Below are 60948 nucleotides of genomic sequence, written 5' to 3' on the forward strand. Positions count from 1 at the left end.
AGTTTGCTTTAAAATAATATTGAAGAGAGAGGTTTTCAACTCTAAACGCTCTGTATGGGAATTTTAAACTCAAAACCATCTGGAGGGGTTTTAAACTTTAAGAAAAAGCCATCAGGAGGAGGGCGATTTAAACTCAAAATCCCTTTGGCTACGCTCATAGATTTTATAGTGTGTAATTTGCTTTTTTTTATATATTGAAGAGGTACTTTTTAGCTTCAAACCCCAACTGGAGGGGGTGGGGGGTTTAAACTGAAAACCCCTTTGGCTACGCCCATAGAATTTTGAGTGTGTAATTTGCTTTTTTTATATTGAAGATGGGGTTTATCGTAAATTTTGGAGGGGGGGGGGTTAAAATCAAAATCTTCCTCAACTGTGCTGTTGGATTTTGTGGATTGTTGTTTGCATTTTTTTTGTTTTGTTTTATAGAAGAGGGGGATTTAACTGCAAAAACCTCTGGTAGGGGGTTTAAAATTCAAAACCCTCTGTAGGGGTTTTTTAAACTCAAAGCCCCCTGGTAGAGGGATTTGTATCTCAAAACCCCCTGATAGGGTTTTTTAAAATCTCAAAACCCCATGGTAGGGGGATTTAAACTCAAAACCCCCTGGTAGAGGGTTTTTAACTCAAAACTGCCTCGGCTGTGCTGTGGTAAGTGATGATTTAGTATTAAAATCTCACCTAAAATAAACAAAATGAAAGCAAAAATCAGTAACTTAATTCCGTCCCCCCTGCGGGGGGGGGGATTTCATTTCGGGGGGGGTTTGAACCCCAAGAACCCCCCCCCCTGGCTACGCCCATGATATATATATATACATGCTGTACGCACGTTTATGCATAGGTTTACTGGGCGTTAGGGTTAGGGTTTGGAAAAAAATCGCCTCCCCCCACTCCAAAGTTCTGGATCCGCCAGTGAGCTAGACCGTCCTCGTATAGCATGTCATTTTTCTTTTGCTGACTTCATTTTCATTCTTGGTAGGTTGAACTGTATTCTTCTAGATCTAATAAATAAATAAATAAATGCATTATAGCTTTTATACAGCGCTACTTTCCTGCTTATAGCATGCTCAGAGCGCTGTGGTCCAATCTCATTTGTGGACCGGTGGGGGAGGGGGTATCTGGGAGAAGGTTTACACATTTAACTAGATTAGTACCTTTAGTAAAATCACTCAATTTAAAAAGCCTTCAGTGTAGAAGACTCAAAAGTAAAGCAGCAATTATACATAAAACACTGAACCATAATCTTCAAACACAAAAATAAAATCTAATAAAATACTCAGACAGACACAAAGATAAAGGCACACTCTTCGTTCCATATGCTAGGACAAATTTGTACAAATGCTTTTATCTTCTTTCCTAGTGCTATTAGAGCATGGAATATACACTGTTCATGGTACAATATAACAGCCTCATGTGTTTGTTACTATTAATGGTGAATAGTTATAAAAATGGTGTATATTTATGAAAAAAACTGCTTGCATAGTTGATTTTAAAAATTAGATTTTTTGCTTTCAGAAAAGAAAAAAGTAGCCGATGCATCGGAACTTTGAAAGGTCTAAAATATTAGGATGTCGGATTTTCCATATCTTTTCTAGTTTATGAGATCTAAACGGCACGAACGGATAGAAAGACCACACAAAACTAATAACGTCTATTCCCATCTAAGGGACCGCTAAAAATTGTCGAAGAAGTGTTTTATTTTAATTTTAACTTTACTTTAAAAAAAACATTAATAAATTAATGTCGTGGACGAGGTTGACGATATTGTATAAGTGTATCTATGTCCACTTAAATGTTTGTGAGATCATCTTCTGTGCGCTCGAGTAAAAAGGAAGCTGAAGAAGACTTGGACAAGTGGGCCCAGCCAACGCCAACACTACAATACTATTGCGCTGAAAGACTGCACAAAACAGGAAGAGTTCAAAGTCACCCTATCTAACAAGTTCCAGCTCCTAGAAGAGCTTCTAGAAGAGGAGACAGTAGAACAGACATGGCAGAAAGTGAAACAGTAACCTCCACATGCCGAGAAGTACTGGGTCCCAAGTCTTACATCCACAAGGAGTTGATTTCAGCAGAAACTCTTTAGAAGATCAAGGAAAGAAGAGAGAAGAAAGCAGACGTGAACAACAGTCAAACAAGAGCAGCAAAAGGAAAAGCACAAAAAGATTATGCTGAAATAGTTAGGAATGTCAAGCGTAGCATCAGAACAGACAGGCAGAACTACATTGTAGCACTGGCAAAAAAAGCAGAAGAAGCAACCCTTCAGAAAAGAACCAAAGACATGTACTCAGTCATCAAAAAGTTATCTGGAAAATTTGCCAAGTCAGAGAGACCAGTCAAGGACAAAAATGGTGACGTGATAACAGATGAAGAAGAACAAAAGAAGAGATGGATTGAACATTTCCAGGAGCTTCTTAACAGACCTACTCCTGCAAACCCACCAGAGATACCGCTAGCTACAAGGGACCTACCTATGAAGTGCAGTGTACCCACTCAGGAAGAGATTCGCAGCGCAATCAAGCAAATGAAGAAACGCAAATCTGCAGGAAGCAGTTGAAGCACTAAAGGCAGACATTGATACCAGTGTGAAATTACTCTACCCTTTCTTCTGCAAGATATGGGGAAAAGAAGAAGTGCCACCAGAGTGGAAGGAGGGTTACCTCATCAAACTCCCAAAGAAAGGCGATCTTAGTTCCTGCTTCAACTATCGAGGAATAACACTATTGTCCATTCCAGGAAAAGTGTTTAACCGCATTCGGCTAAATCGAATGAAAGATGCTGTAGATCCACATCTCCGTGACCAACAAGCCGGCTTTCGAAAGGAGAGATCATGCACAGATCAGATAGCGGCAATACGCATAATTTTGGAAAAGTCCATGGAATGGAACGCCCTTCTCTACGTCAGCTTTATAGACTATGAGAAGGTATTTGACCGCGTGGACAGACAGACCTTCTGGAGACTTTTGAGACACTATGGAGTGCATGAAAAAATTACAAATATCATCAAGAAGTCATACGAAGGGATGACTTGCAAGATAGTGCATGGCAAACAACTGACAGACCCATTTGAAGTCCAAACAGGAGTGAGACAAAGCTATTTACGCTCTTCCCTCTTGTTTCTACTAGCCATAGATTGGGTCTTGACAGCGATAGACCAGAGGCGGAACGGTATACAATAGACACTGTGGAAACAGCTAGACGACCTCGACTTTGCAGACGACTTGGCTCTCTTTTCTCACTCACAACAGCAGATGCAGGAAAATATATGCGTTGTTGCTGACAGTTCAGCTAGAATGGGTCTTACCCATAGACATAGATAAATATAGACTGGCCGAAGGAAGTAACTTTATGCAACTTGAAAACATGTATATCTATTGTATTCGGATTTCCGAATTATGAATAATTGCATGATCTTCATTCTCAGAGATTAAACAAAACTACACTGCCTCCTTATTTACAATATATATAGGTGTGTGGCTGAAATAGATATGAATACTTAACTTTTATACTGCTCATAAATGCTGTATAATAAAGTACACAAAATTGCAAGTCACAAATTTTTGTTTCATAAAACTCTTTATTCGGCCAGTCTATATTTATTTATGTCTATGGTCTTACCATAAACAGAGGGTGTTCAAGATATAGGCATCCATCAATACACTCATTACAGTCCAAGGTGAGGCGCTGGAAGAGGTGGAAAGCTTCGCCTATCTCGGCGGTAGCCTAGACCACCATGGAGGAACAGATGCAGATGTCAGAACCCGCATTGGTAAAGCTCGAGCAGCCTTCCGTTAGCTGAAGAACACCTGGGGATCTAGGGAAATAAGTACAACCACCAGGATCATGCTCTTTAACACTATTGTTAAACCAATACTACTTTATGGAGCAAAGACCTGGAGAACCACTATCACCACCATGAAAAAAATCCAGGTATTCTTCAATACCTGCATGAGGAGGATACTTATGATCCGCTGGCCAGAAAAGATCTCAAATGAGGAACTGTGGCAGAGAACAAGGCAGCAACCCATTGAAGTAGATATCCTTCAGAGACGCTGAAGATGGATAGGTCACACCCTTCGCAAGCCTGCATCAAACATAACAAGGCAAGCCCTAACCTGGAACCCCCAAGGAAAGAGGAAGAGGGGACGGCCCAAGAATACATGGCGCCGCGATTTGGAAGCACATGCCAAGCAGATGGGCAAGACATGGGGGCAGTTGGAGAGACTCGCCCAGAACCGAGATGCCTGGAAGAAGCTGGTTGGTGGCCTATGCCCCAGAAGGGACCACATGCAGAGATGAGATGATGATATGTATATTTCAATAAGCTAGACTCCTTCTACATTATTCTTATCTTATCTTATATAATAATACATTATTATAGATTCAAGGAGGGCTATACATAATATCCGAGAGAAGGTTGTCTTTAAATCTTCGTAAATTGCTTATAAAACAGTAGGCCTATGGAGTGCGAGGTGATTATTATTCGAATCAACGAATTGGATAAACTGTTTTTAGAGTAGAATTTATTTTAATTGTACAGTGTTCTTCACTGTCGAAACCTAGATCGTATATAAGGAATAATTTATCTTCCATGTTCATTATCACCACGCACTCAAAGTATAATTTCTTCACATTTTATCAAGGAAATATAAACTATAGTATTGGTTTTTAATAGAAAAGTACAATGTTAAAAAAAAATTCACTCGTGTTTTAAATAGATATAGTTTATCCATTCCGGCATTGGCAAGAACATTATTGTTATTTGAAGTGCTGTCTTGCCATCGTATCTCCATGAAGGAGTGGAGACATTTTTGGTGAAAACGTTCAAGAAGTCTTAGTTGCTATATTATAATACGGTTAGTACACAAATCTCCGATCCATAAGCGCTATACTTTGCACGACGATTGTCAACTTCTCTTGAAAGTGATGCGTCATTGGATCCCGTGCTTCCCTGATGTTTTTTTTTTGTTTTTTTTTTTTGAGCATCTAGATCTCTATAATTTTAAAGATAATTTCATACTTTTCTTTATTTACTTTCTTAAACTGTCGCAATAAAACGTACTTTGTCTCGCCTGCAAACACAAACTAGCAATACATAAATGTCGAGATGTAGATTGTAAACGTATTCGATGACCTTGACATTACCACATTAAGACTGCTATTTAAAAAATAATCATACTAATAGCTTTTGCCCTCTGTTAGAAAATGGCTACACTGTGTTCCCGAGTAGCGTTAGTGGTATGTTTATAATTATAAGAAAACTTTAAAACTAAAGTTTATTTTATTAACTGCATTTTAAATAGCCCTGGATTTACCTTTAATTTATTTTCTATTTATCAACAGAAGCAAATAAAAGCATTCAATGGTTTGGCTCAGTCTTTGCGAGCTTTATCAACCTCGTATCCAAGATGTGCCGAAGTAAGTTTTAGTAATTTAGTTTAGTTTACAATTATTCGTATCAGTTCTCAGTCTTGCTATATAGTTAATATAGGGTCTAGAATCTATATAAAGTCTAGACTCTAGATCTATCTAGATCTGAGTCGTTTTAGTTCGTCTGTTAGGTTTAAAATTTAACGGTAGTTTAACCTAAACCAAGGACCAAGTATCGTGCAGTGTACAGTTACTGTTAAACTGTTAATGAGTTAAGTACTGTACTGTGTAGCAGAAGCAGTGTACAGTATAGTATAAGTATTGTGTAGCGACCATTCAGACACATAGACAGCCAACACTAGTCAACAGTGACAACAGGCTACACTGGTCGCTACACAGTACACTGCCTGCTACTCAGTCACACTGTAGCCTATAATATTATAGAATAGATTTGATTCTAAGTCAGTAATTGATGCTATCTATTCTTAATTTAGATGATAGTTATAAATCATGTAGAGCTGTCACTTTATTTTATGATATTGATAATTAAAATGTTTTTACATTTAATTTTTTGACTAGCTTTCTAAAGGATTTTATGCTTCTTAAAATCGGTGTACAACTTTGCTTATATTTGTTCATAATAAGATTATATTTTTGCTTATTTAATCCATTTTATCATGAAAGCAAAATTTTAAAAAGAATAATTATTGCAAGAATTCTTAATACGAATTCCGAACACACTAGATCTATTTGTTCTCAGAAAATATAGAGCGTATTTCATGTTTTCTGAGATTTGCATATTTTGACTTTTTTTTTTTGTTGTTTGATTGCCAAAACTTGAAACATAGGCCTTTCACAAGGTAATTTAATTCAGTGCAGTTTGAAACATAGGCCTTTCACAAGGGAATTTAATTCAATGCTGTTTGAGACATAGGCCTTTCACAAGGGAATTTAATTCAATGCTGTTTGAGACAAAGGCCTTTCACAAGGGAATTTAATTCAATGCAGTTTGAAACATGGGCTTTTTTTGTGATGGTACGCACTGGTATGGCGTACCGGCACCTTTTTGAAAAAAAATAATTTTTTTCTTGTATTTTAACGTGTGTTATTAATTTTTAGTAGTTTAAAGTTAGGCAATCAACTACTGAGTACCGGCACCTAATCACTGAGTACCAGCACTTATTTTTTTAATTTTTTTTTTTTACAAAAAAAGCACTGGGCTTTTCAAATGTTGTTTGAAACAAAGTCTTTCAAAAGATTATTTCATTCACTGCAGTTTGCTTTGTTAATTTCTTGGGGCTTATCTTAGTTAATTGGTTAGTTAATTTATAGTTATGTCTTCCAAAGTTTCTTTTGCTAAACTCTTGGGACTAATCTTGGTTAATTGGTTAGTTAAGTATAGTTATACCCTCCAAATTTGAATAGATTTGAAATTCTTACACAAAACTTCAAATTTTGTTTGTTGTTTACTTTGCAGCAGAAAAAAGGGATGGTAATTATAGTTGAGAAAAGTTTAGTTGATTGTTGATTTATTTTTACTTGATTTTGCAGAGTAATGATTCTCCAACTGATTTTGAGAGACAATTTTTAAAAATATAAAAGACAACTCACAGTTTTTGTGCAAGCACCATATAAATCCTTCCTTTTTTATATATATTATTTTTTGCCGCAACAAAGTTGGTTGGGAATTACAGAAAGTTTTTAAATTGTGAAATTTGGTGATCTTTGATTAAATGAATTTTTATTGACATTTTGAAAAAAAATTTATCTTATATGAATAATTATGTAAAAAAAAACAAGTTACTCATTTTAGATTTCTTACGCTAAATATTAAGTTCAATAGTAAATGTGTTTGCCAAAGTTAGTGAAATGGCTGAACTGATTTTGACTTATAATTGATCATTATCATTATCTTTCCTTTGCGTTCCTCATAGAACATAGGGCCTCAGTAAAAACATGCCACTCTCCACGGTCTCTTGCTAGTGTTTTAATGGCTTCCCAGCTCTTATAATTGAATGATAAAATTATTTCCCAAACAGTGTAGCATGTTTATAATGGTTGCGAAGATAATACTGTACATTGTTTTTTTGTTGTTGTTTTTTTTAATTTTTTATTTTGTTAAAATATTCTCAGCGTATTTCAAATATTTTATAAGATAAAAAATGAGTTTTTCACTCACTTCTTGTTGGATTTTTTTCAGTCATATAATATGCGGTCATATTGACTAATAGACCATAAAAAAATTATATTTAAAATGACTTATATTAAATTTCTTTGCCAGAGATACAGTTCAAATACATAGCCATAAAATATTAGTTTTTCTCTAGTTTCCACTAAATCAATTTAAAATCAAGGCTCCATAAATCATAAACATATATTACAAAATTTCAGCTTAAAAAAAATGCACACAAATCTGGTAGAATAACAGAAATTTTCATTCCATGCAAAAAATTAATCAGGCAAACTTTTTTTTTTAAGCTTATCAAGAGAAATTGCTTTTAGTTTATTAAGCTTGGTTATTATAGTTTTAACTTTGCAACCAATTTTACCTATAACAATACTCTTTTTAACTTAACATATAGCTGCTAAAAATGATGTGATTGAAAGAAACAATGTATTATGGTAATTTTAGAGCTATATGATGGAGAAAAAAAAATAAACATGATAACTGAACACATTGTTGAATAAGACTCTATTTAGATAATACAGGACAAACATCATTAATGTTTATGCCATGTCCTATGAGTAAGATATTTTTAATAAACTACTCTATTTTGTCAATAGACCCTAACTTGTGCATCTGAAAAAAATTAAACTGCAAATTATTGTTTCCATAAAATTTCTAATACTTTTTTGTTTAATTGAAATTGTTTCTCAGTTGACAGTAAGAGATGCATTGAATGCGGCCATAGACGAAGAAATAGAAAGAGATGACAAAGTATTTTTACTCGGTGAGGAAGTAGCCCAGTACGATGGAGCATACAAGGTGAGGACAGATAGTTGCTCAGTAAATAGTTTTTAATAGTTATTAGTGTGTATTGCATTTCATACAGGCACTAGAATTTTTATTTCTTAATCCTAAGGAGATAGTACAAGGAAAACTCTTGAATCTTAACCTCCACTGCTTCTGGCTAAATCCCCAAAATTTGGAAACGCTTTGTGAGTCAACCCTGAAGAAATATCTGGAGTCAGCGACCCTTAGATAGCTTGTAGTACACAGATCCTGGCAGAGCCTGTGACACTTCTGATCCCAAACTGTATCAGCTATTAGCTGTTCTTTTGTATCCAACAGGAGAGGAGGGAACTGTTGGGTGGGTGACAAAGTTCTGACCATAGCCAATGCCCAGACTCTCATCTTGTCCATCTACAAAATGAGTTATTGTTGCCTTATGATGATAAGTTATTGTTATCTTATGATTTGACCACTGAATGAAAACTACAATAATTCATCTTAAATGGGAAAAATAGGATTTACTAATATGCGTAACAAGCAGGCGTTATGTTTATTGTAGCTCAATACAATGACCTGTAACCCCAGCCTTAAGAAAAAAAATCTCTTAACATTTGATGCTTAGACTAGTAATAATTCCTATTATTTATTATAGTAGCCATTTTATGAATCTAACCTAAGTGCTTATATATACCATTATTATAAAATATATTCTGTATGGCCTAATTCATATCACTAAATCAATTTTGTCTGTTATTAGGTGTCTAAAGGACTGTGGAAAAAATATGGCGACAAAAGAATCTGGGATACACCTATTACTGAGGTAAATTTATACAAATATGGGAATGGAAGAAATAAATTTCCTCTTTCAGACCATGCAGTCTATAGGACAGATGATGTAAAGTTCTTCTGTTTCTGTGGCCCACAGTTAACGAGAGCTGGGTGGACTCAGAGGCGCTTTAAATATCCTGAAATAAAAAATCTTAGTCTTCACCAGGACCCTTCGGTTCAGAAGCCAAGCTCTTTACCACTCAGCCACTGTGCCTCAAAGAAATAAAGGATTCACCAATTCCTATGTTAAATAAAATAAAAAATATTGTTTATTGATGTAATTTATAAAGAAAATGAGTATTACAGTTTTTGGGTAGACAAATGCATAAAAAAAATAGTGAAAATAATCTTTGTAATTAAAATTTAAGTAACTATTAATTTTAGTTTTGAAAGAAAACTTATATTTATATGTTAAATGGTAAGATTCAACCCTGAAGGAACATCCGAAACATGTAAAACATTTTACAAATATTTTTTACTGGTGTAGTTGGTAGATACATGTTGTTTAGCAATAAGTATAGTAAAAAATACATAGCAAGGTGAAGTAGAAAAGTTTTTGGTTTCAACTTATGTTTTTTAGATCTCTGTATGGTTGAAAAGAAGCTAGGTCTAACAAAAAATCTATTTTTTTTTATCTTTATGTGAACAGATGGGCTTTGCTGGAATAGCAGTAGGAGCAGCTATGGTAAGTGTGAAATAATGATGAGAAAATATATGTTTAAAAAGTCAATTTAGAAAAACACACTGCTATAGTAATGGTACAAAAATATTTGTGTAAAACAATTTACATTAAAGAGCAGCAGTTTGTACTTTATTTATTAATGTATTAAAACTATACTATTTTTATACATTTCTTTTATGTAAATGAGTGACAATGTTTATTTGGTGTATTTTTAGGCTGGTCTTCGTCCAATCTGTGAGTTCATGACTTTTAATTTCTCTATGCAAGCTATTGATCAAGTGATAAACTCAGCTGCCAAAACATTCTATATGTCCGCAGGCACTGTAAGATTTCGTTCCTATTTATTAACATATAAATACATTTGTATTTTTTAAAGATGTTATATATATTGATTACCTCAAAAGCCATTTACTTGAAAATAACATTATAAATAAATTTTACCTATTTTTTAAGCTCATAATTTTATTTTGGCTTATTACAAATGATTGTGTTACCTATATAAAAGATAAAGTTAAAATTGTTTTTGTCCATAAAGTGTAGAAGCACCTAACCTCTTTGTTATAAATGCTTTATTCTTGTTTTATTATCCTTCTGTTTGCCAGGTATAATTTAATTTAAGGCTACAAAGTATAACTACTTCATTGGACAAATATTAATTTTAATATAAACTGCACTGACATGTTTCTGATATAAAGTTTATTAAGTTATTAAGACCGAAATGGTTTGGTCCCATTAAGCGGATTCAACTGTATCCCAAACCTACCTATTAAAATGTACTCTGCTTGATTCTGTCGCAGCACATCTCTTCTTACCATACTTCACTTCATTCTCACCTCCATTTTACTTTGTAAAACTGGCTATCAGTCTAATATTTCCCTAATAGATTTAAGATTTAAATTCTCACTGCAATGATGACTAAACCCTTTTTTTATTTTTTTTTTTTTTTTTTTTTTGGTTTAGGTTCCTGTACCTATAGTATTCAGAGGGCCAAATGGTGCCGCAGCTGGTGTAGCAGCTCAGCATTCCCAATGTTTCGGTGCATGGTACAGTCAGGTACCTGGTCTCAAAGTCATTTCTCCGTACTCTTCTGAAGATTGCAAGGGGCTGCTGAAGTCTGCCATCCGTGACCCCAACCCAGGTGAAATGTCTATATATATTGATTAGTGACTAACTGAGGGAGAGGATAGTTTACAAGTTTGTGATTTGTTACTTGGAAAGATTTATTTGTATAATTTTGTTTCATTATCTATTTTTAGTTGTCTTCCTTGAAAATGAGCTAATGTATGGTGTCTCAATGCCTATGTCTGATGAAGCAATGTCTAAAGATTTTCTGATTCCTATAGGCAAATGTAAAATTGAAAAAGCGGGTAAGATTTATACAGAAATTTTTATTTCCTATGTTTATTCACAAATATTTTGCATAGATGTGCCTAGATAGGCACAATTTGGTCAACTCCTCAGTCACACACACACGAGACTGTTGTAATAATCAAATGATTATATGGATATTTTCTAAGTTCTTAACAGAAAGGCATCAACTGTTAATTTTGTAAGTTCAAAATCCTTTAAAGAAAATACAAAATCTGTTACAATTATAACAACAATGATTTGGGGGGGGGGGGGGGGAACAAGAAAGCTATTGCAGAGATGTATAGAATAATTTTGTATTAATATGGGAAAATTAAATTTTGGTTTAAAATCTGCAATGTATTAACAATGAGCTGTTTATAAATTTTGGAAAATGTAAAACAGATATTTGGACTTCTTTCGTAACAAATATCATAGCAATATAAATTTTTAAAAAATCATTTATTCAATATTTCTAAGAAATTGTCTAGCATTTTTTTAAGAACTTAATTTTATTAATGTATTGGTTAACATTCTGCTACTAATTTTCTGGACTGATTTTTTTTTTAAAAGGATGTTTTATTATAATTTACATATTTAAAATTACTTGAATATTACATCAACATACATGTATCAAGAGCATAGATTAAATAGCTTTCACTTACGCTGCCTGTGATGCATAATAAGCATCTTCAACAAGGACATTTTAAACTAGCCAATATGCACAGCATATATGCTCTTCTAACAGAGAAGACCATGCTGGTTTGGACTTGTCAACATACATGTCAGATGGAAGACTTGCTAAAGACATATTATATGCTGAGCTTAGTGAGGGAGACTTACCTGCAAGCATGACATGAGAACCACAGGCATCAATGAAAACATGTGGGAGGAGATAACCCAAGAGACGACAACATGAAGACAGACCGTGCGTGCTGGTACAAATCTTGCTAAGAGCAAAAGAAATAAAGCTGCCTTAGTCAAGAGAAAGAAAAATGAAAGCTGCCCTGTCAGCTAGCCCTAAAACAGATGCATAAACATGCACGAACTGTGGCAGACTCTGCCGCTCCAGAATTGGCTTGATCATTCACACAAGATTCTGCCCCGTCTCAAGACAAAACCAAAACCAGTGACTCATCAGGTGCATCCATTGTTTTCCGAGACAGAAGGAGCCATACACAATATTACATCAGCAGTAATATAGTCAATGAATATGTATTTTATTATTCCTTCTGAAAGTAATGTAATTTGACTTTGACATTTCTGGGATACTCAGTTATAGCATAGTCTTAGAAACTTAAAATTTAATTTTTTTTTTCTATACCTGTAACTTGGAGAATAAATAATGACTCTTAGTTATTGTGTAACATTTTGAAATTACTTCATCAATTGATTTTTAATTTTAGACAAACTATGTAGGTTGCAGCTGGGTCTTCTTAGCCATGTATAACTTAGTCCTCAGGCTTTAAGACAGTGCCTTGTTTTCTTGCAGGTAAACATATCACATTAGTGTCCCATTCAAAGTGTGTTGGTACATGTTTAGATGCTGCCAAAGAGCTGGCAGGGCAAGGCATTGATTGTGAGGTAAAGTAGCCAATTTATTCAATGTTTTATGTCCAGAAATGCAAAAGCCATAGTGTTGCTACTCAATTCAATAGGACTGCTCAGTCATTTCAATTTGACTTGTACAACACCAGGAAAGTACAGGGACTTAAATTATTAATCTTGAAATATTAAATTGTTAGATTTGGTACACTAAGACAGAGGCACATCTTATTCCATACACTAGAACAAATTCATACTAAACCATTTTTTTTTCTCTCCAATAGCAAAGATCTAAATCTGTTTGTTTGTTTTTTTAAACCTCTTTGCAAAGTATTTCATTTTGCATTTACTTTGTGTTGTTACTTAGCAATAGAAGCTGGTGATAATAACAAACAAACATATTTTGTATCCATATAGGTTGTAAATCTCAGAACATTACGGCCACTGGATGAGGAGACAATTATAAAATCTGTGATGAAGACAAACCACTTGGTGACAGTGGAAGGTGGCTGGCCACAGTGTGGTATTGGGGCTGAGGTGGCTGCTCGAGTCATGGAAAGTAAGACCTTTTGACCTTTTTCATTTGTGACATTCGATAAAAATCTTTTAATTTAGTTACTAATTTACATTGAATAAGAATAATATTGTTCTTGCTGTAAGAAAAAAAAATCTATTATTAATATTCCGTTATGTTCATTTCCAGGCTCAGCCTTCAACTACTTGGATGCACCTGTACTCAGAGTGACTGGCGCTGATGTTCCAATGCCATATGCTAAGAGCTTGGAAGATTTAGCATTACCTCAAGTTAAAAATATAGTGACGGCAGTAAAAAAATCACTAAATGTTAAATGACAGGCTTTTCGACAATGAACTATTCACATATGATCTTCATATTATGTATGTTTATGAGATATTATTTAATGCACATTGGACGAGAGGTCAATTAGCTTAGACTACTAATCAACTGCAGCATACTGTGAGACTCGAGGTTCTAAGTGAATGATGTAATCTTTAACTTGTTTTCATCTGATCAAATCTTAATTGCAGTTTAGTGTATCTGCTAATTTACCCCCCCTGGTGCTAGATTCTTTTGCAAAAGACTCAAATTCTGTGAATTAATGAGTTTGTGATGAATAGGTGGATTTTTTTTTTTTTTTAAATTAATTTCCATAATCTCCATGATTTAGACAAATCTGTATTCCTGATATATAGTTTTAGTATGCAATACTAAGCTATAAGCTGACTTGCCTAGATGTAGTTGCTCAATTATATATATACATGAAGAAAAATTCTACCACATGCTGTAATATAATATGTACACACTTTGACGAGAAATCAATTTTACAGGCAAATGTTTGTTGAATGAGATTATTAGGCGTTTACATTGTGTTGACCATGCAATGTGCAAATAATCTAGTTGTGAAATCTTAGTTCTGGCCCGTTTTTCTTTTTTTTAATGTAAAATAAAAGTTTTTCCACAGATATTTTGAGTGACTTTTTTCTATACATGTTGTTACACTGAACGCTTGGGCTCATTATGGAGTGAAAGGAGTATCAGTAATGATATGTGGGTTTGTCTCCATTTGTGTTGCTTACCCCCCCCCCTCCTTTTTTTTCTCACCCTTGTATCAATAAATTAGAATAGATCTTTTTAAGTTCAAGTTCGGTTCTGTCAGATCTATCTTTCGGGATCTATGTTATGAAATTGAGTAATAACAAAATCTTTGTCCATGTAGCAATGTTTTATTATTCAATTTATTAGATAAAACAGTGAGGCCAAACATTATTCAGCCTATGGGTCATTTTAATTTCTGACACTCAATGTTGCAGGCCACATATCAGAAAAGATACAAAACATAATATTGTTAAGACCTCTGCGCGGTGTTGATTCTTGACAATCTGTCTAGTGTAGATCTGACTGTAGGTAACGCTGAATTCAACACTTCAGTAACACCGGCGAAAGGCCGAAACAATCAAATATGTAGTCGACGCTGATATGTTGTTCTAACAATATGTTTAATACTCAAAAGGGAATCGTCCGATGTCAATAATGTCGTACTCAAGTCTACTACTTTACAATAAGCGTCCTCCTCCTAGCGTCGTTTAGAGCGTTCTTACTTTTTAAAGATCTGTCACGTCACTTGTCGCTAATTAAAACTTTACCCTATTCCCGAAACAAATAACTAATTCCTAACTACTTCCTAATCATGTCATAACAACTCCTCCCCCTCCCGCTAAAAAAAATTGCCTGTCAATTTTTTTAATCTACTGTCTTAGTCTTACAATGTGCAAGGGCCAAAATGTAGGGAAACATAAAAGACAACACAACTTGAGTCTTGATTGCGATTTCAACTTCTCTTTCTGTGTCCACAATCAAGTTCCTCTGAACAACTATTTCCCTCAAGTGCAGTGTTTCTCAAACTGTGTGCCGCGGCACACTAGTGTGCCGCCGAAGATTTGCAGGTGTGCCGCGGGAGTTTTCAGGTTTCAGGTTATGGAATTGTCCACTATACATATATTATTATAATGACTCAAATGTAGGCCGCCTTAGCAGACGCACAGCAGTTCTTGAATTGGTAACGATAATAATAAGCGATGTGTTTCATGTAAATTAGTTATGTGTATACTAATCATAACAAATTATCAATAAGCATTATTCGTTGTTATCCATGGAGAAATACGTTAGCAAGAATAAAACTGCGAAAGCGTTAAATGAAAAGCAAGGGACCAAACGAAGGTACAAAGAAGATTACATCGGATATGGTTTCATATCTTCGGGACTTGAAGATTCTCCATTGCCTTTCTGTATGATCTGCAATGCAACTCTGTCGAATGAGGCGCTTGTTCCAAGCAAATTGAAAAGACACTTGTAAACAAAACATCCAGCTGTAAAAGCGCAACCGAAGGAATACTTCGAAAACATCAGGGCTCAACAAAATAAACAAGCTAAGAAACTTACGAACTACCTAAAGCTGCCAAAAAAGGGATTGATTGCAAGTTATAAGGTTGCTCAGTTATTAGCAAAACGCAAGAACGCACAGACAGAGACTGAATCAGTCATTGCACCAGCTTTAGCAATAGTTGTTGAAACTATTCTAGGACCCGATGCCGCCGAAAAAGTTAAAAAAAAATCCTTTGTCAAATGATACTATCTCGCGCAGAATTGAAGACTTATCGTCAGATTTACAAGACCAAATCTGCGAACACTTCGACGTGACTGACGATGAAGTGTCGCTGCTGTGGTCTCGTCAAGTTGATGAATCCGCTGACGTTAGCGGCAAAGCTCAGCTGCTAGCTTTTATTCGGTTCATAAGGGATGAAAAATGTGCCAACGAATTCTTATTTTGCAAAGACTTACCAACTACGACCAAAGGCGAAGATATTTTTAAAGTGGTGAACGAAAACATTTTGCTATTCAAACCACAGTGGAAAAACTGTGTCAGTGTTTGCACCGATGGCTGTCCTTCCATGCGGGTGAATAGAAAGGGATTCGTCACTCTTGTGCGTCAATAAAATCCAAAAGTATTAGTTGTTCACTGCATGATCCACAGAGAAGCTCTTGCCTTCAAATCTTTGCCCGAAAGATTTGATGTCTGCTCTGGATCAAGTGATTGAAGTTATAAACTTCATCAAATCTCGACCGCTTGTATCCCGACTTTTCTCAGAGCTTTGTGAAGCAATGGATTCAGACTACAAATGTCTCCTGTATCACACTAACGTTCGTTGGCTCTCCGGGGAGAAAGTGTTAAAGCGTGTCGTCCAACTCAAGGCTGAGCTGATTTTATTCTTGGAGGCTGAAAAAAAAATACTTTGGATTTTCTATTCATGACGAGATCTGGTGGGTTAAGGTCTTCATTGAATTAAAATCTTCAAGGACCATCGAAACAATCATCACTGCATCCTCAAAACTGAAGTCATTTGGTGAAAAATTACCTTTGTGGCAAAGTAAGATCTCGAAAGGAGTCTTCAACTGCTTTCTTACTTACAATGAATGTGCTTCAAATAAAGAAATAACCCCCGAAATTCTGGACACTTTGAAACACCTGCAGTCAGCATTGCAGGAATCATTTCCAACAGTTGGAAGTAATGACTATGGGATGGGTCAGCTATCCATTTGGAAACAATGAAGCTACAATCTGACAACTGAAGAAGAAGAGCAGTTCATCATTGATTTAAAAAACGATGCAGTTCTAAAGTCAAGTTTTGCCGAGAAAAGCCTGGATGTGTTTTGGATTTCAATCAACAAGTTATATCCTGCTATCAGTTTAAAAGCAATCAAAATAATTCTTCCATTTGCATCTTCATGGTTTTGTGAGTTTGAATTTTTAGCACTGACCGAAATCAAGTCTAAGAAAAGAGAGAGACTTCTTACAATAGACGATGAAATGCGAGTTTGTTTGTCGACTCTGGAGCTTCGATTAGATCGCATTTTTTCTCAAAAACAGGCACACCCTTCACATTAAATGTAATACTTAAAAACAGGTCAAATCTTTTTTTCTTTTTATTATGAAAAAACTGTTGCTCTTCATGGTGTGACGCGAATTTTTTTTAGTTTTTTACTGTGCCGCCAGACAAAAAAGTTTGAGAAACACTGCTCAAGTGTCACTAACTGATACTGTCCACTGTGATGTGCCATAGGTGATCGCAGACATAGTTCGTTTGCGCTGACACTATAGGTGTGTCTATCTATACTTCATCACATTACGTTCCAGAGGTTACACCGCTTTCCCTCACACGTCAGGACAGACAATTTACCTAATATGACAAATTGACATTTATCAATCCTCGTTCTCCCACTATACACCTAACGTTCTTTCGGGCATTTACAAGTGTATTTAATTTTCTCTCTCCACTTACTTGTCCCCACACGACCTAACTCTTTACTGATGTATGATCATGATCAAATACAAAGAATAAATTATAAAACTTACTTTTCCTTGATGTAACTACATCGTCGCCTTATAAATGCCCTTTTTATTCATACCAACATACATACAATTCATACATACTACCCGAACTCAATAACCAACACGAGTTAATCTAATAATAACGCAATAGCATTTATATTATAACATAAATATCCTATTCAAAAATACCTTAACACAACCTAATACCCGTCTAGTTATGACTACTAGTTAGGTCAATTAATTAAGAATAAACAATTTAAATAAAATCCAACTTATTTACACACTACGGTCTCATAGTGCTATGTTTCACAGGCTATCTACACGACTCATACATTTGTTCTCTCCAACTGGAGTTAACATCTCTTCTTACACCACTATAGCCCGCTTGTGGCCTTCTACCTCTGTATGACTTGCGATTACCGCTACCATAGTCATCTCTTCTACCATCACTGTCGGACACAGACCTGTGCCTCCTATCCGAACTCGCAATCTTCTGTTTAGACTGTTCTGCCCTACTCCAACAGTCTTTAGCGATGTGCCCATGTTTATGGCAGTTAAAACAAATTCTGTCATTTCTAGGTTTATTTCGCTTCTTGTTGTTATACCTGCTTCTCCAACTTCTAACCTGCTTGTCCGAAGCGGCTTTGACACCTGTTACATTTCCAAGTAAAACATCTCTAGATAACCTTGGCATGGCTACACCTTCGCAATACCCTGTGTATAATGGAGATCGAAGGAACACTTTGCATGCTTCGAATCTCTTAACTGCGCCGTCTGCCAATCTGACCGATTTGGTATAGCCTAAATAATCCTTAGATTTCACTAATCCCCCTCGAACCGCGAGTGTACTGCTAGCTGTGTCCCGGATCACATTTACCTGTTTATTATTTATCATGCCTGGATATAATTTAAATCTATCTTCCCCACAATCAACGTAATTAATTTCTTCATCTGATTCACTATGTCCACTATCACGATCCCTGTCTTGGATGCTCCTTACAAAATTAACCCTATCCGGTGGCCGATTATCCCTCTCTTGTCTACGGTTTTCTCGATTACCTCTCCTATCACTAGTGCCACTATTACCCTGTGCATTTCTATTGCCAGCTCCATTCCCTCTATGTTTCTTACACTGGTATGCCATGTGTCCCTTTTCCTGACAGTTAAAACATGTAACATCCCTAACGTTTCTATCATCCGCTTTAGGTCTATCTATTCTCCTATCATAACTTTCCCTGCCATTGTTTTCATTTTCCCAAGGTCTATCATTTAAGCCTTCATAACTATCCCGACCATTGTTCCCACGTTCCCTGGACCTATCATTTCTCCTACCATAATCCCTATCACTAACATCATTTCTCTTTACATAATTTACCAGGTCAATGACTTTTTTATGGTCGCTAACTGAAAGCGGGTTGTTTGGGTAAGCATTCTTAAAGATCCTAATAATTTCTACCAAGTCTTCAATTACCTTAGGGTTTCTTTCTTTTACAAAAGACTGCAGCTGAGGGTCGCACTTATTGATAAAGTTATCAATCAGAATGAAGTTCTTCAACCCCTCGTAAGTGTTCTCTACATTCTCGAATGCGAGCCATTTAGTGAAGAAGTCTTTCTCTGAGTTGATAGTTGTTTGGGGATCAACTTGGCTGGATGGAGTGTTTTCATAATACTTCTTTCGGAATGTTTCCGCGTTGTGCCCGTATGCGTTTAGCAGTTCCTTCTTTAGCACCTGATAGCTGTTTTGCATGGAGTGGTCGTGGTTTTGGCAAATCGTGAGGGCTTTCCCATGTACGAAGTCCAACAAGATTTCGGACCACTCCTTCTCCTGGACATTAAACTTTGCAAGTTTAATTTCAAAGCGTTTCAGATAGTCGCCGATGTCGTCCTTGTCTTCCGCAAAAGGTTGGATTTTCTTCTTCATCCATGCGGCGCTACTATGGCTTTCTATGTTGGCACTATTGTTGCTGTTTCCTTCGGTGGGCACACTTACACCAGCCTCTATCCTCATCTGTTTAACTTGAATTCTCACTTTTCTGTCCGCCTCTTCTTTTTCCTCCCTCTCGATGCGTTCCGCCTCTCTAACCTTTTCCCTTTCCAATTTTTCTGCCTCTCTAACCTTTTCCCGCTCTATGCGATCTGCTTCTTCTTTTTCTTTTTCTCTGCCTCTAGCTTTCTCTCTCTCCAAGCGTTCCGCTTCTCTAATTCTTTCCTTCTCCAAGCGCTCTGCTTCTGCCGCCACCATCTGCTGTACATAAGCAGTTAGTTCTTTGCCGCGCAGTTCTAGTTCTGTCTTAGCTTCATGAATTAGCTTTTTCCTAAATTCTTCCAGGTCGTAACCTGAAGTAGCTGCCATATTACCTTTGTTACTTTACCTCGCTTTTTTATTTAAATTATCTTACACACAGGCCTAATAGCGTCTATTACCTATGTTCTATAAATCAAATTACCTTTTGAGCGTAACCTCGCTCCGCGGCTACCTAATACCTCTTGATTCAAATAAATTAAATTCGTCACTCTACCCTTGGCGTCTACACTGCCAACTCCGACTTATAATAACTTCTGTACTTTCCAAGATACACTTAGTATCCTTGGTACCAGTGTGTAGGCTACCCTTTGACCCGACTGAATACGCTGTGCGACACACGCACACTCAACCGACTACGTGTTACTCACACGAGTCGCCGGTAAATAGACCAACCTGTCTATTTACAACTACTAAAATTACAAATGGGCAATCAGGCTTCACCTCGATTGTTCCCCAGATCTAGTCTAGATTACGCTAGATCTTAGTTACTTCTTACCTGCTTTCCCAGCCAGGAGTGTATATAACTTACTCATCCAAATAAACTATGAAATTAAACCTAAATACGTTAAACACCAAACTATAGATCTAGTTCTAATGAATGAGACTTTCGTCTGACAGTAAGACTTAAGACAGGAGTATTGCAAACAATTAATACATGACGTTACTAAAAATGATTAACTAAATGATTCACATTCACACACAGGACGAATTAACAGCTAAACGTATATCTGGACCTCTTGCTAGATTACACCTAATTTTAAGGATATCCCCAATCCACCACGATTTAACCTGGTAGTGATAATCTAGCGAGTGGTCACTTCCCTACAGACTCTAATTATTCTAAGGAGAAAGTAGTTAAATAACACTTGACTTATCTGTCTAAGAAGCGGCGATGCGATAACTCCACAGTCAGTCTCGGGTCCACTCTTCCTAATGTCTGTCCCGGCGGCAAGGCTCACGGCGATGTCTTCCCTAGCGGTGAGATAAAGACAGCGAACGTTTCGGCTCTCCAAGGTCCTTCGGTAATGGTCTGCAACGGCTCCGGTTCTTCGGTGGTACGGCGTCTGGTTCTGGTTCACGGTGATCTGTCGTCTGGCTCCGGTTCGTCGGTGCCGTAGAGTCTGGTTCCGGTTGCTGGTTCTAAGGCAGGTACGGTGGTTCCAGGTGGTCGTCTGTCCAAAGTGAAACTGGAACGGTCCAACAGTTGACCCAGCGACAAAGTCAAAGTCCAGTGCTAAAATACCGGCTATCTGGCTATCTAACGTGTAGCACAGATTCAGCCGAGACGTAGATCAGATTAGCACTATTGTACTTAAGTGCCGCAGGCAGTAAGATGGTTCCTACGTCAAAAGTTCTTTGGCGGGCGTGACCTCAACGGTCGATCTTGGCCTTGCAGAGGTGACCTTCACGTTCGTTCTCAAGATGCCGGGCAGGCGATATCTCTTCAGTACGGCTTCGACAGGACGTTTTTCTTCCCTTCAGCAACTGTAGCCCTCTCAATACCGAACTACAGGCTTCAATACGCTGCCCCAACGTATGGGCGTTTACAAATTACAAATGTAGATCTAGATCTATATTTCGTTACCTCCTAGGTCTACGAGTCCAGGATCTCACTGGCTTTCCTTCGCCGACGTGGCTGTATAATCAGGGTCTAGCTGCAGACTAGGCCGATGACGTAACTTCTGCCTCCTCCTAACAGAGGGCTTCTATCCTTCTGGATGTTGATGCCAGTGAGCTCCGAGTCAGGGGTCGCCACGTTGTTAAGACCTCTGCGCGGTGTTGATTCTTGACAATCTGTCTAGTGTAGATCTGACTGTAGGTAACGCTGAATTCAACACTTCAGTAACACCGGCGAAAGGCCGAAACAATCAAATATGTAGTCGACGCTGATATGTTGTTCTAACAATATGTTTAATACTCAAAAGGGAATCGTCCGATGTCAATAATGTCGTACTCAAGTCTACTACTTTACAATAAGCGTCCTCCTCCTAGCGTCGTTTAGAGCGTTCTTACTTTTTAAAGATCTGTCACGTCACTTGTCGCTAATTAAAACTTTACCCTATTCCCGAAACAAATAACTAATTCCTAACTACTTCCTAATCATGTCATAACAATATAAAGTACTTTTATTAGAAACCTGTGGCTATAATACACTAATTCATGGGATATAGGAAGTTATCCAAAACCAACTTATGAAAATCTCACTGCATAGATGTGGCACCATGTCAAAGCACTAAATATCTAGATGTTCGTCTGCGATTTCTCCCCTTTCCACCTGTGTATAAAACAGCTTATACATGTAAAATCAACTTGTTTTTCTTGTACTTTGTTATTGTGTTTATGTAGATGTGATGTGATGTCACTTTAAAAAAGCCTAATCTCATAACCATGTGGTGTCATTAAGTTAAAGTAATTGCTTTCATTTCTCTGTCATAAAAATTTCTGTTTCATGTCATGTATCCAAAAAAGGTTTTAAAACCTTTCCTCTACTTAACCATAGCACTCCACTGTACTCTTATTTTGGACAAAAAGTTCTTAGAAATTTTGTGGTTCAACGCTTGAAATGTTATAAAATGTACACATCATCACATGGTCCTGATTCAAGGCCTCACTACAGAGGTTGGACTTGACACTTTTTCTAAAATCTCTTGGTGCCAATTCACTATGACATCCAGCCATTCTTCTGGTGGTATCAGTAGTCACACCAACCATGATGTCTGAAATCTCCATAAACAGGTCTTTGCCAGTGGTGGTCCCAATGCATGCTCCTCATAGCAGCTATCTCTTCTGTGATTTTAAAATTGCTTTTCGTACTGCAAATTAGTACCAAGAGTTGAGCGTTATCAGATATGGCGGTGGCAATAGATATATTTCAAACTCTGATGCTCTGTCTCTTAGTTTTAAATTTAGATTTTTTAATTGTCGTGGGGAAAAGGGTGGTGGCTTCAGCTGCATATTTCTTTTCATGGCACTTTTCTTCCATCAGTGATAATAGTCCCCTTTTTTGCGCATTGGTCTTCAAAAAAGGGCTTCATTTCACTGCTTAAGATGTAAGCAACTCTGTAGCATGCCCTTACCATCAACACATTTCTTTGTCCCTTCTTGGTAAATATTCTTGTCAGTCCTCTAATCTTAGAGATGTTATCTTCATGGCTCAAACTATGAATGCTGTCATATGTCGTTATGTTCTATAGAAACAGTCGCAAAGCAGACATATTGGCTTATTTTCATGCTCCACAAAAAGGTAAAGATCTGCCCACTTATGCTTGTTTCTACATTCAGAGCCTACTTTTCATTTCTCAAATCTCCCATTTCATTAATGCACAAATATTAAATGGTATGGCACCCTTCATATTGATATCAAAAGCCAAATTTGGCTCATGAAAGATGCACCCACAAGATGTCAAGGACAAGGCTAGCTCAAGACAGTAACAAAATATTAACTGTCAAATCACATCAGTGAAAAATTATTTTTTTTATAATAACAATATTGCAAAATCTTGATTCATTTCGGTTTGAATCAATGTTTTAAAGTTTGGTCGTGAGGTTCGATATTGTTTGTTTCCTAACTCTACAATAAATTTAAATTTTGTTTACAGAAACTTATTTAAATTCCTTTCATGCGATTGCATATTTGTCGCCCTGTGGTTCAATCTCATATGTGGATTTGGGGGAAGAAGATTTCAGTACTACCTTCACGTACTCAGCCAAAACAACTATTTTGAGTTAGTAATTGAACCCAAGTCTCCAAGTGGTTTATGCTACTCAGCCACAAATCCCTCAAATGGATGCAGAAAAACTAGTTTAGATAGATGTGTATTAAATAACGCAATTTTAGAACCTATTTACAATCTTTGACTAGCTATAGCAGTGAAACAGTTCTCTATTTACAACTAATAATAAAGCTAACTTTTTATTAACAGTACATAAGCTATAAAAGTTTCAATGTGTTTTCACAGTACAGACTTATGGTACCAATATATTATGTACACAGAAAAAACAAAACACATTAACATTTGCTTGACAGACTTTTATGTTGCCATAAATGCCATGGATATTCAATATAATAATGTTTCAAAAAAATAAAGATAAAAATATATAAAGAAAACAAAGGATGTGGCTCACATGACCAAATTACTGTACAGAGTTTTATAATAAAAATCTAAAAAAAAAAAATTACTGTTACTCAAATTTACAATTTTCTAAAAACAAAAAAAATGAGACAATGCTGGTTCATTAATAATTATTATTCTACTTAATGTATCCAAACATGTAGATTTATTTTTGAAAGCTGACCAATTTAAAACATTGCACTTAGTGACTCTAATATTTTGATTTCATGGAAATGCAATAAACCATCTAGTTCAATAAGTTGTTAAAGTCTAGATAATGTAAAAGGGACTCAGGTTCTATCTTCAACTCTGCCTGGCTGTACATTCTTAAAAATGTCAGGAGTATAACAATAAGGACTTCATGACACAACAAAAAACAATAAGCAAATGCACAAGCTGCTAGAGCCACCAGCATAAACATGGTTAAGGGGATATTTTTAATCAAACTCTTGATCCCATTAAAAAAAAAGTTTTGAGTGATAATTGAAACAGCTTGTTACTGGTGGTGACTTAAGTTACAGAGGTCAGTAGGCATATAGTTTTGTTTTGTTGATCTGCTTGTCTGGACACTCTCTAGTTCTGTCATAGTAATAGAAGCAGCCGTCTCGACGAATGAGTTTCTTTATGAATCCATTATGTGGCCATCTGTCCACCTGAAGAAGAGCCAGATATAAACAATGGTGCATGAACAAATGTGGATTGTTTATTGAGACTTCACTTTATATTTCATCTGAACAAAACATGCAGCTTGGTATGCATAGCCAGCTGACATTGAATAAATGTATTTTATGGTTTATCTGATTGAAATAGCTTTCTTTGAAATTTAGGACGACAAAGGCTCCAATTATCTTACTGCATATTTCAGCTTATAATAAAAATATTCATCTTATTATCAACACTTATCTGTTGATAATGCTATTTTAGAAGTATTAGCATTAGCAGCACCCAACACTTTAAGCAACTTCTGATTTGAGAAATTTATAAATCTACTCAACCCTCATCACAACTCTATGAGGGAAGTGTAGTGGACTCTAGTGAACCAATCACTAATGAATGTAATTGTTAATTTCACTGAGCAAGGGAGAACAACCTACTAAGATAACAATAATGAGAAAAGGGTTTCTGATGTCAGACAAATGTTAATAGAGAAATCTGAAATTTTAATTCTAGATCTATCTAAATGTTTCTCCTAAGAAGAAGATAATTAAATCCATGCATCAATCTAGTGCATGTTAATAAGAGACTTAAACTCTTATAATAATTAAGAGTTTTCCTGGCTAATTCAGGCAACATGCTTGACATAATTAATTAACTTGACAGTAAACTATACAATTTTATTAAACATGAGAACTCACATGATCAGTTTTCCTCACTTGCTTGTATTCAATTTCATCTCGGTACCCTGCCAGTTGGAATCTGTAAGCTTCTTCTACTTCTTCATTCCATTGTGTTGGTCTTGACATTGACTTAGGACTAGCTGTTGGCATTGTCTCAACTTTGGCCATGACTAGTTAGTAATGAGAAGGAAGAAAAATCATTTCATCTTGTCATACCAGCAGTTCAAAATACTTGCAAGTCTTAGGGTTAATAAATAAAAAGCTCGCTTGGAATCTCTATATTTATGAAATGATCAAAAGGTTTTAAAATAGGAAAGAAAATTGAATGACTGCAAAGGCAAGGATTATGTGCGTCCAACTGTCATGTTTATTCTCAATTTGAACTTAAGATTGCCAGCGTAACCCATTGTCCTCCAGAAGGTTTTTTAAGACTAAGACTAAGACTAAGACTGCTTTATTGATCCTTACGGAAATTTGTTGTGATTACAAGGACTCGTTTCTCATATAAAGACAACACAACAGAAAAATACACATAAATACAACAGACAACATAAAGAGTTCATTCAGCGACTACACACAGGTATCTTGGTGCATTTCATGTTCCCTGATCAATGAGTGGCGGTGATAGAGTCTGACCGAGTGAGGTACGAACGAGTTTTTGTACCGCTCCGTTCTTGTTTTGATTGACAGCAGTCGCCCACTTCGCGACGACCTGGCGTAGTTCTGATGGAGCGGGTGGCCGTTGTCTTCCAAGATTTTTTCGATTTTTCTTAGGCACGTTTGTTCAAAAAGTTCCTTTAAATGTGGTAATGTTGTGAGTGTAATTTTTGATGCTTTTTTAATGATGTTTTCTAGACGTTGCAACAGTTTAGATGAGGCATTGCCTTGCCAACAACTTATTCTGTATGTTAGCAGATTTTGTACTGTTGCGCCGTAAAATGTCTCAAGGATCTTCTTGTTTAATTTAAAACTGTTGAGTTTGTATAGAAAAAAGAGTCGCTGGGCTGTTTTCTTTGTCAGAGTTCCAAGGTGGTCTTCCCATGAAAGCTTGTTGTTGATGATAATGCCTAGATATTTATTTTGACTATGTGATGTAATAATCTTCATTTCTTAGAAACTTGCTACAATAAAAACAAGAACCAGTAGCAACTGTTCTAGCTAACATTTAAAAACACTCTATCTCTTATATGACCCTACTTCTTGCTAACATTTAAAAACTCTCTATCTCTTATATGACCCTACTTCTTGCTAACATTTAAAAACTCTCTATCTCTTATATGACTCTACTTCTTTCTAACATTTAAAAACACTCTATCTCTTATATGACCCTACTTATCTTGCTAACATTTAAAAACTCTCTATCTCTTATATGACCCTACTTATCTTGCTAACATTTAAAAACTCTCTATCTCTTATATGACCCTACTTCTTGCTAACATTTGAAAACTCTCTATCTCTTATATGACCCTACTTCTTGCTAACATTTAAAAACACTCTATCTCTTATATGACCCTACTTATCTTGCTAACATTTAAAAACTCTCTATCTCTTATATGACCCTACTTATCTTGCTAACATTTAAAAACTCTCTATCTCTTATATGACCCTACTTCTTGCTAACATTTGAAAACTCTCTATCTCTTATATGACCCTACTTCTTGCTAACATTTAAAAACACTCTATCTCTTATATGTACCCTACTTCTTGCTAACATTTAAAAACTCTCTATCTCTTATATGACCCTACTTCCCAGCATACCTAACTCGATCATGTTCACTATTTCCACTTTCATCCTCTGTATTCACCAATTTCACCAAATTACAATAAGCAAAATTCACCAAAATACATTTAGGTACAACAAGCTAACTATTTTGCCTGTGACAACAGCCTTAAATATAAGAATACTTCATCATAAAGGATTCTCCAAAACATATCATCTTTCAGCGATATAATTTTTTCTTCTTTTCTAATATAATACAGACGTTACTTAAAAAAAAAAAGATGATTACATCCTATGCATATATTTGTGAGTAGGTGTGTTTAAACCAGAAGATGAAAAGGATTAAATTGAACTGAAGGATAAAATGCAAACTAAAAAAAAGTGAGAGCAAGACATTTGAACACTGGAGGCAATGCCAACTGGAGGAAGGATCCTCTATAAAGTGTCCTGTTGTGGACATCTGGTAAACCTCTACATGTGAAACTACTGAAGCATTTTTTCTTCCCATTATCTAGATTTAGAATCTAGTTACTACATCTAGAACTAGAAAAGAATCTATACTATTATCTATACATTTTAAGATCACATAATTATAATAGAGTCTAAGTCAGTAGTATTTACTATTATTAACTTAATTAAGTAACTAGACTAGCAGGATTCGTCCTATCCTTGTATACAATTTAAAAGCCTTAAATTTACACTACTTTTTGCGTTCTATTCTGAGATCTAGAAGACTTTTTTCTTGGTCTTAAGCTATATTGTTGTTGTTTTAAATAAAAGAATATATAGATCTAGCTCAGACTCTTTATACTATCAATGTCAACAAACGTACATACCAAGCGTTAAATTTATTAACGGAAATTACACCTTGGATGTTGCCTAGCAACATCCTAATGCTTCAGAAAATTATTAATTGGTTTAATTATTTTAGTTTAGATATCAAATATCTAGATCTTGAATCTATAATAGAGTCTATATCTAGATCTAAATGAATCTTATCTTATATGATACAGACTTTACTTCAAAATAGCTAGCTTAGGCCATAGACTATTTTGTAAAGATCTAGATTCTATTTAAAAAAGATAAACCTTGACGCAATTACTAGTTAGTAGTTTATATTTATTAGGATGAACATTTTATAATAATTATAAATCTGCCTAGTAATGGAATGCTTTTCTTCTCAGAGGGCTTCTAAATGTAAAAAAAATAGGTCTCAAATATATGGGCCTGCTATTATAATTAAGCTACTTGGATAGGACTACACAATAGCTACGCCCGTTTATTTGTTCCCAAGCTTTATATTGCTTATTATGGCCGGAACATCCAATCCTTCCAATAAACGGGCCACATTATTTTATCGACCCCCCCCTAAACTACTTTTATCTGTTCTTTCCCTCTCCATCTCTCTCTCTCTCTAGAACTTTACCCCCCCCCCCCCAAATCTTTTTTTTTTTTTTTTTTTTTACTTGTGCTGCGAGGTTGTGCATATTACGATGCTTTCTGAGATAGACTTGAATTGGAATGACACGCTTCATATAGCGCCCCCATCCGCCCCCGACACATGGGCCTACACGCACGCTTGCTTTCGTCACGTGAATTCATATATGTATCACTTTTTATTATACGCTTCCCCCCCCCCCCCCCATTTTCCTCTCCCGCCTACAATAAAAACGTTAGTCCTACGTAGGCCTACATATTTCTCTGACTTTGCTCCAGGTTCTCGATTCAATATCAAAATATATGTTGCTTTTCAACCGGAACCCACATAAACTGAAGTACCCGTTTTCACACCACACTTTTCGGCTATTTTTTCTTAGTAGACCTACAATGACAACCCGAAACTTTATTTATTTGTTAGCTTAATTGCCTTTATCTGGCTTCTTCTAACTATGACTAATTAATGCCCCTAATTTTTTTTTCCTAAATGTAGCACCTTTGATTACTTAATTATGGTATTTGGCACCGCAAACATTTCTGTAGACTAGTGTAAGCCATCAGTTTCAGAATTTTCTTTCCCCGTTACCCACACACTACATTTAGACCTATTTTTGACACTGCGTCCGAAGATTGATTTGGAAGTCCCAGCTGCAACCTATATATTTTGCCATACCTAACGCAGATATAACCATGTTCAGTCGGTGGGCGACTTATAATAGGTTCTTTTTGGCGTCTACGTTTGTCCTCGGTAATAGATTTTCTTTTGTTCTCAAATGTGCATTTTGCAGCTTTGTAAGAAATCTCCAGTTGCTCTCTTCTATGTCAATTAAAGCAAGGTGGCCCCACAGCTGGTCTTTTTAGCGTTTCTGGGGGGTATCATTGCTACGCAGACCATCTTTCAGATCACAGTGGTCCCCCATATGCGGAACGTGCCCTGACAGCGTAGCTGCTGCAGTATAATCAGTCCCTCTATACTGACATTCACAAGAACATCGCTATTTGTATACTGTCCATACTGACATTCACAAGAACATCGCTATTTGTATACTGTCCATACTGACATTCACAAGAACATCGCTATTTGTATACTGTCCATACTGACATTCACAAGAACATCGCTATTTGTATACTGTCCATACTGACATTCACAAGAACATCGCTATTTGTATACTGTCCATACTGACATTCACAAGAACATCGCTATTTGTATACTGTCCATACTGACATTCACAAGAACATCGCTATTTGTATACTGTCCATACTGACATTCACAAGAACATCGCTATTTGTATACTGTCCATACTGACATTCACTAGAACATCGCTATTTGTATACTGTCCATACTGGCATTCACAAGAACATCGCTATTTGTATACTGTCCATACTGACATTCACAAGAACATCGCTATTTGTATACTGTCCATACTGGCATTCACAAGAACATCGCTATTTGTATTGCAGTTTTGTCATTATATTCCATGATGGAGCCCAAACACCTTTGGTGAAAGCGTTTAAAAGGTCTTAGTATCCATGTCTCAGATCCATGTTATAAGGATTGAGAGAGCCACTAGTTGGTAGACATATTTCTGTAAGCCGGCGGAGGGATTTATTCCACCACACTCTCGCTTCGAGGTGCCCATAAGATAATAGCATAGGCCTATAGATATTATTGGAGGTGTGGTGGCTGAGTGGTAAAGGGGGTCCCGGATTAAAATCCTGGGATTTCTACTATCTGAAACTTTAGGCGGCTCTAATGGGCACATGACATTGGGGAAAGTAAAGGCAGTTGGTCATTGTGCTGACCACATGACACCCTTGTTAACTGTGGGCCACAGAAACATGACCTTTACATCATCTGCTCCATAGATCACAAGGTCTGAAAGGGAACTTTTCTTACTATATAGATATTATAGAGACCTGGATATTAAAACATACATCCCATGAACAATAAAAAAAATAGCTTGAAAAATGAAAGTTATCTTTTTTAGCGGCTCCCGTAAGGGGAAAAAGCCGCTATTAGGTTTGTGCAAAATGTCCGTCTGTCCGTCTGTCCGTCTGTCACACTCAGATCTCGAAAACTAGAAGAGATATGAAAAATATTATTTCATCATTAAATGCGGCTTGAAAAGTTTAGGTGCAACGGCTACTTTTGGTTTTCTAAAAGCAAACCGTTTAATTTATAAAATTAATTATGCAAGCGATTTTTTCATAAAAATACACCAATTCTAAAACAATTACGTAAATGTACAATTCTAAAACAATTACGTAAATGTAAGGGAGGTAATGTTACAATATACTAACAAAGATGGACAATTTTTGTGTATTTTCAGTATCACTAAGTCAAATATATTTTTAAAATGTACAGAAAATGTTTACACAAATATAAATAATAGTTAACGATGTTTTTTCTGGTCAACTAGCTGCTAAAATTAAAAGAAAACATTTCTGTTTGTTTATAAAGGCTAATAATGCATTTTGTATGTAAATATCACGCACATTTTTTTTAATGGACTTTTTATGCAGCGATTTTCGTGCAGTAGCGTAACGTCGCTACATGACCAGGTGCTAAACCAATTCCTTAAACTTTTTTAAAAAATCAGATTTTATTTATTTTTTCTTTAGTGCCCCCATCCGAATAAAAGAAGATTATTTTTGTGCGTTTTGTCTGTTGGTCGGTCTGTCCGTCACGATTTGATTAAAAAAAACTAGAACTCTAAAAGCTATTGAAAATCTGATTTACACTTTAATGTTCCTCCCGTAACATCTCAATAGTTTTAAGTATCTAAAAATTGATTGTTCCGCATTTTTTTGTGCAAAACTAATCAACCCCAACAAATGTTTGTTTGCTCTTCTAATTATATTACATTCAATTTCCATGCTTAATTAAACGTTGCAAAAACACATTATCAATAATATGTTGTTCCGTTTTTTATGTAAATAGCATATTAATGCTAAATCAAAATCTCTATACTGACTTATATTTCATTAAGTGTAAAAATGTTCCGGATATTGTTTTATAAAACATGAATTATGCCTAATGATTGTTTGAAATCGCATAATTTACTAATATTATACTTATATTATTTGACAATGCGTCACTATAATTTGGTTATCAATATCAAATTGTTCCGTATTTTCATCTTTAAACAAATTTTTAAAATATCGACAATAGGTTGTTCAGGGCTTTAAAAAAAAAGTAATTTACTAGAATTGATTACTGAAAATTACTTTTTAGACATTTAATTTTTTTGCTAAAACATAACATAGAAGTTTTGTAATCGATTAAGAAAGTTCCGGATTTTGTTTCTTATAAATCGTCCGAATTTATTTAAAAATCTACTAACGCCAAATAATTGTTTGAACTCCCTCTTCTAATTAATAAACAAATAATCTTCTCATTTACGAAATAATGTTTTTACGGATTTTTATGAAAAATATTTTAACTCACTACTCTCTTACAGTACATTTAACTTTCTACCTAAAACATTAAAAAATCTAATTATCGTTAATATTATGTTCCGATTTTTAAGGAAAACAGAATCCAAACACCAAAGTAAGGTATGAAAATCTCTCCACATGGCTGTAGTACATCTAATTTTTATACGAGACCATCCAAAAAATTTAATTAACGGTATTTCATTTATCTGAAATTCTCTTTTTATTTTACTATTTGTACAAACATCCGGAACAATCTATTATATAAACTTTTCAATTGTGTTCATACCTAAAAATTATTGCGATGTTTTGAAACGTAGAATAAAGGTTAATCAATTTTTAATAACTTTTAGTTGTTTTTTTTATATTAAGATGACGGACAGACCGACTGACAGACAAAACGCAAAAACAATGCCACTTTGATCCTTTTTAAATAAATTCTATTAGAACTCAGTGCACCAATGTCTATGAACCCTCGTTAAATATCTCGTGTAAATAAAGACATTTTTTTTATGGTACCGGTACTAGCCTATTGTGAGGTAATGGAATTTTTTTTCTTTGACGTCATATGAATGGACTCTTTAAATGTAATGTTAAAAGAACGCACTCGGTGCACCAATGTCTATTAACCCTCGAAATATTGCTTGTATTAATAAAAACATATTTTAGTCTAACTAAGCCGTGTGACGTAGTGTTTTTTTTCCTTTGACGTCATATGGATAAATGGCTCGTAATGATGAAGGCGATTTTTATTCTAGCTAGGCCTAGTGACGTAGTGTTTTTTTTTCCTTTGACGTCATATGGAATGAATTCTTTAAATGAAATGCTTAAAGAACGCACTCGGTGCACCAAAGTCAATGAATACTTGGATAAATGGCTCGTATCGATGAAGACGATTTTTAGTCTAGCTAGGGCTAGGCCGTGTGACGCAGTGTTGTTTTTTTCCTCTGACGTTATATGGAATTAATTCTTCAAATGAAATGAAAAAAGAACTCGGTATAGTAATGTTTATTAAGCCTCGTTATGTGACTCGCGTTTAAAAAAGGAATGATATCTTGATTTAGATCTAATCTAGATTTTTTAAACTAGATCTAGATTTTTATTACAGTATTTCTAGATCTGGATTTATATTCTAATTAAAATTATTTTAGAGTCTATATCTAGAATTTGTAGATCTATTTTAGACTAAAATAGACTAGATTAAGATGTAGAATTTCAATTTCTAAACTTAAAGTGTAAAAAAAAGTGTAGATTTTCATTTCCAAACGTTTTGATCAATATTGTAATGTTTTAATATACTAAAACTAATCTACTATTTTTTTTATTTAATTTAAATTTAAATTTACGGCAAATGAATCTTTGAAACATTATTACTTTTGACCATCGGATGGCTGCCTGGTCGTGCGGTTTTCGCGCTAGACTGTCGTTCAGATTTATGGATGGTCCAGGGTTCAAACCCTGCCCGCTCCCATCCCCCGTCGTCCTGCGGGAGGTTTGGACTAGGAAGTAATTATCTTCAGCTCTGAAGGAACATCTCTGAAAAAACAATAGAGAAAATTGACAAACATATACAAGATCAAGCCAGACAGACACTTTAGACACAACATGTATGAAACACTATCTGAATTAAAATTAGGTTTATTCAACAGTAAGTAAAGAAATACTTTTGTTCATTTTGAAACCACATTTTAAAATTTGTAGTTTCTATTTGTTTTCATTTCTCTCCATTTTGATTTCTTGTTAAATCCTCAAAACAATTTAAAAAACAACAACAACAGAGTTCTACAATGTAAATATTGAAAAACAATCGTCAGACTATAATTTAAAAAAGCAACAACAGCAACAGATGTGATGAAATAATTATACAAAAGAATTGAAGAAAAAATAATAGCCTGTGTATAAATCATTCTACATATCATACCAGGCAGAAACGTACACAAAAAAAAGTGCAATAACTCTTCAATTGTATAAAATAGAAAGAATTAAACAAAACTTTAAACAACAGTTCACTTAGGGGGTGGAGAACATAAATTCAGTGCCATTGTTTAAAGTGGTTTTTAAAAGAAGAGGCACGATGGCTGAGCGGTAAAGCCCTTGGCTTCTGAAATGACCCTGGCCACTAGACGCCCTAGTTAATGGCCAATCACAGTAACAGATGACTTTGCATCATCTGTCCTATAGATCAGGAAGTTTGACAGGGGGACTTAAATTCCCCCCCCCCCCCCCCCCAAAAGGAATGTAAAGTGAAGAAAAGTTCATTAACTCTTTCTCTCCTAACTGACGATACCAGCGTTGATTCCACCATAATGTGGTAAGTAATTACGGAGAGAAAAGAGTTAAAGTGAAGAAAAGGGTCAATAAATATTATGAGAATGGAGATAAAATAATAGATGACAAACTACAGAGACGGGACAGCTTTAGGTAGCTTTTTGAAGGATGGCTTCAACTGGAAGGAATTTTTGTCCCAGATAGAAACAACTTTTGTTATGAATTAGGTGACAAAACATGACACATAAATAAAACAGAAATAGGTTTAAAGGATGAGGTGGAGGCATTTTTGGTCTTTGAGAAAAGATTTTTACCTTACTAATGGGTACCTGACATTAGTTGGGGAAAGTAATGGCGGTTAGTTGTTGTGCTGACCACGACACCCTTGTTAACTTTGGGCCACAGAAACAGATGACCTTTACACCATCTACTCTATAAATCACAAGGTCTGAAAGGGGAACTTTACTTATCAGCTATAGTGAAAGAGTCAACAGGGGAGAATAATTCATAATATTCTTAAAGGAATTTTAAGCTTCTATTACCCTGTCCCAGAGAAGCGGGTCAGGCAACTGCCCCAGGCAGATCTTAGGGGGTGGCTAGTGGGGCAACCTCCCCAGGCCCATTGCCTTAGGGAGGCCCTGTGATAAAGAGAATCCTTTGTCACTGTCAGCTCATACAAATATGCCTAACCCAGATACGACAACCGCCCAGGGCCCCACAGACTGATAACGCTGCCTCTGGCCTGTCATGTTAATGTCACCATTGCTCTATCATATAAGGAACAAAAGACAGGATCATTGGCTGAGAGGCATAACCCTCTAGGCTACCTATCAAGAGAACTCAAGTTCAATTTCCCAACCCGGGTTGAGTTGTGTATGCAGAGTACCTGTTAGAATGAAATATTCTTTTATAAAATGTATATACACTCAAGAAATAAATATAACAACAATAAAATAATAGCATCAAACAGGAACACAATTTTACAATTCATTTATAAATATATGTGCAATTATACAAATTCATTTATAAATATATGTGTAAAGTTATAATAAAATATAAAAATATTACGTTACAACATTCAAACAATAAAATCCAAAATATTGCAGTCATCTGATTAATGGCCATTTATCAAGCTTATTGCATTGTAGAGAAAAATATTATATCACTTTCAATGTATAATCTCGCAATGCTAAAATATCAATGGTATGGTTTGGTGTCCATATCATCACAGCACCAGTTTTGTAGGGAACAGTTCACATTATCAACATAGCATTAAACATTACAGAATTGTAAAAATTATATTTAATGCATATAAGTTATATACATATGTATTTTTAGCCAGGAGAATAGATGGCAAGAACTCCAAATAGTTGTAAAACTTTATTTTAAAATGACCTAGATCTGAGGAACTGTTAAAGGGAAACTCCGATGGTTTTGACAATTTTTGATATAATATGTGTTTTGATTTATAGATAATGAATATATTATTCTTTTTTTTTTATTTGCAAGAATAACTTAGTAATTGATGTTTTTGTGACATAATTTTTCTGCGCATCCAAAACAGTCAGATTTTCACTGAATTTCTGTGTGACGTCACGACGGTGCACTCAAATCCTATTGATACTCATTGATAGGGAGGCGAAAAAGAAATTATCTTTGATAAAAAAAAATTTTCGTTATTACATCATTAAAATACTTTAAAAGAAATTTCTAATGGTGTATAAATTATGACTGTATGTTTGACCGTAAGAAAATTATGATTTTTTTGTGCTGTTTCGACCTAACATTGGTTGACATGGAAAAAGTGATGAGAGAGCTTGACGCTGGCTCAGCCGGCGAGACACACCCCCAAGTCAAAAGTTAAAAAGTTGGAATTGAGTTTCGTAGACGATAGATCTACTTATTAAATAAGAAATTTAATAGTAGATCTAGTATTCGTAGTAAATTTCTAGCTCACAAATCTGATTTCATTTATATTTATGAACTTCAGTTGTTTAAAATGTCTCAGTAGTATCATTAATTGAATTCTTTGGCCTGGAAATCCAATGTATTGTTGGTACTGCACCTGGTATTAACTTCAATTTTTTTTTTAAATCCCATTTCCACAGCAGTGAAGTTGCTGAAACAGCTTCTCTCAAAATGGTTTGAGCATAAACAGGAATTAGCTAATGCCTTTGTAAAATATTTGCTCTTCAGGCGAATAAATTTTCCCCATTTTCCCTTTAAAACTTCATCTCTTGGAAACAAATGAAAAGAGACACTAATTTCTGTATCAGCATACTTGCTGATTTTATCTTTGTGATTGGAACTACTGCAACAAGCTGAAGAACAATATTTAATTTTCTTCAAGTAGAAATAGAGGTTTATAAACAATGACCGATTATAAATCAACGTGGAGACTAGATCTAGCTGTGAAGCGTAACAATAAATGCGATCCGATAGGTCTAGATCTAGACTAGAGAGTTTATCGGTTATATAGGTCTAGATCTATATTTAGCCAGCACCTTCGTGACGTCACGTTTTTAAAAACTAAAAACATCTCGCAGAACCCCGTTTTTTTGGGGGCGTGGAGAATTTTCTGTCTAATTTATTAAATATAAAATTTTCCGAGCATTTAAATAAAAAATGATATAATGTTTACTATTACAACTTTTTACGCAGAATTTAAATATGTCAATAACTAAAATTTGAAAAACTATCGGAGTTTCCCTTTAAAAAGAAGTACTATGGGCTAGAAATTATAATTGAGGCTCATCACATAAGCTGGGTTTAAAACCCAAACTATTCTATATTAAAACTATCCTTTAAAAAAAAAGAGTAATCTGTATAACTTTATTTAAAATACTTTAATGAAAATTATCATTTGAGACAATATAAATAGTGCATCTTGAAACTGTTCACTGCCCTGTAAAAGTAAACATTTACTGTTTGTCTTGCAGGGCATTTTATGTCTTTTAAAATTCAAGTTTGTTATTTTGGGAATCATTATGTACATCATCAACCCAAATGGCAATAGGCATGAATGTTAATTAAATGCTCTGATGAACTTAATATTTAATCTAGATCTTGTAAATGGTCAGAGCCAATCACTGAAATTTCTCCATGTTTCACAGTGATGAATGATGACACTTTCATGTTGCGTTGTTGTATTTCTGCTTTTAACATCTTTCGTGGTTCTAGGTAGGGCTAAAAACAAATGGTAAAGAAGATATCCATCTTTACAATGTGTTATGGTACAAACATAAAATCAATATAATAATAACATTAGGTTTTAGCAATATAGGAGTGACTGTACAAACTATGTACATGTCCCTTCACATTTCGAAATTAGTTCCAAAAATTTATAATCAAAGGTAATTTCAAAAAATAGGCAAACTAAAAAGGATCAAGTCTTTATTTGCTTTGAATTTTGATTCACATACAATAGGGCTAAGGAGTGGATGTAATTTAAAAAAAGAACAACAAAAGATAATTTCATATTCAATATGCATTTACTACTTTGTTAGCTGAAACTCTTTTGTTTATAAATCTTGGTTAATGGCACACATATAGGTCAGATTTATAAAACAGCTTTGAATTGAGCTCATTTGTTTAAAGTGAAAACAAGTGAAACCAGCAGAATGCATGAAATCCTGCTAATAACATTTTTAGCCAGCTAGTCCAAGTGTGGGCTAAGACTATAAAGATGTAGTCCTTTTGGATGGTAGGTAAATGTAAAAAAAAAAAGTAAAGTTCTTCTTTCAGACTTTGCGATCTATAGGGCAGATGATGTTAAGGTCATCTTTTTCTCTGGCCCACGGTTTTTAAGAGGGTATCATGTGGCCAGCACAACGACCAACTGCCTTTACTTTCCCCAACTAATGTCATATACCCATTAGAGCCCAAGATCCCGGGACCTCGGTTCAGAAGCCAAGGCCTTTTCCATTCAGCCACCATGCCTCCTGTAGGTAAATAGCCAAGGTTTTATTAAAAAGTTTTGTTTTTTTTCAAAACCAATCATTTATGAGAATATTGCATGGCTATGCAAAGTGCATTTCCCTAACCCTAACCTTTTGGATTGGATGTTTTTTTTTTAACCCTTATCCATTTCTTATAGTTTGAACCCAAGACATTCAAATTGAAGCTACAGGCTACAGCTTTTCTGGTACTGTATAAATGCATTTGTCAATTACCTCAGATGACATAGGAAATGTGCCCCAATGAATGCCAATAGATGTTTCTGCTTTTAGATCTTCATGAATGGAGACAGCCTGAGCTGGATCAATGTGCATGCTTGATAACATCTTTCTGTTAGTGAGAATTAAAAAAAAAATAATTAAAAAAAAAACCCCAAAATTTTCAAAACCTGGATTAAGTTTAGTAAGAAAAGTTAGAAAACACAATTATTATATACATGGTGTGACTGTTTGTAGGTACAAAAAATGTAGGATTTTTACAAACCTTGGACTATATTCTCCTATGGGTAAAGCTGCCAAGGTAAATGGGCCTAGCCGTTTCCCAATAAGTTTAAATACATCACAGTAGGCTGTGTCGCCACAAAAGAAAAAGCTGTGCCAAGGCCCTATGATACTCCAGGTACACCACAGCACCTGTAGAAACCACAAAAATTATCATATTGTGATCACATAACACATGCAGACACTTTTTATCTAATTATTAAAAAAAATTATTTTTTTTACATCATAAGTCAGTTTTCGGGAATGGAGTTGTCAGCTATTTTCTAATATTTAAGAAGATTTAATTTTTTATACACATGGTGGGAAAGTGCTTAGCTTTCAATCCAAGGGTTTCTATCTGGAATCTTGGTGAATTTTGAACAACTAATGGGTACCTGACTTTAGATGGGGAAAGAAAAGGTGGTCAGTTGAAGTGCTTATTAACTATCGGCCATAGAAACAGTTCAGCTTCACATCATCTGCCTTATGGAAAATGAGGTCTCAAAAGGGATGTTATTATATACGTAGTAAGAATGTTCATATTACATGTTGTATTTGTTAATTTTTTTACATATGATATACGACAAAAATATCAAAGTTATTTTATCCAAGACATGGAACTATTAAAGAGATAAAATATTTTTTAAAATGTCTTTGACAATCATTAGTAAAGGATGTAATAGATGATAAATATATAGAAATATATATATATATATGTGGAAGGCGCAGTAGATGAACAGTAAAGCGATTGGCTTCTGAAGTGGAGGGTCCCAGGATCAAACCCTAATGAAAACTGGTAATTATATATTATATTATTATATATTATATATATATATTACAATCATTAGTAAAGGATGTAATAGATGATAAATATATATTGATATAAAGTAAAGTGATTGGCTTCCAAACTGGAGGGTCCCAGGTACAAAACAGTGATTTTTTTAATTTTGGGATCTTCAAGGCGCCTCTGAGTCCACCCAGTTCTAATGGATACCTGGCTTTAGTTGGGAAAAGTAAAGGCAGTTGGTCATTGTGCTGGCCATATGACACCCTCATTACCCTGGGCCACAGAAAGATATGACCTTTATATCAACTGCCCTATAGACTGCATGGTCTGAAAGGGGAACTTTACTATTTACTATATATTTATATATACGGAGAAACACATAAAAAAAAAATTACTTTATTTTCATCATGAGCCGTTCGTTTGCTCCAGTGTTGGCATGGAGTGCAGACAATTTTCACATTGAGTTCATCGTTCACCATATCTTCCTGCCACCATGTCATTTCCACCACACGAGCACAACCACAATGATTCATCCATTTCTTTAGTCCCATAGGTACATACCAACACAAATTATCTCCGAACCTAAACATGTAAACAACAGTTGTCTATTTTAAAAATCATTTCAGAATTGTAAACAATGCCGTAAATTGATTAGTATTCAGTATTTTTAGTATCTCAACACCTGGAGTTGAGTAGTTCTTAAATAAAGAGAACTACCTAGACAGTATAAATATCATCATTAAAGAGAAACAAGGTGTCTGGCAATGTGGCATGCGCTCTGGACTGTCCCCTCGATGGTCCTGGTTTCCAACCCTGGCCACTGCCATCGCCTGCTGTCCTGTGGGAGGTTTGGGCTAGAATGCAATAATCTTTAATTCTATAAGAACATCCGAAATATGTAAAGCCAACAAAAACAAGAGAACTATGGCAAAAGTAGATGCTTTGATTTGTAATATCACATAACCAAATGAGCAACTATTTCACTAATAAGAGTTAGCTTGTGATCCTACTTTACCAAGTAGTAAAAGGATTTTTTTTTATTAACCTTAAAGTCAGAGAAACAATTTTCTATTTATTTCCAAGTGTTTTATACCCTTTTAGGAGGTGTGGTGGCGTAGTGTTAAAGCGCTTGGCTTCTGAACCGGGGGACCAGGGTTCAAATCCTGGTGAAGACTGGGATTTTTAATTTCGGGATCTCTGGGCACTTCTGAGTCTACCCAGCTCTAATGGGTACCTGACATGAGTTAGAGAAAAGTAAAGGCGGTTAGTCATTGCGCTAGCCAAATGACACCCTTGTTAACCTTTACATCATCTGCCCTATACATCATAATATCTGAAAGGAAAACTTTTTTTTACACCCTTTATACTTTACATTGTTGTTTTAATTTAGTTTATATTTTCAGAATTAATAGTTAAAAATAATAAATTCTACCAATCGTATTGTGCATTTGACAAGAAGACTAAGACCTATTAATTTTTAAAACAAATTTCTGTCAGTTTTAGCAAATGTCCTTTAATTATACCTCTGACATAATCAAAGTCAAGAATAACATTTAATTTACCTATCATTAAGTGCCTCCACACTGTTTTGATCCAAATGATCAAAATGTGAATGACTTATCAGAACACAATTTATTGGAGGTAGTTCTTCTATGGTACACGGCACTGGACGAAAACGTTTGATGCTACAAAAGTTGACAGAAGAGAATTTGTCACTGAACATAGGGTCTGTTAAGATGGTAACTCCATCAAACTGAATAAGTGAAGTGGAATGACCGAGCCACATGTGTCTTACACCTGAGGTTGGGGAGGTCTGGAATTCTTGCAAGTTTGATTTAACAACTGGAAGTGTTTTCTCTAACTCCTGCAACACAGAAAACAAACATATAAAGTAAATGTACTGAGTGAATCATGCTAATAATTGTACTTATTCTCAAATGACTAAAAAAAAAGGGATTAAAAAGACGTAACTAATATCAAAAATGAACTTTGCATTGTTTTCCAGATAAGCAGGTCAGGTAAAGTGTTTTTAGATGTTGTTTTTTCAGTAAAATGTACGGGCCTGAGACTGTGGCCAACTTGTTTTTACAGCTGTTTGAGTCTTTAAATCTGTGCCTCTTAATTTCTAGGAGGCGTGGTGACCCGAGTGGTAAGCGCTTGGCTTCTGAATCGAAGGGTCACGGGTTTGAATCCTGGTGAACACTGGGATTTTTTATTTTGGGACCTTTAAGGCACTTCTGAGTCCACCCAGCCCAAAAGGGTACCAGACATTAGTTAGGAAAAAGATAAGGTGGTTGGTCGCTGCACTAACCACATGATACCTTCATTAACTGTAGACCACAGAAAGGGATGACCTTTACATCATCTCCCATAGAGATTGCAAGGTCTGAAAGGGGAACTTTACTAACTTTAATACTTAAAGAAAGATTATAAAATCAATGCCCTATCCACATTATTGAAGTTTAGTAATATGATTTAAACTAAACAAATAAAAAAGTTAATTAAGTTCTATTAAGTGGTGATAATAATGTTTGAGTGGTACGTGTGTAAATCAATACATCATGTACCCCATAGATTGCAAGGTCTGAAAGGGAAACTTTACTTTTTACTTGACTATTAATTCCTGCAGGAGACAAGGCTCTTTACAAATCTACTGAGAATTGTGTCTTGAAACCCAAAGTTCATTGATAGTATTTCTACCAAAGGATTGCTAATTAAGATGCCTTGCATATTAATCATGGTAGCAAAGAAAGCTGAATGATAACTACCAATACAGAGAAAAGAAAATAAATTGATTAGTCATTAGATTAAAAAGAAATCACTTTGTTTACTGGCATGGAAAGATATCTATGCCAACACAATATTTTTTTGAAGCTAAAATAAACATATCTACCATGTACCCATTTAGTTCTTTTTTTTCCCTTTAAAAAGAAAAATAACTTCTAGCTTAGAAATAAAACGAAAATTCCAACTTTAAAATTCATGATTGTTATATATCATAATCTGCTAAACATTGATGTCTGTGAGGTATGTGCTCAGGACTATTACCACTAAACACTATTGTACAACAAATGGTTTGGGCTATGACATTTCTGAAGGAATGTCCAAAATTTTAAAGCTTTATAGTATTACATAAAATTAAAATTTTACATTTTTATGTGGAATCTTTCTTCCATCTTTGGTGCAATTGAGAATTCTACAGAGATGAGAAAATCTTGAATTTCTGTTAATTTTCCAAGGGTTTTGGAAACGCCCTTTTTCAAAGACAGGCATAGGAAGTTGATCGATTCTAATATCTGATAACGTCAACTGGGTAGACCCTTCAGATCTATCATCAACATCCATTTCCATATCGCTGCAAGTGTCTTCATTTTCTGGTAGTGTTAAATTCATCTCATACTTTAAATGCCCTTAAAAAGAATGACAAAAAAATAATCAGAAAGTTTGTGGAATATAATTATATGAACTAGAATCTCTACAAGCGTTTCAACTTTATCCATCTGTAACTAGTTTTCTAGTGTTTTTGTTTCCTTTCAACATGCAGTGTCCTTTTCAATTTCTACATTTTAAAACGATGTCTGATCAACGTGAGCTAATGATATAAATGAAAAACTGTTGAATATTATCACAGAGGTCTTAATATACAAGCATTGTCATGTAGTGTCCATGTCAGGGACTCAAGAGATGTGCAAATAGGAAATTTACTTACACGCTGGTTTCCGCAAGTATGACGTTTTTAAACAGAAGATTACAAAATAAAAGGGAGTTGATTAGTAATGAAAAGTTTTACTTTATTTCCTCTTCGAGAACGTTCTAAAAACCTATAAAAGGGGTCCTTCAGTTAATAAATTTCAAGCTTCATGTTATTATTTTGTTACATACTTTTGTAAATTTATTATTGAAGTTAAATTGTGTGCTCAATCTACTCCTGATTTCTATAATCAAATATTTCTTTACCCTAATAAACATCTCTGACCTACTTTAAACATTTAAATTCTAAAAAATATCAAGATGTATTAACCACCCAGTTTAATTCAGTACAGGTCTTTGTAATTAGACAAAATATTTTCAACATTTTAACTGGTTTCTAAAAAAAACACTTTTCCTGGAACATAGAGTAGGCCTATATGAGGCTGTTTCATAAATATACAGCAATACAAAACATCAAACACATAGTTGTTAATTTAATCTTGAATGATTTAACACTATAATTATATTTAATCATGTTACTTCATTTTCCAGTTTTTCTCTCTATCTCTTTCTACATGCATTTGCACCATTCCACAATCACACTATCAATCAAAAGGTAAAAAAATAATTAATAAAATATAAAATCAGGATCCAGATGAAGTTGTATGGTTGGATAAGCATGTAAATTAAATATGTATACAAATATTAATAATCTAATGGGTGAATATAATTACTTTGTCTTGTGAATAGCTTTCAAGATTATTGTTAATAAAGTGCCATTAATTTAATTATAATTTATCATATCTTATCTTATATAATACAGACGTTACTTAAAAAAAGAAGATGATTATGTCCTACATGTCATGCATTCAGTCATGCATATTATAATAATAATAATAATAATAATAATAATAATCTTTATTATCCGTAAGGAAATTTGTCTTACAATTTGTGCATTACACCAAACAAAAAACATTATAACTATAAGAAACCAAAGTGTACATTCACACCAGACGCACTCATAATTTACATGTGACAAAGTTTATACCAGATTGTTCTTATTTAATGATTTGATTGCCAGGGGAACAAAAGAGTGTTTGTGTCTGTTTGTCTTTGCTATCGGTGTCTTGTATCTCTTTTGTGATGGTAAAATCACAAAATCCTGACACAAAGGGTGATTCTTTATTTCGAGGATCTTGTTAGCTTTTTTATAGATGTTTGTCTCAAACAACTGCCCAAATGGGGTTTGTTTTTTGCCAATGATTTTGCCAGCAGCATTTAGGATTCTATTAAGTTTATTTTTATTTTTAATGCTCAGATTGCCATACCAGGCAGTGATATTGAAACTTAAAATATTGCAGATGTGAGCGTGATAAAACATAGCCAAGCCCTTTTCGCTAACATTAAACGAGGACAGTTTTCTTAGTAGTCGTAATCTTTGCTGCCCTTTTTTGCTGATGACTTAAATTCTTAAAGTCACTGGTTTTCCTAGCTAGCTCAGGCTCTAATAGCATTTGGGAAGAAGGAGTACTTGTACAAATTTGTCCTAGCATATTCGATGAGGAATGTGCCTTTATCTTTGTGTCTTTCTGAGTATTTTATTAAATTTTGTTTTTGTATTTGAAGATTATGGTTCAGTGTTTTATGTATAATTGCTATTTTACTTTTAAGTCTTCTATCCTGAAGGCTTTCTAAATTTAGTGATTTAACTAAATAAAGGTGTTAGTCTAGTCAAATGTGAATATTATATTCGTTTGTTATGAATCTCACTGCTCTATTTTGTGTCAGTTCCAGTTTCTTATGTTTTCTTGAGTTGAGGGGTCCCAAACAGAGGATGCATATTCTATTATTGGCCTAACCAAGGTTAAATAACATTTTAGTTTTATGCTCTTATTTGATTTATAGAAATTTCTTTTAATAAACCCTAATGCTTTGTTTGATTTTTTGATAGTTTTATCAATATGGGGATTCCATGATAGTTTTTCATTTATTATAACACCTAGGTATTTTGCGTTTTTAGTTTGTGTTACTGGTTTACCATGAATAAGATAAATGGAATTAATTTGTTTTCTAAAGCTTTTTTGTTACTCTTAATAACTGACATTTTTCTGGGTGGAAAGACATGCTCCAATTTGATTCCCATTTCTGTAATTCATCAAATTCTCTTTGTAAAATTTCAGTATCTTGTGTTGTTTTTATTGTTCTATATAATATGCAGTTTTACACCAATAAAGATTGGCAAAGCAAAGATCTAGTATATATAATATAATATTGATTATTAGTGGTAAATCATGATAATTCTAATAATTATATAATATAATTAAATATAATATATATATTTTTATATGGAGTCTAGAGTCTTTTTTTTATTTTATATAGATTATACTTTATTATTTTATTATTAGATTATTAGACTATAGATTAGATAACTTATATTCAACTCACGGTGACGGTGTCAGTAAATCGAAATCTATCCAACTAATCCAAGATGATGATGATGTGATGGCCTGCCTACTAAAATTATAACTTTACCTAAACTTAACTTCAAGTCACTAGGACCTAGACAGACATCTATTAGTTTCTAGAGTCTATGAGACTCTACTATCAACTCTATGATGAGTATGATGAGTATGATCTCTCTATCTATTCACTCATTGACTAGATTAGTTAGACTAGTAGATTCTATTAGAACTATTACTTTACTATTATAAAGAAACTATCTTATCTACTACAATGTCTATAGAATCATTGTGTCCATTTATTCAAGATAAAAATTTGATCTAATACTAGTAATACTGCCATAACATAAAATTTCTATCCAATTTAGGACTACAGTTATGTAACTGTGAACTTACGAATTTTCTTTCATAATGTGTTTGAACTATTATATAAACAGGTAGATTGTATTTTTTTAGTTTCCACTTTCGTTTCTACACTTCCTGTAGCGCTTGCGTATTTTATATTATTCTTTCGGCAAAATGGCTTCCTCGCTGCTGAAGGTCACTTATTCTGCGGCTAGAATTTTAAATACGACTCAAAAGGTATAAATTAATTATTAAAAAATAGGTTTGTATCTATCCAGATCTAACAGTATTAATTAAAACATAAACATATAGTATCTTCCACTTTAAAACTTCACCAGCATCTAGATTCTAGGAGGAAGAATGTCTCAGTCAATCAGTGTCTGGAGTGTCTCAGACTCAGGCAGTCAGTGTCTGAGTCGACTGACTCTGACTCTCAGTCTCGGTGGTTTAGCTAAGCCTAAACTGGCCTAAACTAAGCTAGTCATTCAGTTATCTTGATTGTCTATCTTTGTATCAGAATGTATCAATCAAAAGAACTCTTTTGACACTTTTGTTCCTTTGGAAATTTAATTACTGAACAAAATCTAACTTGCTGCAGTAAAATTCTCATGTAAATGTGTTGATGTTATGAATGTTTTATTTAATAGAAAGAGTCTAGACTCTAGAGTGATAGCACTGACAGTCTAGAGTAACAGAACTAAGCCACTGACCACTCCAACACCTTCATTTTCATGTTAATTATTATTAAGTCATTAAGATACTTATCAAACACCCAACTGTAATTTTTTAAAATTCACCTTTTTTTCAATGATTATATTATGGCGGAAAACAGATTTTCCATTGAAAATGCATTTTTAGAGTTGATAGTTCATTATCTCTTTATATAGGTCATCCGTAGCATATTTGGTTATACTGAGGTATAGATCTATGTTTGTATAAGCTTCCTTATCAAAGTTTTGTAGAAATTCGTTTTTATAAAGATTTGATGCGTTTGTGAATGTCCCCAAGTATCAATATGACGACGAACAGGTTTTACTTATGGATTTATGTGATCCCGTTTGAAAAGGTAAGAAACATATTATTTTTATAATTATATGAAAAAAATTGCTTACTTACGATTAAAAAATGGTTATTGTAAATGATTAAGAAAAAAAAAACGTAAATAAAAAGATTTGTTTGCCTTAGAATTAAAAATAAATAGCCTCGATGACATTCCGCCATATTGTTCGTCGTCAGATCTCGTTTTCAGATATTTATTTATTTCCACTTAAATATTTCATATCTAGATTACTAAAGACATAATTTTAACTTAAGGAATCCTAATTCATTCATTTTAGTACTTAAAAGTATATATTTAAAAAAAACTTTTTTTGAGCACGTTGTTTTTTTTAACCAATCGGAAATTCGTCGTCGGAAATGGACGTGATACCCTTTTTTAAAAACTTGATTTTCAATCATTCAAGCTGAATCGCCTAGGCTGCAGCATCTAAGAAATGCTATCTAAGTCTAAAGTAGCCAAAAAACATGATATTTTGAAATATTATCAACTATTTTGGTAAATATTTTACTTTAATATTAGTCAGTCGCAGATGTGAGATTGTTAGAGATGAGATCGAGGTCGACATTAGCGCACGCATGTTTACAATGGATCATATGGAGAACACACAGTAACACTAATCTAGATCTAGTTTCCAGAAATACATGTCTAGATCTAATAGTTTCTAACTTATATCTACGTCTTAATTAATCAAGGGAAACATTATGGATCAAATTAGATTGATTAGATCTAGAATAATCATAGATCTATAATCTATGACTAGATCTATGGATAGCCTCTCTACTAGTACTAGACCAAAACGTGTGTAGTGTGTAGATATGTAATACTCTAGATTTACTAGATCTAGTTTACCAAACAAATCAAATCTAATTCAATCAATGTCTTAAGTCTTAAAACGTAAAAATTAATAATCATTTAATTAATTCTAGAAATAATTGTGTACATTCGAATTAGATCCACTAGACTAGATCTAGACTTCATTAAAACCTCGTACTCGCCATACTGTCTTTCTTCAATTATCTAGATCTAGACCTAGTAGATCTACCACATACTGTGACATTTTAAAATAATTTTAATCAATTTAATGTAGATCGAGATCTAATCTAGTAAATTCTAGTTTAATTGATTTGTGATTACTAGATCTAGATTCAAGATCTAGCCTGGTCTAGATTACTCTAGATTCTAGATCTACACATTTAGTCCTTGATCCAAAGAATTAAAAGCATTACACTAATTAGATACTATACCTATTAAATATAATACTAATACAAATAGAAGGATGTTTTTAGATGTTTATAAGTATAAAAGTGTTGTTCTTTATCTTTTCTCAGAAATAGAATAGATACTGATAATTAATAAACAATATTATGCCTTAATTAATCCACCCTTCCTTGACACTCAAAAGTCTATTAGAATAATTAGACCTGTTGCAGATCTCTGAAATATCTTGATAATATTTCTATTATTAGATCTATAGATTTAGATCTAGATCTATAGTCTCTATATTATTCTATAAAGTTAATAAAGTCTAATATGAAGATCTAAATCATGCTATCACTATTGATGGCTATCTAGGACACAATCAAACATTCAACATTCATAGCATTGTTTTATTTACATTTAGACTAGTTACATTCTTACAAGTTATATATAATAATCTATTAAATCCAGATCTATATCTTTTGTAGTCTAAAATGTACTTTAAACATCAGATCTAGATCATCTAGCTTCCAAATGTAGCACAGACTCACTTTGAAGCTTTCTGATATGCAAAGTAATCTTGCATTCTTAATATCATTATGATATGTAATACCAACCAAGATCTAGCTAGTTGCTAGACATAAGTTTTTTTTAATAAATAACATTCTTATTTAGACTATATCTACAATGTATATCTATCTAAAATGGATAAATATAAATAATATGTCAAAACATGATATAAGAAAAAAAATTTGACTTTTTTTTTTTAGAAGGGTGGGTCGGGGAGGGGGCTTAGTTATTAGTCATAAATATTAAAAATAAATGTTAATTCTTTTTCTTGTAATCTTCTATAAGTATACTTACCTTGTGACACATTCTTCTTTTAATATTTTTTGTTGTTTTGTGAAATACATGGATTAAAAGACATATCTTCTGTGTGTGATGGATTTTTCATGTCGAGGGGTAAGTGTGATTAACCTATTTTTTTATGGGTAAATAATTGTCTGGTGCTTATGATTTTATTTTTTTTTAATTCCTCTATTCTTGGGCATTAAAATTGATATATAATATGTCAAAACTTTAACTGGTTTTGTTATTAAGCATGATGATAAGGTATAATTTGCAACTTTTTTTTTTACGCGAGGGTGGGGTCTGGGGGGGCTCAATTAACAGGCATAAATGTTTTTTAAAAATTATTTTTTAATTTTTTTTCAAATGTTCTATAAATATACTTTACTTTGTGACACATTTTTCTGATAATAATATTGTGAATTTGTGAAATTTATGGATTATTGGACATATCTTCTATGAGTGATGGATTTTTCATTTTTAGGGGTAAGTGTGTTTGACCCAATTTTTTTATGTTAAATAATTGTCTGTTGCTTCTGATTTTATTATTTTTGAATTCCTCTATTCCTGGGCAATAAAAATGATATATAATATGTCAATAAAAGCCATTTTGAAATTGATAAAAAAAAATAGCCCTAAAAGTAGAATGTTGAGAGCTCAATCTGTTTTCCGTTTTATATGAATTATAATGAAACTAGTCCATTGTCAGTATTGTGCATCATCCATTTCTGTATATAGTTTCTAGAAATAATTAGTTTCATTTTCACCCAAAGACAATTTTTTTTTTTACTTATATTCAAAGTGAATTGGAATAAAAACATCACTTTTGTTTACCTCTTGGGTAGAATGAAGTAGGTCAGGGGTTAAGGGTATTTTTTTTGCCAATGATGCATCAGCTCAACAAAACCCATATTATGCTTCTAATTAGGCTGACAAATATGTGTTTGAACTATTATATAAACAGGTAGATTGTATTTTTTTAGTTTCTACACTTCCTGTAGCGCTTGCATATTTTATATTATTCTTTCGGCAAAATGGCTTCCTCGCTGCTGAAGGTCACTTATTCTGCTCCTTAGCGTGACTTCGGTGACCAATCGTAAGCTACTCTAGAGAGGAAAAAAGAATATGAAATGCGTAACGTGATGGGTTAAATTCGTATTTGCATACTGCTGTAATTTTTTTTTTAGATCTTGTGTAACGTTAGGCAGATCTGGGTTCTGTGTTGAAATTTCTTATTTAAAAAAAACTAACTTTGTTTGGAATTTAAAAATGAAGGCATCAAATATGAATATTTCATGACTTTTTTTTTCTCTATAGATCTATAGTTAGTCACTATTGTGTACAGCTGAATACCATGAGAGAGCAAAATAATTGCAAAAATATTACCAAAATGTGTTTGTTCTTTTTTTGTTGTTGTTGCATATGAAATAAAATACTGGGTGTTCTTAATCCTCCAAAGCTCCTTCTATAGGATCCTTATGCATACCATAAATTGGGAGATTTAATTCAGTAAAAAAAAAGGTTTAACACAGTATAAGTAGTTTTAATTTAATCAGTTTGTTTTTTTATCAATTTTGAAACTTTGTACAACTATGGAAAGAAAGGAAGACTATGAATGCATGCCTCTTAAGAAACCACAAAGCTACAGCTCTCTTATTTTTCTGCAGGCACCTGTACTAGCCTACTTGAACAATAGAAGATGGAGGTCTACCAAAGCTTTGAGTTACGAGCAGGCAGTCTTGAATATGCCAGAAACTAAAGTGACAACATTGAGTAATGGTGTTAGAGTAGCTTCTGAAGATTCTGGAATCATTACAAGTACCGTAAGTGGAAACACTACTATGTGTCATTTTATTAGTCCTGGAATTATGTGTATTACCTAGCCAGACTTGGTTTGCTAGTTGTTTTTTGAGTTGTGAAGCCAGGGAAGTTTTTGAACATATATTACCATGGCTTTCTAGAGTGCTTTAAATTTTCCTGTTAAAACTAATTAATGAATGAATCATAAGACAGTATTGTTGATAAATATTTTAAAAAATTAAAAACTCTTGTCTGTTTTAATTCAGTATTTCTTTGTATGTGATCACAGGTTGGTCTTTGGATTGATGCTGGTAGCCGCTATGAAGATGCCAAAAATAATGGTGTTGCACATTTCTTAGAGCACATGGCCTTTAAGGTATACTGATAATTTTTTGTGTTAGTTCTAGTCATTACTTATTGATAAGGTATACTGATATAGCTTTGTGTTAGTTCTAGCCAGTTACTCATTGATAATAAGGTATACTGATATAGCTTTGTGTTAGTTCTAGCCAGTTACTCATTGTTAATAAGGTATACTGATGAATCTTTGTGTTAGTTCTAGCCAGTTACTCATTGATAATAAGGTATACTGATGAAGGTTTGTGCTAGTTCTAGCCATTGATAATACTCTGTAGTCTACTGACTGTTTTGATTTCTCTGTAAAGGGCACAAAAAAAAGGAGCCAAACAGATTTGGAATTAGAAATTGAAAACATGGGAGCTCATCTGAATGCCTACACTTCTAGGGAACAGACTGTATATTATGCCAAATGCTTTTCAAAAGATTTACCCAAAGGTAATTTTTTACAAACAATTTCAAAGAAACTTAAGTATTCCCTTATAAGTACCACATTTCTACTTATCTAATATGATTCCATGACTCAAACTTCAATGTATGGATATTTTACAAGATAGAACACCTAGAAGCCTTTATAAAATAAAAATATGTGCTTACCAAACCTTCAAAATATCAAACAAAAAAACTGGATGTCGACAGAAAATAATAATTGTCAAAGTTAATATGAATTTTTAAAAAATGTGTGTTGTCCATTTTAATAACACAAGATTGTTGTGAGGTTGAAAGTTAACAATTAGATCTAATTCTACGACTATATTTCAAACATAGCACATGAACGAAGAGTATAAATGATGCTAAAGATCTCTAGATGTGTTTTAACTTAAATATAATTTTGTCACAATTGGTGTTTGATTTTTTTAAACACATATTCTTACTGGGGCCAAAATTATTAATATTTAAGAAAAGTGAGTCTTTGGTTGAGGAATGTCTGCAATAGGAAGATATAATATTAGGAATGTCTGCAATAGGAAGATATAATATATTAATATTATATGATATAATAGAGGAAGTGAAGAATATGGGGGGGGGGGGAACATTGTAAAGGAATCCATGATCATTTTTTTATCTCTTTGACTACCATAGAACAATGAAGATAGAACTAGTAATCAGTAGATTTGTAGAGTTGAAATTTCTAGCACATTATTGGTCTTCAGGGTTACATGATTCTTCCATGGTTGACCAGATTATTGATACCTTTTGTTTCTTATTCCTACATGTCTAGTCCCAGATATATAAGGAGCTAATTATCTATTTCTTTGTGTTGGAAGTGTTTGGTTTGAGCACTGTCTTATAGTAGATTTCTTTGTGTTCATTATTGAAAGCAACAAATTATCATTACCGTGTTACTAAAAATTGTATAGTCAAGTCATGTACATAGTTTATTTTAAACTAACCATCATTCATTATTGATTTCTCACTTTCAGCTTTAGAGATTTTGGCTGACATCACACAAAACAGTTTGTTGGGAGATCAGGAAATAGAGAGAGAGAGAGGTGTCATTTTAAGAGAAATGCAGGTTAGTGCTGGATATATTGTTGAACATTTGAAAGTATTTAACAAGTATTTGATTGTTGGTCAATGATTGTATTTGTATTTGATTGTTAAATAATTGTTGTTGTAATTGATAGCTAATCATTGCATTGTTTTGTTTGTATTTAATTGAGAATACTTTGATTGTTTGATTTCAGGAAATTGAAACAAATCTTCAAGAAGTTGTGTTTGATCATCTTCATGCCATAGCTTACCAGGGGACATCACTAGGACAAACAATCTTGGGGCCAACAGAAAACATCAAGTCAGTATTTTAGATATTATTTGAGACTTTATATTAAACTGATACTTCACTTGGACCAGTTTTAAACAGACACAAATATATGCTTCCATTGGTTTTGTTTTGCAATTCAAACGTCAAATTAAAATTTTAAGTGCTTAGTACCTATGAAGATAATAGCACACAAATTTTTGATACAACTTTTTAAAAGACTTGTTCAAGATACAAGTTTTTCTTTTACTTAAAGTCAAGGCCATTCCTTTAGTACCTCCAACCAATGTCATAACAGATAATGAAAAAAATAATAATGATATGAGATCAGTACTTTGTTTTTTTAAATCATTGTTCCATATCATCAGTGTTCTTGATTCTGTTTTTTATTTTATTTTGTTTCTTTGTTATCATAAAGCTATATTTTCTAGGGTTAACCATTAAAACTAACAGGGTTATTACGCACAGTTGTATTTTTAACAATTAATTTTAGGTCCCAAAAAAACAATTTCAGAATAAATATTTACTGTGTTGACAGTTCTCATTCCAAGGATATCAATACATTATTTAGTACTTCCTTGATTCATAACAAGTCAATAACATTTAACTACAAGATTCTAACAACCCATTTCAGATCGATCACTAGAAATGATCTTGTGGAATATATCAACACTCACTACAAGGGTCCTCGCATTGTCTTGGCTGCTGCAGGAGGTAAAAATGGGATATTTTTGTACTTAATTTACTTAAAAATTTGTGAAAAGTATGTTAAATAAGCCAACAGCTTCTGTATCCTAGAAAAAAACTATTTGTTAAATTGTAAAATATGTAAAAACTACTACTTAGATGTGCAAACATTACAATTTCCATGTAGTACTTAGGAAAAAGTTAACGCCTCTGTCCCAGCGTTTCTCAAATTGTCCTCTCCCCACCCTCAAGAAGGATGAAACATTCCTGAAAAAGGGAGAACCAGTCGATTTCTAATAAATGGAGCAAGAAAAAAAAAACATGTATGTTTATTGTACTTAACAATCCGTACTTGATTATTAACCAAGTAAAATGACATTATTGCCAATGTCTAACAGTTTAAAATATTTTAAAGGTCTTTTCATCTTCTATAAAAGATCCATTAAATGTATACCATTTTCTACTCAAAACTTTTTAAACGAGGTATTTGAAAAATGTCTCTGTCAACGTGATTCTTCTTGACTTTATTAAAATGGTCAAAAAATGTCTCTGCTGTTGTTCATTGTTGTGTTAACTTTTGTGTGAAAAAAATATAAAGGTCAGGGGCGAGACATATTACTTAACACAAATGTGCAAGCGAATGGTCTCACATAGCAGCATAGGCCAGTGCTGCTGCCTCCTTATTTTAATCTGCAACTTTTTTTTTTTTTTTTTTCACTATAATGACTAGTACTAGTATGGTCTATTTCAAGAAAACACTTCAGTAATGGCTGTCCCATCCTTCCATTTCGAGTTTAAGGAACACCACTCTGTCTCCTTGTGTATATGTTCTGAACTAATTATTTTGGCTTTTCTTGACAGGAGTGAATCATGAAGAGTTGTGCTCTCTGGCTGATCGTTACTTTGGTAAAATGACAGCAGGCTATGATGGTGAGATCCCAATTCTGCCTCATGCCAGATTTACTGGTAGTGATGTAAGTGTTTACTTGAAGCATTCACTCTTTACAACCTTCTATAAACATTTCTCTAATCTGATGATAAGTTCAAAAAGAACAAAATCAAGATTTTTAAAATTTAGGTAATTAAAATGTTCTTATTCTGATCCAAGTTTTATTGTGTTTCCTTTCAAGATGAGAGTAAGAGATGATTTGATGCCTCTGGCCCATGTTGCTATTGCTGTGGAAGGCTGCGGCTGGCAAAACCCAGACAACCTGGCCTTGATGGTGGCCAACACTTTGATAGGTAGCTGGGACAGGTCCCATGGTGGAGGTGCTAACCTACCCAGCGTATTAGCTCAGAACACTGTCAAGTCCAACCTGGCACACAGCTTCCAGTCCTTCAATACTTGCTACACAGACACTGGGCTCTGGTGAGCTATTTTCTTTTAAACAATAAGTCATACTCATTTTTTATAGACACATAGTAACTCTTTAATACATATAGCAAACACACCTCTTTGCCTTTGTTGACAGACATGCCTACAGATCTTCATTCTGTGAAACTGTACTGCAAAATTAATAAAAAGCTTTTTTCTTCTGAAATGGCACTGCTTCGTTATATAATTTTCAAAAAATTCATTTATTTATATTATTTGTTTTTCTAAAGCTAAATTAAAGAATGCAAAAATGTACTTGTATATATTGTATTTCCTACTGGTGTTGGGTCATACACTTCCATACCCTAGAATAGGCTTAATCATGCACCTTCATTCATTCAATTAACATTGGTAATCTTGCTAATACAATCTGCTCAAGATAATTCTTTTTCACATTGGTTTCTTGGGAAATGATAAAATGTCATAAGGGATATGAATCTGAGGAATTTCTAAAATTTATTACTTGGGGTCCATTTTTTAATTCCTACATGTTACTCATTGGGGCTTGAGGTTCCTATTTTTGAACATGAGTGTTCCTCAGTCTAGATTTTAATTGCAGACATGTCTTAAGGTACAAAATTGTTTTTATCTTTTTTTTATTATTATTATTTTCAAAACAATTACACATCTATTGAATTGTAATTTAAAGGAAAAACAGAGGGGGGGGGGGGTAAATGTATTTATACCAAAATGTATTTATAAATGTATCTTCACATATATCTATTTCTACTTGTTTGTTAATTTGGTGGGTTGTTGTTTTTTTTGACAGGGGTATTTACTTTGTAGCTGACAGAATGAAGATTGATGAGTTTATTTACTATCTGCAAAAAGAATGGTAACACACTTTGAACATTTTAAACCCATGCGCTGTTTTAAACTTGTAACTAGTACTGGTTACTATTCAACTAATTTGTGCTTCAACTTTTCCTTCATTAATATTTGTTTTGTTTTGACCAGGATGCGTCTCTGCACGGGTGTCAGGGAAGCTGAAGTTGAAAGGGCGAAGAATCTTTTGTTGACGAACATGTTGCTCCAGTTAGATGGCTCCACACCAATCTGTGAAGATATTGGCAGGTCTGTCATTTCTACACAGTACTAGATATTTGAATATGGTCATTGCAGATTAGCTAAATGCGTATTCGTTATGCAAAATCTCCCGAAAATGACCGTCAGTATGCAAACACGAATTTAACCTGTTGTGTTACGCATTTCGTAACCCTTTTTTCCCTCTCTTGACTAACTTACGAGTGGTCACAGAGGTCACTCGAAGCCATCCTATGGGTTATGAAGGGGGAAACAGAAAAGGTTGGGGTGAACACATTGTACTCAGATCTATAGGCCTACGTTGATTGGTTCTTAATAGCAAAATTAGATAGCAATTAGATTTAGATCTAGTCTAGAAATGAAGAATGCGAGAGTGAGGGAGTGACGGGTTTACCATTCAGTTAGCTACTACACCAAAGTTCATTAGTAGAAATTAATTATGTTGAAGCATTAAAAAAAAAAAGAATCCCTGATTCTCTTATTCATTTTAATAGAAAAAAATATCGAAGTGCTATCGATTCAAAACACATTGTAGATCTGGATTCCTTATCTATATTTCTATCTAGATCTAGATTACTTATTACACAGGAATAGATCTAGATCTTGAGTCTAGCTAGACAATACGTTACGATTCTCTACATTCTAGATCAAATTTAGCATGATCAAGATCGATAATATCTAGTCTAGATTCTTAGAATAGTTCACGGATAGGATGAAGGTAGGCCTATGAAAGTTTGGAGTACGCCTACATTTGTAGTGGATCCACGGCATTGGTAAAACTCTTGAGCCCAGATCTAGATTATATAGATCTAGTCTAGATATCTCTATTTATCTAGGTTTAGATTTTAGATCTAATTATAACATCTAATCTATTCTAAAGTTTCTAAATCTAGACAATCTAGTTAGAAGATATATATAGATCTAGATTTAGATTTAAATTATTAAATAGTAAATAGTAGTAGTTATATAATTTAGGCTAAGATCTTTATACATCTATACTTGTTCTACTTGTCTTTGCTGGTATCTAGACTTTAGGCCAGATCTCTATTGCTATAATAGTACCAGAAATTAATATAAATTAATGTTTTAGGTAGATTTAGATTTTAGATCCAGTCTCTCTGCAACTACTAGGTGTCTAGATCTAGATTAATAGATTTATCTAGATCTAGAGTATATATATATATATATAATATTTGACAAAATAGTCAATCGCGCAACTGTTACACATTCTGGTGCCAAAATACACATTTTGACTATCAGTGTTACACATTTGGACTTTTTTTGGTAGGCAGGTCTGTCATTGTTAATTCTCTTGTGGTATTCATTGTCAATGAATTTCCCTTTTCCAGACAAATGCTTTGCTACAACAGAAGAATTCCAGTGGATGAATTGGAAATTAGACTGAAGGTAAAGCATAAAGTTTTGGGGAATGTATGTGTGTGTATAAAGCTTACAACTCTAATTAGAGAGAGTACTACTTAACATAATTTTTTTTTTGCTTTTGACAACAATATTCTCTTTTTTTTTTTTTCAGGCCATCAATTCAGATACTTTAAAATCAGTTTGTTCCAAATACATTTATGACAAGTGTCCATCAGTAGTGGGTGTTGGTAAGAACATCTTTCTGATGATTATGTTTATTAACATGTTGATGAGAGAAGCTCTTGTCTGTAAAGCAGACAAACATCACATTTTTTTAAAAAAAATTCTCATCAACTTTATCACCATTTGTTTATTCTTCTCAATTTTTCCCTATCAGGGTAAATGAACTTAGTACTTCATTGCTTGTTTCAGTAATAATAATGAAGTACTAAGCCTTAACCCTAAGAAGAAAAAACAGTGGATTAGTGACGAGACATGGAAATTAATCGAAGAAAGGAAATGCGCTAAACAGGCAGTTAACCTAGCAAAAACAATAAACCACAAGCAACAATCTAAACAAGACTACCAAGCAGTTTCACAGAAAGTCACCAAAATGCTTAGACAAGACAAACGATCATTTTACAATAATCTAGCAGAACAGGCAGAAGAAGCAGCAGGTAAAGGAGATATAAAACAACTATACAAAATCACCAAACTTCTCAGTACCAAAAAGGCTAATTGCAATGTTCCAGTCCGAAACAAATACGGAAAACTACTTTCTTCAATAAATGAACAACTTGAAAGATGGAAAGAATATTTTCAAGAAGTGCTCAATAGACCTAAATCACGAAATCCACCAGATCTAAATGCAGGACCAACACTAGACATAAACATGGAAGAAATAACAAAAGAAGAAATAAGGAATGCACTCAAACAAATGAAGACAGGTAAAGCAGCTGGAATTGACAACATACCACCCGAAGTCCTAAAAGAAGGAGGAAGTGAAATAGTTGACCAAATGCACAAACTATTCAACAAAATTTGGTTAACAGAAACACCTCCGGGTGAGTGGAAAAAGGGCTTGCTAATTAAAATACCAAAGAGTGGAGATCTATCACAATGTGAGAAATGGCGAGGCATCACTTTGCTGTCAGTACCAAGCAAGATTTTTAGCAGAATCCTACTAAACAGAATAAAGGGAGCATGTGATGAACACCTAAGGGAAGAACAGGCCGGATTCAGAAAAGGGAGATCTTGTGCTGACCAAATAGCTACACTCAGGATAATTGTAGAACAATGTGTCGAATGGCAATCTCCTCTCTATGCAACTTTTGTTGACTTTGAAAAAGCTTTTGATAGTGTCGACAGAGAATCTATCTGGACAGTAATGAGACATTATGGGATCCCCAATAAAATAATAACCATAATCAAGAACCTTTATGATGGTTTCACCTGCCAAGTAACCCACTGTGGCAAGCTGTCAGAGGAATTTCCAGTCACAACAGGAGTCAAACAGGGATGTCTTCTTTCACCACTCCTGTTCCTTCTAGTACTGGATTGGGTCACAAAAGAAGCCTACTCTAACGCAGGGAAAGGAATCCAATGGACTCTCACACAAAAGCTGGAAGATCTGGAATTCGCTGATGACATAGCCCTATTATCACACAGACTACAGGATATGCAAGAAAAGGTCACAGCTTTAAGCGAAGTAGGAAAAAGAGTAGGCCTCAAAATAAACCACCAAAAAACTAAAGTACTTAAAGTAAACAATAAACAAAGTGGAGACATAGTATTGGATTCTCAGACAATAGACCAAGTAGAAAATTTTATATACCTTGGGAGTGTAGTCAGTATATCAGGTGGAACAGATGAAGACATTAAACGCCGTATAAATCTAGCACGTCAGACATTTACACAGCTAAAACCAACCTGGAAATCTCCTTACATCTCAAACAAGACTAAACTAAGAATCTTTAATTCTAATGTCAAGGCTGTCCTACTGTGTCTGAAACATGGAGAACAACTGAAGCCACAACAAAAAAAATACAGACCTTCATCAACAGATGCCTGAGAAATATCCTAAAAATACACTGGTATGACAAAGTAGAAAACACCAAACTGTGGGAGATGAGTGGACAGAAAAATATAGAAGTGCAGATCTTAGAGAGGAAGTGGAGATGGATTGGTCACACCCTTAGAAAAGATACCAGCAACAGAGCTAGGCAGGCCATAGAGTGGAACCCCCAGGGAACAAGACGCAGAGGAAGACCAAAAAGAACATGGCGACGCAGTGTACTTGAAGAAGCAGAGAAGACCGGGAAGAGCTGGGACACCATCAAAAAGCTAGCAAGAGACCGTGGAGAGTGGCGTGTTTATGTCGAGGCCCTATGTTCCATGAGGAACTCAAAGGAATGATGATGATGATGATGAGGGTAAATGAAGGTTTAGCATTATTTGTGTTAGGATGTTCCATAGTCTTGTGCTTGGCTTCCAAACCAAGAGGTTCTCGAAAAATAAAGACTTGTATCTTTTAACTTCAAGATTTTTAGGGTTCCTCTAGAGTCCACTCTATTCTAATGTGCATATGACATGCACCAGAAAAGTAAAGGCTGTTTGGGTCGTTGTGCTGGCCACCTGATGCCCTAAAACCCTATGTCATAGAGATGAGTTTTACTTCATCTGTCCCTTAAAACACCAGATCTGAAAGGGGTACCTATATTTTACTTATTTACTTTATAGTCTGTTGGTGAATCACAAGTGTATGCTAATTATCTTCATTCTTCTCTTGATGTACTTTGGAGGTCCAATGTTCATCCTGACATTTTTCTTCTCTAGTTTTGTCTGCCTCATTTTCTAAACTCTGTTCTGCCACTCTGTAGGATTTGTTATATAAACCATTATCCTGCAATTTGTACTGTACATAAAAACGTTTTCTGAAACATAAAATATTTTTTTAATTAAAAAAAAAAACAATATATATTTGAATACATATTTACATTATAAACTGATATTTGGTTCCATTTTCAACATTGACATGGTCATCCTTTTTTTCTATTTACTTAAAACTGTTTCTCTTTGCTTCTAGGACCAATCGAAGGCCTGACAGACTACAACAATATACGGTCTGGCATGTACCAAGTGCTGAAATAATCCAGTCCTATGTAGAAATATTTACTGAACTATAGTCGTTACTGAAGTGTGAACTATTTTATTTATGTTTTCTTTGGAGGTCACTTGGGAATGTTATGTGCTGAAAGACTCATGGACTAGTGTTGTATTAAAACAATTTTGTACAGTCTTCTAAGTTTTGTTGGTTTATTCAATGATGGTTTGAATTTTTCCTTATGTGAATGTGGCTGAGGGGTAAAAACCACTTGGCTACACATCATGGGGGCTTGAGTTTGAATCTGTCTCAAGCCCTTCTTCTGAAATCCCCCTCCCGCCACTGGTCCACAAAAAGAGCTTGGACCAGAGCATGCTAAGTATGCTATACATTAA

General features: G+C 34.2%; 5 protein-coding genes across 8 annotated transcripts; 2 read left to right on the forward strand and 3 right to left on the reverse strand.

Annotated features, from left to right (window-relative positions):
• Window positions 1-5078: 5078 nt before the first annotated feature.
• Window positions 5079-14201, forward strand: LOC106064804 (pyruvate dehydrogenase E1 component subunit beta, mitochondrial-like). The gene is made up of 11 exons (XM_056025365.1): window positions 5079-5232; window positions 5338-5412; window positions 8243-8350; window positions 9075-9137; window positions 9795-9830; window positions 10043-10150; window positions 10788-10965; window positions 11084-11194; window positions 12667-12758; window positions 13137-13278; window positions 13423-14201. The coding sequence occupies exons 1-11, from the start codon at window positions 5200-5202 to the stop codon at window positions 13569-13571; spliced, it is 1095 nt and encodes a 364-aa protein (XP_055881340.1). The 5' UTR covers window positions 5079-5199; the 3' UTR covers window positions 13572-14201.
• A 515-nt stretch (window positions 14202-14716) lies between these two features.
• On the reverse strand, window positions 14717-22038 carry LOC129925648 (myb-like protein X). The gene is made up of 2 exons (XM_056025364.1): window positions 21699-22038; window positions 14717-20845 (listed from the first exon to the last, which is right to left on the reverse strand). The coding sequence occupies exon 2, from the start codon at window positions 19977-19979 to the stop codon at window positions 17940-17942; it is 2040 nt and encodes a 679-aa protein (XP_055881339.1). The 5' UTR covers window positions 19980-20845; window positions 21699-22038; the 3' UTR covers window positions 14717-17939.
• Window positions 22039-23946: 1908 nt separating this feature from the next.
• On the reverse strand, window positions 23947-28074 carry LOC106064805 (meiosis expressed gene 1 protein homolog). 3 transcript variants are annotated; one of them, XM_013223430.2, is made up of 3 exons: window positions 27937-28074; window positions 25399-25550; window positions 23947-24696 (listed from the first exon to the last, which is right to left on the reverse strand). In XM_013223430.2, exons 2-3 carry the CDS (start codon window positions 25546-25548, stop codon window positions 24568-24570), a joined length of 279 nt encoding a protein of 92 aa, XP_013078884.1. In that variant the 5' UTR covers window positions 25549-25550; window positions 27937-28074; the 3' UTR covers window positions 23947-24567. The 3 variants fall into 3 exon arrangements, with proteins under 3 accessions (XP_013078884.1, XP_013078882.1, XP_013078883.1); XM_013223428.2 differs by having other exon boundaries at window positions 27805-27940; XM_013223429.2 differs by having other exon boundaries at window positions 27800-27939.
• Window positions 28075-33594: 5520 nt separating this feature from the next.
• Window positions 33595-46045, reverse strand: LOC106064809 (N-acyl-phosphatidylethanolamine-hydrolyzing phospholipase D-like). Of its 2 annotated transcripts, none has more exons than XM_013223435.2 (7): window positions 46009-46045; window positions 42614-42873; window positions 41026-41327; window positions 39859-40045; window positions 38681-38829; window positions 38413-38527; window positions 33595-37426 (listed from the first exon to the last, which is right to left on the reverse strand). In XM_013223435.2, the coding sequence occupies exons 2-7, from the start codon at window positions 42854-42856 to the stop codon at window positions 37295-37297; spliced, it is 1128 nt and encodes a 375-aa protein (XP_013078889.2). In that variant the 5' UTR covers window positions 42857-42873; window positions 46009-46045; the 3' UTR covers window positions 33595-37294. The 2 variants fall into 2 exon arrangements, with proteins under 2 accessions (XP_013078889.2, XP_013078888.2); XM_013223434.2 differs by lacking the exon at window positions 46009-46045 and adding an exon at window positions 45599-45998.
• LOC106063450 (mitochondrial-processing peptidase subunit beta) lies at window positions 46045-60748 on the forward strand. The gene is made up of 14 exons (XM_056026519.1): window positions 46045-46194; window positions 50731-50886; window positions 51153-51239; window positions 51529-51658; window positions 52645-52736; window positions 52909-53015; window positions 53617-53696; window positions 54531-54643; window positions 54800-55038; window positions 55814-55879; window positions 56002-56118; window positions 57438-57495; window positions 57623-57698; window positions 60536-60748. The coding sequence occupies exons 1-14, from the start codon at window positions 46132-46134 to the stop codon at window positions 60598-60600; spliced, it is 1449 nt and encodes a 482-aa protein (XP_055882494.1). The 5' UTR covers window positions 46045-46131; the 3' UTR covers window positions 60601-60748.
• The last annotated feature ends 200 nt before the right edge of the window (window positions 60749-60948 follow it).

Source organism: Biomphalaria glabrata, chromosome 4, assembly GCF_947242115.1.
Source record: "Biomphalaria glabrata chromosome 4, xgBioGlab47.1, whole genome shotgun sequence".
NCBI classification, from domain to species: domain Eukaryota; kingdom Metazoa; phylum Mollusca; class Gastropoda; family Planorbidae; genus Biomphalaria; species Biomphalaria glabrata.

Excerpts from the sequence above, each read along its gene's own strand:
- LOC106064804 (XM_056025365.1), top strand. The coding sequence starts at position 5,200 with ATGGCTACACTGTGTTCCCGAGTAGCGTTAGTG. Across the intron at positions 9,138-9,794 it reads GGGATACACCTATTACTGAG|ATGGGCTTTGCTGGAATAGC; the intron begins GTAAATTTATAC and ends TTATGTGAACAG. Across the intron at positions 10,151-10,787 it reads TCTATATGTCCGCAGGCACT|GTTCCTGTACCTATAGTATT; the intron begins GTAAGATTTCGT and ends TTTTTGGTTTAG.
- LOC106063450 (XM_056026519.1), top strand. The coding sequence starts at position 46,132 with ATGGCTTCCTCGCTGCTGAAGGTCACTTATTCTGCGGCTAGAATTTTA. Across the intron at positions 53,016-53,616 it reads GGGCCAACAGAAAACATCAA|ATCGATCACTAGAAATGATC; the intron begins GTCAGTATTTTA and ends AACCCATTTCAG. Across the intron at positions 56,119-57,437 it reads ATCTGTGAAGATATTGGCAG|ACAAATGCTTTGCTACAACA; the intron begins GTCTGTCATTTC and ends TCCCTTTTCCAG.
- LOC106064809 (XM_013223435.2), bottom strand. The coding sequence starts at position 42,856 with ATGAATTTAACACTACCAGAAAATGAAGACACTTGCAGCGATATGGAA. Across the intron at positions 40,046-41,025 it reads GTGGAGGCACTTAATGATAG|GTTCGGAGATAATTTGTGTT; the intron begins GTAAATTAAATG and ends TTACATGTTTAG. Across the intron at positions 38,528-38,680 it reads ATAGGAGAATATAGTCCAAG|AAAGATGTTATCAAGCATGC; the intron begins GTTTGTAAAAAT and ends TCTCACTAACAG.
- LOC106064805 (XM_013223430.2), bottom strand. The coding sequence starts at position 25,548 with ATGGCCAAAGTTGAGACAATGCCAACAGCTAGTCCTAAGTCAATGTCA. Across the intron at positions 24,697-25,398 it reads AAGTGAGGAAAACTGATCAT|GTGGACAGATGGCCACATAA; the intron begins GTGAGTTCTCAT and ends GCTCTTCTTCAG.
- LOC129925648 (XM_056025364.1), bottom strand. The coding sequence starts at position 19,979 with ATGGCAGCTACTTCAGGTTACGACCTGGAAGAATTTAGGAAAAAGCTA.